At 38.2% G+C, this 72,089-nt stretch overlaps 3 protein-coding genes and 2 long non-coding RNA genes across 10 annotated transcripts; 3 read left to right on the top strand and 2 right to left on the bottom strand.

Moving 5' to 3' along the window:
- Positions 1-733: 733 nt before the first annotated feature.
- LOC311303101 lies at positions 734-3,276 on the bottom strand. Its single transcript, XR_014629710.1, has 6 exons — positions 2,967-3,276; positions 2,764-2,842; positions 2,443-2,549; positions 1,900-2,022; positions 1,618-1,729; positions 734-1,302 (listed from the first exon to the last, which is right to left on the bottom strand). It is a non-coding gene; the product is annotated as an uncharacterized lncRNA (long non-coding RNA).
- Positions 3,277-17,604: 14,328 nt separating this feature from the next.
- Positions 17,605-20,189, bottom strand: LOC311303743. 2 transcript variants are annotated; one of them, XR_014629821.1, is made up of 6 exons: positions 19,906-20,189; positions 19,703-19,781; positions 19,388-19,494; positions 18,845-18,967; positions 18,563-18,674; positions 17,605-18,397 (listed from the first exon to the last, which is right to left on the bottom strand). It is a non-coding gene; the product is annotated as an uncharacterized lncRNA (long non-coding RNA). The 2 variants fall into 2 exon arrangements; XR_014629822.1 differs by having other exon boundaries at positions 19,703-19,770; positions 19,906-19,978.
- Positions 20,190-37,878: 17,689 nt separating this feature from the next.
- LOC311303298 (ladderlectin-like) lies at positions 37,879-39,709 on the top strand. Of its 2 annotated transcripts, none has more exons than XM_084429716.1 (6): positions 37,879-37,984; positions 38,108-38,186; positions 38,427-38,533; positions 38,954-39,076; positions 39,220-39,331; positions 39,500-39,709. In XM_084429716.1, the coding sequence occupies exons 2-6, from the start codon at positions 38,126-38,128 to the stop codon at positions 39,565-39,567; spliced, it is 471 nt and encodes a 156-aa protein (XP_084285842.1). In that variant the 5' UTR covers positions 37,879-37,984; positions 38,108-38,125; the 3' UTR covers positions 39,568-39,709. The 2 variants fall into 2 exon arrangements, with proteins under 2 accessions (XP_084285842.1, XP_084285843.1); XM_084429717.1 differs by having other exon boundaries at positions 37,959-37,984; positions 38,119-38,186.
- Positions 39,710-53,832: 14,123 nt separating this feature from the next.
- On the top strand, positions 53,833-55,737 carry LOC311303297 (ladderlectin-like). 3 transcript variants are annotated; one of them, XM_084429713.1, is made up of 6 exons: positions 53,833-54,013; positions 54,137-54,215; positions 54,399-54,505; positions 54,920-55,042; positions 55,217-55,328; positions 55,469-55,737. In XM_084429713.1, the coding sequence occupies exons 2-6, from the start codon at positions 54,155-54,157 to the stop codon at positions 55,537-55,539; spliced, it is 474 nt and encodes a 157-aa protein (XP_084285839.1). In that variant the 5' UTR covers positions 53,833-54,013; positions 54,137-54,154; the 3' UTR covers positions 55,540-55,737. The 3 variants fall into 3 exon arrangements, with proteins under 3 accessions (XP_084285839.1, XP_084285841.1, XP_084285840.1); XM_084429715.1 differs by having other exon boundaries at positions 53,936-54,013; positions 54,423-54,505; XM_084429714.1 differs by having other exon boundaries at positions 53,965-54,008.
- Positions 55,738-64,749: 9,012 nt separating this feature from the next.
- Positions 64,750-66,709, top strand: LOC311303296 (ladderlectin-like). 2 transcript variants are annotated; one of them, XM_084429711.1, is made up of 6 exons: positions 64,750-64,985; positions 65,109-65,187; positions 65,371-65,477; positions 65,892-66,014; positions 66,189-66,300; positions 66,441-66,709. In XM_084429711.1, exons 2-6 carry the CDS (start codon positions 65,127-65,129, stop codon positions 66,509-66,511), a joined length of 474 nt encoding a protein of 157 aa, XP_084285837.1. In that variant the 5' UTR covers positions 64,750-64,985; positions 65,109-65,126; the 3' UTR covers positions 66,512-66,709. The 2 variants fall into 2 exon arrangements, with proteins under 2 accessions (XP_084285837.1, XP_084285838.1); XM_084429712.1 differs by having other exon boundaries at positions 64,922-64,980.
- The last annotated feature ends 5,380 nt before the right edge of the window (positions 66,710-72,089 follow it).

The following is a 72,089-nucleotide window of genomic DNA, read 5'->3' as shown; positions in this document are numbered from 1 at the left end:
CTGCCGCACTGCGTTGACAAGATTTTTAAAAAAATTAAGGATAATTTTTTGGCTTCAGTATCTCGAGAAAGGAGACTTTCCCGTAGCGTAAGCAACTTACGCAATACTCGTTCCCTCTCTAGAGAGAGAAGAGGTTACGTCAGTAACCGAGTACGTTTTACATCTAAAAGCCCTGTTAAAAAAAAAAAAATTTTTTGCTGGACTGGGTTGATAAATACAATTTATATAATATTTTCCCAATACCCTTGTGATAATCTTGTGTCCCTTGCTGATTTGCTGTTTAGAAGTTGTTTTTTAGCCTGAGCAGATATGGTTTATTTTTTACAGGTAAAGGATAATTCTGGGATTTAGCACTTTGAGTGTCTTTTCTGGTTTATGAACTAGAGTGGTGGACACAGAAATTGACTATGGGTCCAGTCTCGACAACTTAAGGGTTGTTTTAAGGACATGTTCGTGCATGCCCGTAGCCAGCCACTCTGAAGCGGTCAAAGGCGATTCTAAACAAATCAAAAAGTCGAGACAGGACCCATCGTCAAAGTTTCTGTGTCCACCACTCTAGCTCATCTAAAACAAACCAGAAAGAGACTCAAAGTGCTAAATACCAGAATTATCCTTTAAGTTGATTGTACATTGAATGCCATCTTAATTTAGGTTCTCTTAACCTCTTCATATGCACTGGTCACATTTTACCTGGTTTGGTTATAAGGCGAACGATCTTATGGTTTAGAACTAGGGCATTTAGCATTAGGGACCCCCGGGGACCTCATGAAGCTGGAAGTAGGGGGCACCCTAGATCACAATTAACATTTTCTTTGCAGAAATACTCACATATGCCCACATTAAACATGTGACATTCAACAAATCAAAGAGTAACATGGTATTACCATGGGGTTTTGGACTTGAGCCAGAATACCATGTAAAGATCATGGTGAATTCCAGCATCATAATGCATATTTTAGAAGACCGAAAACAAAAAGAGCCCTGGAGGGAAGCTAAATTTGCTTACAATCCAATGAAGGAAACAATGTCTTCTAGTCTAACCATATCCTCAAACCTTGCTATGCAATATAGATTTAATTGCCCAAAGCACATGCTTTAATTCAATGCTTTTATTAATTTGAGGAGTGTTTCAGAGAAAGTATTAAGAGATTGAATTTCAGAACAACATTTGTGATAAGATCAGAAAGAGTATGTAGTTCAAAGTGAATGAGGAGCAGGATGACCAATTATGATCTCACTCGTCCAAAACACAAATATAGTTCATTGAGGTTGAACAGGGTGCATCGTTCCAGCAACGGTTAGCTGTAGGGTGGAATAATGAAATCAGTTACTCTGAACATTACAGCAGTAATCAACTTAAGGTATAGTGGAGGATCTTTCCCAATTTTAGATAAGACCCGCCCTCTCCACTTTTTGAATAAGTTTGATTCACCAGAATGATTGACAATTAGGAGGACCAATAGTATAGGTGATCCATCCAGAAGTAAAAAAAAAAAAAAAAAAAAAAAAACCCTCCGCTATACCTTTAAGGCAATTGGTGAAATCCAAACAAGTCAATTAATGTTACCCTATGATATGAAATTATAGGATTGCAAAAAAAAAAAAAACCAAACCCACAGGTCCAGTTGATCTCCAAACAGTTCTCAGGAACACCAGCATTGTTAGGTTCTCCAGGGCACCAGTTGGTATAGTCATACACTGTTCCATCACTCCACAACCACTCTCCGTCCTAATAAGTGCAGAGAATGAATACAAAAAGTGCACTACTGTAGTCAGACGCAAACCAATGAAGTTCAGTTTTGAAGTCAAACCACCATTAGAAACTTTGCCTTTGATTAAAGCAGAAATTTCGGTTTAGACAAACAAATAGGTTTCTTTAGGGCACACAGTTTAACTTACGTGTTCAGCATCTTGAGCACCAACCCAAGTTCTTGTGGAAGAAGGCACCAGACTCAGCAGGAAATTATTCTCTGGTTGATCATGCACAGATGCGAGATTCGCACCTAAAGATTGACAGTTTCTCTGAAGAGACAGATTTGTCATTACAAAATCTAGTAAGCTTTAGTAGAAAGCAGAAATGACTTTAAACATTTGTCACTTGCAAACAAAGAAACATTCCCACTTATATTAAGAGTATTTAATCTGTACTAATATTTAAATGATCATTTGATTCAGTAAACTTACATTGTACTTCCAATTATTATTTTTTAAACGCAAGCAATTAATACAGCTGTAATTAGATCTAGGATCACTGTTGACCCAGTGTTAACCCACCCTTAAACCTAAACATACCATCAAACCTGTCCCTAACCTTACCCATATCCCAACTCAATAGCAGCAAAACTGTTTAACAATATATTGTACCAAACTATTTATTTAGATGTAGTTAAAAACACCTAATATAAAGTGTTGTCCAAATAACCTTGTTGTATAATACATTACCTCTGCTGTGATCCAGGGAACCAATTGAGAGAAGTACTTGTAGCACCGGGGTCCAAAATTTTTCCATCCACGTGGACAGATTACTAAATCACGTGTGGATTCACTACCTAAATGGGGATTTTAATATATATATATATATATATATATATATATAGAAAGTGTTTGTGTTGCTCATTTCAAGTGTGTGATAAGCCAAAAGAAATGTGTACTTTGACACTGAAAAATACATCATTAATCATGCAAATATCAGTAAATGGAACCTTGTACATTCCAAAAATGCATTTAAACTAGCAAGAGTTAACAATTAAATGTTTTGGTTACCATCTGCATTCCCCATGGAGAAGATAACAAAAAGAAGCAGAAGACTACTCAGCATTGCCATGATGAACCTGAAATGAACCTTAAAAATGAATAAAGCTGGTAAAGTTCAATGTCTGCAATCAAATGCTGCACACTGTGGAATCTCAGTGTATTTTAAAGACAACGCAAATGTTATTCAGTAGATTTCTGTTCCAAAAACTCACCTTGCTTTTCAGATTGTTACTTTAAGAATCTCAGAGTTTGTTAAATTTCAGAAAGAGCCCTGCTTTTATAGCCTACTTTACTAATTGGGCCTCATTTATCAATCTAACGTAGACCCGAGCGCAGAAATCATCTTACGACAGGGTTCAGGTGTGATTCATGAAACACTCGAATACAGCCAATCCCATCATACGAATGATCGGACGTTGATAAATGTGGCGGCTGATAACTATGGTCAATTGAATATCACGGCCCTAAAAATTCACGGTTTAGAAACCGTAACTTCCTCATTATCTTCACCTGGGCTGGGATGTTCCCATGACAACGCAGCAGGGTGTCCATCAGCTGTTCTTAAAGGGGTGGTTGATTATGATTTCACTTTTTAACTTTAGTTAGGTTAGTGTAATGTTGCTGTTTGAGCATAAACAACATCTGCAAAGTTACAACGCTCAAAGTTCAAAGCAAAGGGAGATATTTTCTTTTGAAGAAATTGCTTTTTAAGGATTCCTCGCGGGTTAGTGACATCACGAACCCTAAAATTTACATAAACCCCGCCCCCGGGAATGCAATTTATAGATTATCATGACAGAATATGCTAATGACTAAAAGATAACTACACTTAAACTACATAAATTCATCAACTAACCATTCAGAAATGTCCTGTTGCATTCTACATGTTGTCACTTCTTCTTGAGTCTCTCCTTCATTGTCTGACTCCGGTTTGAACATAAAAGGCTAAAAGTTTTTGAAATTTTCAATGCATGTCTGTGTGAGGTAAAAGGACACTTTGAAGCTCCGCCCCCTTTGCCAGGAGCAGCAGCTCATTTGCATTTAAAGGGACAGACACAAAAACGGTGCGTGACAATTTTAACATGCTATATAAAAATATCTGTGGGGTATTTTGAGCTAAACATTCACCTACACACTCTTGTGTACATCTTGTGAAAAGGGCATTATACCACCCCTTTAAGACAGAAATGTCTTATTACTGTTAACACAACTGTTGCAAATAAATATACATTTTACGTTTTTCAAATGTGCATTATATATATATATATATATATATATATATGAAGAGTTCAGATGCAAAAGCCTCTAAGTGACATCTGAAATTTTCTTTTAGAATGATCATTTTTGTAAAACTTGTATATTTAAGTTAAGTAATTTCACTTAAATGACAATTAATAGGTAATTTGCATGGCCATTTAAGTGAAATTATTGAACTTAAATATACAAGCTTGATAAAAATGATCATTCTAGAAGAAAATTTCAGATGGCACTTAGAGGCTTTTGCATCTAAACTCTTCATATATATGTGTGTATGCGTGTGTGTGAGTGAAGGCCTATTTCTATCTGCTCTCAACTTTAAAACTTGCAACAGCATGAAAGAAATGTGTGAAATATCTGAGTTAAGTGCTCATGTTATTAACCTATGCTTCAACTTTCAGGGTTGTGACAAAGGCCCCTTTCACACAGCGCATTGAACCCGGGAAATTGCCGGCAAATTGTCGGAACGCCTTCTGTGTGAACGCAAACACGACCCGGGTTTAATGCCGGGATCGATGCCGGGTTGGGGACCTAGTAACATTGCCGTGTTCAGTCCCGGGACGCGCGCTGTGTGAACAAAAGCCGTAATAATGCCGTGTCGTAGTGATGGCGCTGAAGCCGGGATCGTTCGCCAGCTGTGAAACGGTACGAAATGCGCAATTTTATGATCGAATCAGAATGCACAAGCGTGGTTTCGAGAGAGAGAAATCGCAGCTCATAAGCAAACTGAAGACGCTGCTGAGACATTACAAGTCACATCGATGTCACGTGTCTTTCCGGGACATAAACGGGTTGTGTGTGAACGCGCTCTCTGATTCCGGAAAATCACTGGCAGTGTGAATGAACCAAAATCAAATGAACCCGGGTCAAATCCCGGGTCACTTTATCCGTGTATTTTCCGGAATCTCTGTGTGAAAGGGGCTAAAGAGATACTGTGGCATCTGGTTTCGGGTTCCCTTTCGAGAGCGGTAACGTCTACTTTGCGTCAGCTGATGCTGCGGGAACTCCTCCCTTCTCCACTTTTGTTGAAATTTTATAAGCTACGGCCAACGCGGCCTTCTTGGACACCACGTGCGCCAACCTGCCCGTGCGCACTTGAGAACCAGGAAGGGTTTTTGCTAGGGGTGTAACGATTCATCAACTACATCGATGTATCGATTTATATTCCTATGATCCAACTATATCGATCTGTGCTCGGCAAGTTGGCCTTCCGGACGACATATATTGATCTAACATCGTTTTAAAAGGTAATGAATCGATTGTATCGATACTAGGAAATAACGCATTGGATTTAAGCACGCCAGACATTATATGGATGTTTTTTCTTAGCACTTTTAATGATAAGCGTTAAACGTTACTCGATTCAGTCTGCCTATCTGTGACGTCGTCGCCATGCGTGACGCGCCAGCAGCAGCGCAAAGACAACAAGCAGCGCAAAGTCTCTCACCTCAGAAAAACTGACTTTCCTCAGCCGCTATACTGCAATAGCGCGCACTCTTCAAATGCGCGCGCTGTATCACTTCACCAAAGCGCAAAAGAAATACGAGCATGCAACGTCATAAATTAGTAAGTTAAGAAATAAAAGTAAAATACCAATAAATTACGTTATTGGTACGTCATGTGTGTTGCTATTTATCAGGAGCAGTTTCCATGTTTCTTTACCAGTTCTTCTAAGTATTGTGTATCACCATGGTAGCCTAATTGTTGTTTGTTTCCATAACAAAATGCCACTTACTGGTTATTTTGTATATTTTTATATGACTGTGGTGGCTCATACCCAGATTGTATTAACAAAAACTAGTTTGGGACTGCTATTTAATAGCTTAACCTCGCAGTACCTACTGTTAATCATTATTTGTCATATTCTTACAAATTTTTTTGTCAAGTCAAGTCAAGTCAAGTATATTTGTATAGCGCTTTTCACAATACAGATTGTATCAAAGCAGCTTCACAGTATTAAATTAAAATAATACAACAAGGTTTGTTTCTAGTGGAATTTATTGATTGATAAAATCAAATTAAATATCCCCAGAATATCCCCAACTGAGCAAGCCAAAGGCAACAGTGGCAAGGAACCGAAAAACTCCATCAAGTGACCTAATGGTGTCCTAAAACTCCATCAGGTGACCCAATGGAGAAAAAAAAAACCTTGGGAGAACCCAGGCTCAGTCGGGGGCCAGTTCTCCTCTGGCGTTTATTAACTATAGTCATGAATGCATGAACTAACTTTTCTGCATCAGAAACTGATAGAATATTACATAGCTTAGCAATGTTTCTAAGGTGGAAAAAGGCGGATTTTGTAACATATGAAATATGATTTTCGAAAGACAGGTTGCAATCGAGTATAACACCCAGGTCTTTTACTGTAGAGGATAAAGTAACAGGACATCCTACTATATTAAAGTTGTATTGCGAGAGGTTTTGTGGGCGGTTTTTTGAACCGATGATTAGTACCTCTGTTTTGTCTGGATTTAATAAAAGAAAATTACGCGTCATCCAATCTTTTATATCTTTAACACACTCTGTCAATTTGGATAATTTAGCGTTTTCATCTGGCCGTGATGAAATATATATTTGAGTGTCATCAGCATAACAATGGAAACTAATTCCATGTTTCCTTATAATATTTCCAAGTGGCATCATATATACTGAGAATAACAGAGGGCCTAACACAGATCCCTGCGGCACTCCATAGTTCTCCATTTAAATAGACAAAATGGTAGCGGTCAGATAAGTATGATCTGAACCAGCTTAATGCTTGTCCTTGAACACCAGTATAATTTTGTAGTCGATCTAAGAGTATTGTGTGATCTATAGTATCGTACGCAGCACTAAGATCAAGTAAAACAAACAAATTTTTGTATGTTAAGTAACGGGACAGAACTTGTGTGTCAACAATTTTTGTGTAAACAAATGTATTATAATAGGCCTATATAATTCCTAAAAAGTTGGGTCGTGGCTTGATGACCATGGGGAAATGGGGGTCCCATGGCCAAACTATTCAAAACATCATTAAATGTTGTGATAATCGTAATTAATAATCACAATTACAATTTCAAGGGAATAATCGACAATTATACTTTTTGTCATAATCGTGCAGTCCTATGTTATTCAAATAAAGTTTACTTGTTTGTTTATATCCATAATTAATTGATACCTGATTCCCTTACAAGAATTTTTGGCTAAAAAGTCACTGAATTGATTTCAAGTCACTGAATAGTTTCGGATCGTATCGTTCTAAATGAACCAATATCGTCCTTGAATCATATCGACAACCACGAATCGCGATACGAATCGAATCGTTGTTAAAACGAATCGCTACACCCCTAGTTTTTGCTCATACTATTACGGGGTCGAAGTCCACTGCCACCAGGGAGCCACTATTGGGCTGTAATCAATAATTATTCATACTTACAGGTTGTGATTCTGAAGAGCAAGCTGGTCCAAATAAACTTGGTACTGACCCATATTTCAAGAGCAAGCGTTTTGCAAATCCCACGTTGAAATCAGTAAAATGAAGTTTGAGGGCTGGTCAAGTTGTTCGTGGGCGGACGACATACAACATAGGTGGGAATTATGCAAATGTTTTTTTCTAGTGACGTACAGTAGAACCGTAAAGCAGTAGGATTCGAAATACAAACAACTTGTTTAGTCGGTTCAGAGTCGATTCTTTCTTTTGGGAGACAATAACTTTATTTATCGTGCACTTTCGACTTTACAACTTTGCAGAATGTTTACATTCACAAACAGCTATATTACACACTGCATGAAGGGGAAAAAAATATTTGCAAAACCATAATAGGGACACTTTAAAAAAAAGCCCTAGGCCCTGTCTGGAGCCCTAGGCACTGCTTATACTGTTTTCTAGGCAACTTAACAGATCAGCCTTGTTTCCAGAGCGTAGTCCACCATGAGAGAGTGATGGAAGGTAGGCCTGATTTTCGTGTTTGAAGAAGTTTTCTATAGGTTCCCATCACGGGTCTGACAGGTGATGTAGAGTGTGGAAAACAGTCATTTTTCAGTGAGTTTTGTCTTGGACTGTCCTCTTATTGGAGCTGTTTTAATAAGAGAGATTGTTCTTTTTCAAAGGGGTGGTGATGGGTTTCGTGCCCTGCATCTCTGTAACAAAGAGTTTGTACTGCTCTTGGCCCATCCTCTCTGCAACCCGAACAGCATCCACAACAGCTTGGTCTGCTAATTCTCTTGAGTCCAGCTTCAGAAGGTTGTTGCTGTCCTCTACGAAGGGCTTCCCATTTCCTCAATCACGTCAAACAATTTTTGGCCTATTCATGATGTCTGTTTTCAGAGACACCCTTATTGCCGCCACAACACGTTTTTGCGATGGCTCCATTTGTGAAAATGTTCAAGCCACAAACTACAAGTGTACCAAGATTCATGCTTTTATGAAAAAGTTAACATTTTCACATATCACCTGGACTAAAATACAAATGTACCATTTTGAGCTGATATAGGCTATTTATTAAAAAGTGTGGTTGTAGTTTCACTTCTAAAAACATTGAACATTAGTTTAAACAACAGTTCATGCAAATGCAAAGGTTTAAAGGTTAGAATGGCACATCATACATAAAAATGGCCTAGTTATGGACTTTTTAGCTGCAAATAATGACATTCGAAATTGAAACCGTGACTGCAGCTGAAGATTCAGAACCCGTGCGTCAGTGTGACGTTACAGAGATTGAGCTTCATCTCTTCATGAGGGAAATAACTGGTACAGTTTTACATCTAAAAGCCCTGTCAAAATGTTTTTGCTGGACTTGGTTGATAAATACAATTTCTATATTTCCTCAATACCCTTGTGATAATCTTGTGTCCCTTGCTGATTTGCTGTTTAGAAGTTTTTTTTTTTTTTTGAGCCTGTGCAGATATGGTTTATTTTTTACTGTTTAAGGATAATTCTGGTATTTAGCACTTTGAGTCTCTTTTCTGGTTTATGAACTATAGTGGTGGACACAGAAATTGACGATGGGTCCTGTCTCAATAACTTAAGGGTTGTTTTAAGGACTTGTTCGTGCATGCCCGTAGCCAGCCACTCTGAAGCGGTCAAAGGCGATTCTAAACGAGTCAAAAAGTCGAGACAGGACCCATCGTCAAAGTTTCTGTCCACCGCTCTAGTTCATCTAAAACAAACCAGAAAGAGACTCAAAGGGCTAAATACTGGAATTATCCTTCAAGTTGATTGTACATTGAATGCCATCTTATAATTTAGGTTCTCTTAACCTCTTCATATGTGCTGGTCACATTTTACCTGGTTTGGTTATAACGACCTTATGGTTTAGAACTAGGGCATTTAGCGTTAGGGACCCCCAGGGACCTCATGAAGCTGGAAGTAGGGGGCGCCCTAGATCACAACATTTTCTTTGCAAAAATACTCACATATGCCTACATTTACATTATACATGTGACATTAAACAAATCAAAGAGTAACATGGTATTACCATGGGGTTTTGGACTTGAGCCAGAATACCACGTAAAGAACATGGTGAATTCCAGATCATGATGCATATTTTATAAGACCGAAAACAAAGAGCCCTGGATGAAAGCCAAATTTGCTTACAATCCAATGAAGGAAACAATGTCTTCTAGTGTTTGTCAATGAAGCTGCTGTGTGCGCTTGCTTAAACCCCTTCCCTGATATCATTAAATGCCAGTCTACTAACCAGATCCTCAAACCTTGCTATGCAATATAGATTTAATTGCCCACAAAGCACATGCTTTAATTCAATGCTTTTATTAATTTGAGGAGTGTTTCAGAGAAAGTATTAAGAGATTGAATTTCAGAACAACATTTGTGATAAGATCAGAAAGAGTATGTAGTTCAAAGTGAATGTGGAGCAGGATGACCAATTATGATCTCACTCGTCCGAAACACAAATATACTTCATTGAGGTTGAACAGGGTGCATCGTTCCAGCAACGGTTAGCTGTAGGGTGGAATAATGAAATCAGTTACTCTGAACATTACAGCAGTAATCAGTGGTGTTCAACTTAAGGCAATTGGTGAAATCCAAACAAGTCATTTAATGTTACCGTATGATATGAAATTATAGGATTGCAAATTATATAAAAAAAATTAAAAAAAACCTCACAGGTCCAGTTGATTTCCAAACAGTTCTCAGGAACACCAGCATTGTTAGGTTCTCCAGGGCACCAGTTGGTATAGTCATACACAGTTCCATCACTCCACAACCACTCTCCGTCCTAATAAGTGCAGAGAATTAATACAAAAAGTGCACTACTGTAGTCAGACGCAAACCAATGAAGTTCAGTTTTGAAGTCAAACCACCATTAGAAACTTTGCCTTTGATTAAAGCAGAAATTTCGGTTTAGACAAACAAATAGGTTTCTTTAGGGCACACAGTTTAACTTACGTGTTCAGCATCTTGAGCACCAACCCAAGTTCTTGTGGAAGAAGGCACCAGTCTCAGCAGGAAATTATTCTCTGGTTGATCATGCACAGATGCGAGATTCGCACCAAAAGATTGACAGTTTCTCTGAAGAGACAGATTTGTCATTACAAAATCTAGTAAGCTTTAGTAGAAAGCAGAAATGACTTTAAACATTTGTCACTTGCAAACAAAGAAACATTCCCACTTATATTAAGAGTATTTAATCTGTACTAATATTTAAATGATCATTTGATTCAGTAAACTTACATTGTACTTCCAAGTATTATTTTTTAAACGCAAGCAATTAATACAGCTGTAATTAGATCTAGGATCACTGTTGACCCAGTGTTAACCCACCCTTAAACCTAAACATACCATCAAACCTGTCCCTAACCTTACCCATATCCCAACTCAATAGCAGCAAAACTGTTTAACAATATATTGTACCAAACTATTTATTTAGATGTAGTTAAAAACACCTAATATAAAGTGTTGTCCAAATAACCTTGTTGTATAATACATTACCTCTGCTGTGATCCAGGGAACCGATTGAGAGAAGTACTTGTAGCACCGGGGTCCAAAATTTTTCCATCCACGTGGACAGATTACTAACTCATGTGTGGATTCACTACCTAAATGGGGATTTTAATATATATATATATATATATATATATATAGAAAGTGTTTGTGTTGCTCATTTCAAGTGTGTGATAAGCCAAAAGAAATGTGTACTTTGACACTGAAAAATACATCATTAATCATGCAAATATCAGTAAATGGAACCTTGTACATTCCAAAAATGCATTTAAACTAGCAAGAGTTTACAATTAAATGTTTTGGTTACCATCTGCATTCCCCATGGAGAAGATAACAAAAAGAAGCAGAAGACTACTCAGCATTGCCATGATGAACCTGAAATGAACCTTAAAAATGAATAAAGCTGGTAAAGTTCAATGTCTGCAATCAAATGCTGCACACTGTGGAATCTCAGTGTATTTTAAAGACAACGCAAATGTTATTCAGTAGATTTCTGTTCCAAAAACTCACCTTGCTTTTCAGATTGTTACTTTAAGAATCTCAGAGTTTGTTAAATTTCAGAAAGAGCCCTGCTTTTATAGCCTACTTTACTAATTGGGCCTCATTTATCAATCTAACGTAGATCCGAGCGCAGAAATCATCTTACGACAGGGTTCAGGTGTGATTCATGAAACACTCGAATACAGCCAATCCCATCATACGAATGATCGGACGTTGATAAATGTGGCGGCTGATAACTATGGTCAATTGAATATCACGGCCCTAAAAATTCACGGTTTAGAAACCGTAACTTCCTCATTATCTTCACCTGGGCTGGGATGTTCCCATGACAACGCAACAGGGTTTCCATCAGCTGTTCTTAAAGGGGTGGTTGATTATGATTTCACTTTTTAACTTTAGTTAGGTTAGTGTAATGTTGCTGTTTGAGCATAAACAACATCTGCAAAGTTACAACGCTCAAAGTTCAAAGCAAAGGGAGATATTTTCTTTTGAAGAAATTGCTTTTTAAGGATTCCTCGCGGGTTAGTGACATCACGAACCCTAAAATTTACATAAACCCCGCCCCCGGGAATGCAATTTATAGATTATCATGACAGAATATGCTAATGACTAAAAGATAACTACACATAAACTACATAAATTCATCAACTAACCATTCAGAAATGTCCTGTTGCATTCTACATGTTGTCACTTCTTCTTGAGTCTCTCCTTCATTGTCTGACTCCGGGTTGAACATAAAAGGCTAAAAGTTTTTGAAATTTTCAATGCATGTCTGTGTGAGGTAAAAGGACACTTTGAAGCTCCGCCCCCTTTGCCAGGAGCAGCAGCTCATTTGCATTTAAAGGGACAGACACAAAAACGGTGCGTGACAATTTTAACATGCTATATAAAAATATCTGTGGGGTATTTTGAGCTAAAAATTCACCTACACACTCTTGTGTACATCTTGTGAAAAGGGCATTATACCACCCCTTTAAGACAGAAATGTCTTATTACTGTTAACACAACTGTTGCAAATAAATATACATTTTACGTTTTTCAAATGTGCATTATATATATATATATATATATATGAAGAGTTCAGATGCAAAAGCCTCTAAGTGACATCTGAAATTTTCTTTTAGAATGATCATTTTTGTAAAACTTGTATATTTAAGTTAAGTAATTTCACTTAAATGACAATTAATAGGTAATTTGCATGGCCATTTAAGTGAAATTATTGAACTTAAATATACAAGCTTGATAAAAATGATCATTCTAGAAGAAAATTTCAGATGGCACTTAGAGGCTTTTGCATCTAAACTCTTCATATGTATGTGTGTATGCGTGTGTGTGAGTGAAGGCCTATTTCTATCTGCTCTCAACTTTAAAACTTGCAACAGCATGAAAGAAATGTGTGAAATATCTGAGTTAAGTGCTCATGTTATTAACCTATGCTTCAACTTTCAGGGTTGTGACAAAGGCCCCTTTCACACAGCGCATTGAACCCGGGAAATTGCCGGCAAATTGTCGGAACGCCTTCTGTGTGAACGCAAACACGACCCGGGTTTAATGCCGGGATCGATGCCGGGTTGGGGACCTAGTAACATTGCCGTGTTCAGTCCCGGGACGCGCGCTGTGTGAACAAAAGCCGTAATAATGCCGTGTCGTAGTGATGGCGCTGAAGCCGGGATCGTTCGCCAGCTGTGAAACGGTACGAAATGCGCAATTTATGATCGAATCAGAATGCACAAGCGTGGTTTCGAGAGAGAGAAATCGCAGCTCATAAGCAAACTGAAGACGCTGCTGAGACATTACAAGTCACATCGATGTCACGTGTCTTTCCGGGACATAAACGGGTTGTGTGTGAACGCGCTCTCTGATTCCGGAAAATCACTGGCAGTGTGAATGAACCAAAATCAAATGAACCCGGGTCAAATCCCGGGTCACTTTATCCGTGTATTTTCCGGAATCTCTGTGTGAAAGGGGCTAAAGAGATACTGTGGCATCTGGTTTCGGGTTCCCTTTCGAGAGCGGTAACTTCTACATTGCGTCAGCTGATGCTGCGGGAACTCCTCCCTTCTCCACTTTTGTTGAAATTTTATAAGCTACGGCCAACGCGGCCTTCTTGGACACCACGTGCGCCAACCTGCCCGTGCGCACTTGAGAACCAGGAAGGGTTTTTGCTAGGGGTGTAACGATTCATCAACTACATCGATGTATCGATTTATATTCCTATGATCCAACTATATCGATCTGTGCTCGGCAAGTTGGCCTTCCGGACGACATATATTGATCTAACATCGTTTTAAAAGGTAATGAATCGATTGTATCGATACTAGGAAATAACGCATTGGATTTAAGCACGCCAGACATTATATGGATGTTTTTTCTTAGCACTTTTAATGATAAGCGTTAAACGTTACTCGATTCAGTCTGCCTATCTGTGACGTCGTCGCCATGCGTGACGCGCCAGCAGCAGCGCAAAGACAACAAGCAGCGCAAAGTCTCTCACCTCAGAAAAACTGACTTTCCTCAGCCGCTATACTGCAATAGCGCGCACTCTTCAAATGCGCGCGCTGTATCACTTCACCAAAGCGCAAAAGAAATACGAGCATGCAACGTCATAAATTAGTAAGTTAAGAAATAAAAGTAAAATACCAATAAATTACGTTATTGGTACGTCATGTGTGTTGCTATTTATCAGGAGCAGTTTCCATGTTTCTTTACCAGTTCTTCTAAGTATTGTGTATCACCATGGTAGCCTAATTGTTGTTTGTTTCCATAACAAAATGCCACTTACTGGTTATTTTGTATATTTTTATATGACTGTGGTGGCTCATACCCAGATTGTATTAACAAAAACTAGTTTGGGACTGCTATTTAATAGCTTAACCTCGCAGTACCTACTGTTAATCATTATTTGTCATATTCTTACAAATTTTTTTGTCAAGTCAAGTATATTTGTATAGCGCTTTTCACAATACAGATTGTATCAAAGCAGCTTCACAGTATTAAATTAAAATAATACAACAAGGTTTGTTTCTAGTGGAATTTATTGATTGATAAAATCAAATTAAATATCCCCAGAATATCCCCAACTGAGCAAGCCAAAGGCAACAGTGGCAAGGAACCGAAAAACTCCATCAGGTGACCCAATGGAGAAAAAAAAAACCTTGGGAGAACCCAGGCTCAGTCGGGGGCCAGTTCTCCTCTGGCGTTTATTAACTATAGTCATGAATGCATGAACTAACTTTTCTGCATCAGAAACTGATAGAATATTACATAGCTTAGCAATGTTTCTAAGGTGGAAAAAGGCGGATTTTGTAACATATGAAATATGATTTTCGAAAGACAGGTTGCAATCGAGTATAACACCCAGGTCTTTTACTGTAGAGGATAAAGTAACAGGACATCCTACTATATTAAAGTTGTATTGCGAGAGGTTTTGTGGGCGGTTTTTTGAACCGATGATTAGTACCTCTGTTTTGTCTGGATTTAATAAAAGAAAATTACGCGTCATCCAATCTTTTATATCTTTAACACACTCTGTCAATTTGGATAATTTAGCGTTTTCATCTGGCCGTGATGAAATATATATTTGAGTGTCATCAGCATAACAATGGAAACTAATTCCATGTTTCCTTATAATATTTCCAAGTGGCATCATATATACTGAGAATAACAGAGGGCCTAACACAGATCCCTGCGGCACTCCATAGTTCTCCATTTAAATAGACAAAATGGTAGCGGTCAGATAAGTATGATCTGAACCAGCTTAATGCTTGTCCTTGAACACCAGTATAATTTTGTAGTCGATCTAAGAGTATTGTGTGATCTATAGTATCGTACGCAGCACTAAGATCAAGTAAAACAAACAAATTTTTGTATGTTAAGTAACGGGACAGAACTTGTGTGTCAACAATTTTTGTGTAAACAAATGTATTATAATAGGCCTATATAATTCCTAAAAAGTTGGGTCGTGGCTTGATGACCATGGGGAAATGGGGGTCCCATGGCCAAACTATTCAAAACATCATTAAATGTTGTGATAATCGTAATTAATAATCACAATTACAATTTCAAGGGAATAATCGACAATTATACTTTTTGTCATAATCGTGCAGTCCTATGTTATTCAAATAAAGTTTACTTGTTTGTTTATATCCATAATTAATTGATACCTGATTCCCTTACAAGAATTTTTGGCTAAAAAGTCACTGAATTGATTTCAAGTCACTGAATAGTTTCGGATCGTATCGTTCTAAATGAACCAATATCGTCCTTGAATCATATCGACAACCACGAATCGCGATACGAATCGAATCGTTGTTAAAACGAATCGCTACACCCCTAGATTTTGCTCATACTATTACGGGGTCGAAGTCCACTGCCACCAGGGAGCCACTATTGGGCTGTAATCAATAATTATTCATACTTACAGGTTGTGATTCTGAAGAGCAAGCTGGTCCAAATAAACTTGGTACTGACCCATATTTCAAGAGCAAGCGTTTTGCAAATCCCACGTTGAAATCAGTAAAATGAAGTTTGAGGGCTGGTCAAGTTGTTCGTGGGCGGACGACATACAACATAGGCGGGAATTATGCAAATGTTTTTTTCTAGTGACGTACAGTAGAACCGTAAAGCAGTAGGATTCGAAATACAAACAACTTGTTTAGTCGGTTCAGAGTCGATTCTTTCTTTTGGGAGACAATAACTTTATTTATCGTGCACTTTCGACTTTACAACTTTGCAGAATGTTTACATTCACAAACAGCTATATTACACACTGCATGAAGGGGAAAAAAATATTTGCAAAACCATAATAGGGACACTTTAAAAAAAAGCCCTAGGCCCTGTCTGGAGCCCTAGGCACTGCTTATACTGTTTTCTAGGCAACTTAACAGATCAGCCTTGTTTCCAGAGCGTAGTCCACCATGAGAGAGTGATGGAAGGTAGGCCTGATTTTCGTGTTTGAAGAAGTTTTCTATAGGTTCCCATCACGGGTCTGACAGGTGATGTAGAGTGTGGAAAACAGTCATTTTTCAGTGAGTTTTGTCTTGGACTGTCCTCTTATTGGAGCTGTTTTAATAAGAGAGATTGTTCTTTTTCAAAGGGGTGGTGATGGGTTTCGTGCCCTGCATCTCTGTAACAAAGAGTTTGTACTGCTCTTGGCCCATCCTCTCTGCAACCCGAACAGCATCCACAACAGCTTGGTCTGCTAATTCTCTTGAGTCCAGCTTCAGAAGGTTGTTGCTGTCCTCTACGAAGGGCTTCCCATTTCCTCAATCACGTCAAACAATTTTTGGCCTATTCATGATGTCTGTTTTCAGAGACACCCTTATTGCCGCCACAACACGTTTTTGCGATGGCTCCATTTGTGAAAATGTTCAGGCCACAAACTACAAGTGTACCAAGATTCATGCTTTTATGAAAAAGTTAACATTTTCACATATCACCTGGACTAAAATACAAATGTACCATTTTGAGCTGATATAGGCTATTTATTAAAAAGTGTGGTTGTAGTTTCACTTCTAAAAACATTGAACATTAGTTTAAACAACAGTTCATGCAAATGCAAAGGTTAGAATGGCACATCATACATAAAAATGGCCTAGTTATGGACTTTTTAGCTGCAAATAATGACATTCGAAATTGAAACCGTGACTGCAGCTGAAGATTCAGAACCCGTGCGTCAGTGTGACGTTACAGAGATTGAGCTTCATCTCTTCATGAGGGAAATAACTGGTACAGTTTGACATCTAAAAGCCCTGTCAAAATGTTTTTGCTGGACTTGGTTGATAAATACAATTTCAATAATATTTCCTCAATACCCTTGTGATAATCTTGTGTCCCTTGCTGATTTGCTGTTTAGAAGTTTTTTTTTTTTTTTGAGCCTGTGCAGATATGGTTTATTTTTTACTGTTTAAGGATAATTCTGGTATTTAGCACTTTGAGTCTCTTTTCTGGTTTATGAACTATAGTGGTGGACACAGAAATTGACGATGGGTCCTGTCTCAACAACTTAAGGGTTGTTTTAAGGACTTGTTCGTGCATGCCCGTAGCCAGCCACTCTGAAGCGGTCAAAGGCGATTCTAAACGAGTCAAAAAGTCGAGACAGGACCCATCGTCAAAGTTTCTGTCCACCGCTCTAGTTCATCTAAAACAAACCAGAAAGAGACTCAAAGGGCTAAATACTGGAATTATCCTTCAAGTTGATTGTACATTGAATGCCATCTTATAATTTAGGTTCTCTTAACCTCTTCATATGCGCTGGTCACATTTTACCTGGTTTGGTTATAACGACCTTATGGTTTAGAACTAGGGCATTTAGCGTTAGGGACCCCCAGGGACCTCATGAAGCTGGAAGTAGGGGGCGCCCTAGATCACAACATTTTCTTTGCAAAAATACTCACATATGCCTACATTTACATTATACATGTGACATTAAACAAATCAAAGAGTAACATGGTATTACCATGGGGTTTTGGACTTGAGCCAGAATACCACGTAAAGAACATGGTGAATTCCAGATCATGATGCATATTTTATAAGACCGAAAACAAAGAGCCCTGGATGAAAGCCAAATTTGCTTACAATCCAATGAAGGAAACAATGTCTTCTAGTGTTTGTCAATGAAGCTGCTGTGTGCGCTTGCTTAAACCCCTTCCCTGATATCATTAAATGCCAGTCTACTAACCAGATCCTCAAACCTTGCTATGCAATATAGATTTAATTGCCCACAAAGCACATGCTTTAATTCAATGCTTTTATTAATTTGAGGAGTGTTTCAGAGAAAGTATTAAGAGATTGAATTTCAGAACAACATTTGTGATAAGATCAGAAAGAGTATGTAGTTCAAAGTGAATGTGGAGCAGGATGACCAATTATGATCTCACTCGTCCGAAACACAAATATACTTCATTGAGGTTGAACAGGGTGCATCGTTCCAGCAACGGTTAGCTGTAGGGTGGAATAATGAAATCAGTTACTCTGAACATTACAGCAGTAATCAGTGGTGTTCAACTTAAGGCAATTGGTGAAATCCAAACAAGTCATTTAATGTTACCGTATGATATGAAATTATAGGATTGCAAATTATATAAAAAAAATAAAAAAAAACCTCACAGGTCCAGTTGATTTCCAAACAGTTCTCAGGAACACCAGCATTGTTAGGTTCTCCAGGGCACCAGTTGGTATAGTCATACACAGTTCCATCACTCCACAACCACTCTCCGTCCTAATAAGTGCAGAGAATGAATACAAAAAGTGCACTACTGTAGTCAGACGCAAACCAATGAAGTTCAGTTTTGAAGTCAAACCACCATTAGAAACTTTGCCTTTGATTAAAGCAGAAATTTCGGTTTAGACAAACAAATAGGTTTCTTTAGGGCACACAGTTTAACTTACGTGTTCAGCATCTTGAGCACCAACCCAAGTTCTTGTGGAAGAAGGCACCAGACTCAGCAGGAAATTATTCTCTGGTTGATCATGCACAGATGCGAGATTCGCACCTAAAGATTGACAGTTTCTCTGAAGAGACAGATTTGTCATTACAAAATCTAGTAAGCTTTAGTAGAAAGCAGAAATGACTTTAAACATTTGTCACTTGCAAACAAAGAAACATTCCCACTTATATTAAGAGTATTTAATCTGTACTAATATTTAAATGATCATTTGATTCAGTAAACTTACATTGTACTTCCAATTATTATTTTTTAAACGCAAGCAATTAATACAGCTGTAATTAGATCTAGGATCACTGTTGACCCAGTGTTAACCCACCCTTAAACCTAAACATACCATCAAACCTGTCCCTAACCTTACCCATATCCCAACTCAATAGCAGCAAAACTGTTTAACAATATATTGTACCAAACTATTTATTTAGATGTAGTTAAAAACACCTAATATAAAGTGTTGTCCAAATAACCTTGTTGTATAATACATTACCTCTGCTGTGATCCAGGGAACCAATTGAGAGAAGTACTTGTAGCACCGGGGTCCAAAATTTTTCCATCCACGTGGACAGATTACTAAATCACGTGTGGATTCACTACCTAAATGGGGATTTTAATATATATATATATATATATATATAGAAAGTGTTTGTGTTGCTCATTTCAAGTGTGTGATAAGCCAAAAGAAATGTGTACTTTGACACTGAAAAATACATCATTAATCATGCAAATATCAGTAAATGGAACCTTGTACATTCCAAAAATGCATTTAAACTAGCAAGAGTTAACAATTAAATGTTTTGGTTACCATCTGCATTCCCCATGGAGAAGATAACAAAAAGAAGCAGAAGACTACTCAGCATTGCCATGATGAACCTGAAATGAACCTTAAAAATGAATAAAGCTGGTAAAGTTCAATGTCTGCAATCAAATGCTGCACACTGTGGAATCTCAGTGTATTTTAAAGACAACGCAAATGTTATTCAGTAGATTTCTGTTCCAAAAACTCACCTTGCTTTTCAGATTGTTACTTTAAGAATCTCAGAGTTTGTTAAATTTCAGAAAGAGCCCTGCTTTTATAGCCTACTTTACTAATTGGGCCTCATTTATCAATCTAACGTAGACCCGAGCGCAGAAATCATCTTACGACAGGGTTCAGGTGTGATTCATGAAACACTCGAATACAGCCAATCCCATCATACGAATGATCGGACGTTGATAAATGTGGCGGCTGATAACTATGGTCAATTGAATATCACGGCCCTAAAAATTCACGGTTTAGAAACCGTAACTTCCTCATTATCTTCACCTGGGCTGGGATGTTCCCATGACAACGCAGCAGGGTGTCCATCAGCTGTTCTTAAAGGGGTGGTTGATTATGATTTCACTTTTTAACTTTAGTTAGGTTAGTGTAATGTTGCTGTTTGAGCATAAACAACATCTGCAAAGTTACAACGCTCAAAGTTCAAAGCAAAGGGAGATATTTTCTTTTGAAGAAATTGCTTTTTAAGGATTCCTCGCGGGTTAGTGACATCACGAACCCTAAAATTTACATAAACCCCGCCCCCGGGAATGCAATTTATAGATTATCATGACAGAATATGCTAATGACTAAAAGATAACTACACTTAAACTACATAAATTCATCAACTAACCATTCAGAAATGTCCTGTTGCATTCTACATGTTGTCACTTCTTCTTGAGTCTCTCCTTCATTGTCTGACTCCGGTTTGAACATAAAAGGCTAAAAGTTTTTGAAATTTTCAATGCATGTCTGTGTGAGGTAAAAGGACACTTTGAAGCTCCGCCCCCTTTGCCAGGAGCAGCAGCTCATTTGCATTTAAAGGGACAGACACAAAAACGGTGCGTGACAATTTTAACATGCTATATAAAAATATCTGTGGGGTATTTTGAGCTAAACATTCACCTACACACTCTTGTGTACATCTTGTGAAAAGGGCATTATACCACCCCTTTAAGACAGAAATGTCTTATTACTGTTAACACAACTGTTGCAAATAAATATACATTTTACGTTTTTCAAATGTGCATTATATATATATATATATATATGAAGAGTTCAGATGCAAAAGCCTCTAAGTGACATCTGAAATTTTCTTTTAGAATGATCATTTTTGTAAAACTTGTATATTTAAGTTAAGTAATTTCACTTAAATGACAATTAATAGGTAATTTGCATGGCCATTTAAGTGAAATTATTGAACTTAAATATACAAGCTTGATAAAAATGATCATTCTAGAAGAAAATTTCAGATGGCACATAGAGGCTTTTGCATCTAAACTCTTCATATATATGTGTGTATGCGTGTGTGTGAGTGAAGGCCTATTTCTATCTGCTCTCAACTTTAAAACTTGCAACAGCATGAAAGAAATGTGTGAAATATCTGAGTTAAGTGCTCATGTTATTAACCTATGCTTCAACTTTCAGGGTTGTGACAAAGGCCCCTTTCACACAGCGCATTGAACCCGGGAAATTGCCGGCAAATTGTCGGAACGCCTTCTGTGTGAACGCAAACACGACCCGGGTTTAATGCCGGGATCGATGCCGGGTTGGGGACCTAGTAACATTGCCGTGTTCAGTCCCGGGACGCGCGCTGTGTGAACAAAAGCCGTAATAATGCCGTGTCGTAGTGATGGCGCTGAAGCCGGGATCGTTCGCCAGCTGTGAAACGGTACGAAATGCGCAATTTTATGATCGAATCAGAATGCACAAGCGTGGTTTCGAGAGAGAGAAATCGCAGCTCATAAGCAAACTGAAGACGCTGCTGAGACATTACAAGTCACATCGATGTCACGTGTCTTTCCGGGACATAAACGGGTTGTGTGTGAACGCGCTCTCTGATTCCGGAAAATCACTGGCAGTGTGAATGAACCAAAATCAAATGAACCCGGGTCAAATCCCGGGTCACTTTATCCGTGTATTTTCCGGAATCTCTGTGTGAAAGGGGCTAAAGAGATACTGTGGCATCTGGTTTCGGGTTCCCTTTCGAGAGCGGTAACGTCTACTTTGCGTCAGCTGATGCTGCGGGAACTCCTCCCTTCTCCACTTTTGTTGAAATTTTATAAGCTACGGCCAACGCGGCCTTCTTGGACACCACGTGCGCCAACCTGCCCGTGCGCACTTGAGAACCAGGAAGGGTTTTTGCTAGGGGTGTAACGATTCATCAACTACATCGATGTATCGATTTATATTCCTATGATCCAACTATATCGATCTGTGCTCGGCAAGTTGGCCTTCCGGACGACATATATTGATCTAACATCGTTTTAAAAGGTAATGAATCGATTGTATCGATACTAGGAAATAACGCATTGGATTTAAGCACGCCAGACATTATATGGATGTTTTTTCTTAGCACTTTTAATGATAAGCGTTAAACGTTACTCGATTCAGTCTGCCTATCTGTGACGTCGTCGCCATGCGTGACGCGCCAGCAGCAGCGCAAAGACAACAAGCAGCGCAAAGTCTCTCACCTCAGAAAAACTGACTTTCCTCAGCCGCTATACTGCAATAGCGCGCACTCTTCAAATGCGCGCGCTGTATCACTTCACCAAAGCGCAAAAGAAATACGAGCATGCAACGTCATAAATTAGTAAGTTAAGAAATAAAAGTAAAATACCAATAAATTACGTTATTGGTACGTCATGTGTGTTGCTATTTATCAGGAGCAGTTTCCATGTTTCTTTACCAGTTCTTCTAAGTATTGTGTATCACCATGGTAGCCTAATTGTTGTTTGTTTCCATAACAAAATGCCACTTACTGGTTATTTTGTATATTTTTATATGACTGTGGTGGCTCATACCCAGATTGTATTAACAAAAACTAGTTTGGGACTGCTATTTAATAGCTTAACCTCGCAGTACCTACTGTTAATCATTATTTGTCATATTCTTACAAATTTTTTTGTCAAGTCAAGTCAAGTCAAGTATATTTGTATAGCGCTTTTCACAATACAGATTGTATCAAAGCAGCTTCACAGTATTAAATTAAAATAATACAACAAGGTTTGTTTCTAGTGGAATTTATTGATTGATAAAATCAAATTAAATATCCCCAGAATATCCCCAACTGAGCAAGCCAAAGGCAACAGTGGCAAGGAACCGAAAAACTCCATCAAGTGACCTAATGGTGTCCTAAAACTCCATCAGGTGACCCAATGGAGAAAAAAAAAACCTTGGGAGAACCCAGGCTCAGTCGGGGGCCAGTTCTCCTCTGGCGTTTATTAACTATAGTCATGAATGCATGAACTAACTTTTCTGCATCAGAAACTGATAGAATATTACATAGCTTAGCAATGTTTCTAAGGTGGAAAAAGGCGGATTTTGTAACATATGAAATATGATTTTCGAAAGACAGGTTGCAATCGAGTATAACACCCAGGTCTTTTACTGTAGAGGATAAAGTAACAGGACATCCTACTATATTAAAGTTGTATTGCGAGAGGTTTTGTGGGCGGTTTTTTGAACCGATGATTAGTACCTCTGTTTTGTCTGGATTTAATAAAAGAAAATTACGCGTCATCCAATCTTTTATATCTTTAACACACTCTGTCAATTTGGATAATTTAGCGTTTTCATCTGGCCGTGATGAAATATATATTTGAGTGTCATCAGCATAACAATGGAAACTAATTCCATGTTTCCTTATAATATTTCCAAGTGGCATCATATATACTGAGAATAACAGAGGGCCTAACACAGATCCCTGCGGCACTCCATAGTTCTCCATTTAAATAGACAAAATGGTAGCGGTCAGATAAGTATGATCTGAACCAGCTTAATGCTTGTCCTTGAACACCAGTATAATTTTGTAGTCGATCTAAGAGTATTGTGTGATCTATAGTATCGTACGCAGCACTAAGATCAAGTAAAACAAACAAATTTTTGTATGTTAAGTAACGGGACAGAACTTGTGTGTCAACAATTTTTGTGTAAACAAATGTATTATAATAGGCCTATATAATTCCTAAAAAGTTGGGTCGTGGCTTGATGACCATGGGGAAATGGGGGTCCCATGGCCAAACTATTCAAAACATCATTAAATGTTGTGATAATCGTAATTAATAATCACAATTACAATTTCAAGGGAATAATCGACAATTATACTTTTTGTCATAATCGTGCAGTCCTATGTTATTCAAATAAAGTTTACTTGTTTGTTTATATCCATAATTAATTGATACCTGATTCCCTTACAAGAATTTTTGGCTAAAAAGTCACTGAATTGATTTCAAGTCACTGAATAGTTTCGGATCGTATCGTTCTAAATGAACCAATATCGTCCTTGAATCATATCGACAACCACGAATCGCGATACGAATCGAATCGTTGTTAAAACGAATCGCTACACCCCTAGATTTTGCTCATACTATTACGGGGTCGAAGTCCACTGCCACCAGGGAGCCACTATTGGGCTGTAATCAATAATTATTCATACTTACAGGTTGTGATTCTGAAGAGCAAGCTGGTCCAAATAAACTTGGTACTGACCCATATTTCAAGAGCAAGCGTTTTGCAAATCCCACGTTGAAATCAGTAAAATGAAGTTTGAGGGCTGGTCAAGTTGTTCGTGGGCGGACGACATACAACATAGGCGGGAATTATGCAAATGTTTTTTTCTAGTGACGTACAGTAGAACCGTAAAGCAGTAGGATTCGAAATACAAACAACTTGTTTAGTCGGTTCAGAGTCGATTCTTTCTTTTGGGAGACAATAACTTTATTTATCGTGCACTTTCGACTTTACAACTTTGCAGAATGTTTACATTCACAAACAGCTATATTACACACTGCATGAAGGGGAAAAAAATATTTGAAAAACCATAATAGGGACACTTTAAAAAAAAGCCCTAGGCCCTGTCTGGAGCCCTAGGCACTGCTTATACTGTTTTCTAGGCAACTTAACAGATCAGCCTTGTTTCCAGAGCGTAGTCCACCATGAGAGAGTGATGGAAGGTAGGCCTGATTTTCGTGTTTGAAGAAGTTTTCTATAGGTTCCCATCACGGGTCTGACAGGTGATGTAGAGTGTGGAAAACAGTCATTTTTCAGTGAGTTTTGTCTTGGACTGTCCTCTTATTGGAGCTGTTTTAATAAGAGAGATTGTTCTTTTTCAAAGGGGTGGTGATGGGTTTCGTGCCCTGCATCTCTGTAACAAAGAGTTTGTACTGCTCTTGGCCCATCCTCTCTGCAACCCGAACAGCATCCACAACAGCTTGGTCTGCTAATTCTCTTGAGTCCAGCTTCAGAAGGTTGTTGCTGTCCTCTACGAAGGGCTTCCCATTTCCTCAATCACGTCAAACAATTTTTGGCCTATTCATGATGTCTGTTTTTTTAAGAGACACCCTTATTGCCGCCACAACACGTTTTTGCGATGGCTCCATTTGTGAAAATGTTCAGGCCACAAACTACAAGTGTACCAAGATTCATGCTTTTATGAAAAAGTTAACATTTTCACATATCACCTGGACTAAAATACAAATGTACCATTTTGAGCTGATATAGGCTATTTATTAAAAAGTGTGGTTGTAGTTTCACTTCTAAAAACATTGAACATTAGTTTAAACAACAGTTCATGCAAATGCAAAGGTTTAAAGGTTAGAATGGCACATCATACATAAAAATGGCCTAGTTATGGACTTTTTAGCTGCAAATAATGACATTCGAAATTGAAACCGTGACTGCAGCTGAAGATTCAGAACCCGTGCGTCAGTGTGACGTTACAGAGATTGAGCTTCATCTCTTCATGAGGGAAATAACTGGTACAGTTTTACATCTAAAAGCCCTGTCAAAATGTTTTTGCTGGACTTGGTTGATAAATACAATTTCTATAATATTTCCTCAATACCCTTGTGATAATCTTGTGTCCCTTGCTGATTTGCTGTTTAGAAGTTTTTTTTTTTTTTTGAGCCTGTGCAGATATGGTTTATTTTTTACTGTTTAAGGATAATTCTGGTATTTAGCACTTTGAGTCTCTTTTCTGGTTTATGAACTATAGTGGTGGACACAGAAATTGACGATGGGTCCTGTCTCAACAACTTAAGGGTTGTTTTAAGGACTTGTTCGTGCATGCCCGTAGCCAGCCACTCTGAAGCGGTCAAAGGCGATTCTAAACGAGTCAAAAAGTCGAGACAGGACCCATCGTCAAAGTTTCTGTCCACCGCTCTAGTTCATCTAAAACAAACCAGAAAGAGACTCAAAGGGCTAAATACTGGAATTATCCTTCAAGTTGATTGTACATTGAATGCCATCTTATAATTTAGGTTCTCTTAACCTCTTCATATGCGCTGGTCACATTTTACCTGGTTTGGTTATAACGACCTTATGGTTTAGAACTAGGGCATTTAGCGTTAGGGACCCCCAGGGACCTCATGAAGCTGGAAGTAGGGGGCGCCCTAGATCACAACATTTTCTTTGCAAAAATACTCACATATGCCTACATTTACATTATACATGTGACATTAAACAAATCAAAGAGTAACATGGTATTACCATGGGGTTTTGGACTTGAGCCAGAATACCACGTAAAGAACATGGTGAATTCCAGATCATGATGCATATTTTATAAGACCGAAAACAAAGAGCCCTGGATGAAAGCCAAATTTGCTTACAATCCAATGAAGGAAACAATGTCTTCTAGTGTTTGTCAATGAAGCTGCTGTGTGCGCTTGCTTAAACCCCTTCCCTGATATCATTAAATGCCAGTCTACTAACCAGATCCTCAAACCTTGCTATGCAATATAGATTTAATTGCCCACAAAGCACATGCTTTAATTCAATGCTTTTATTAATTTGAGGAGTGTTTCAGAGAAAGTATTAAGAGATTGAATTTCAGAACAACATTTGTGATAAGATCAGAAAGAGTATGTAGTTCAAAGTGAATGTGGAGCAGGATGACCAATTATGATCTCACTCGTCCGAAACACAAATATACTTCATTGAGGTTGAACAGGGTGCATCGTTCCAGCAACGGTTAGCTGTAGGGTGGAATAATGAAATCAGTTACTCTGAACATTACAGCAGTAATCAGTGGTGTTCAACTTAAGGCAATTGGTGAAATCCAAACAAGTCATTTAATGTTACCGTATGATATGAAATTATAGGATTGCAAATTATATAAAAAAAATAAAAAAAAACCTCACAGGTCCAGTTGATTTCCAAACAGTTCTCAGGAACACCAGCATTGTTAGGTTCTCCAGGGCACCAGTTGGTATAGTCATACACAGTTCCATCACTCCACAACCACTCTCCGTCCTAATAAGTGCAGAGAATGAATACAAAAAGTGCACTACTGTAGTCAGACGCAAACCAATGAAGTTCAGTTTTGAAGTCAAACCACCATTAGAAACTTTGCCTTTGATTAAAGCAGAAATTTCGGTTTAGACAAACAAATAGGTTTCTTTAGGGCACACAGTTTAACTTACGTGTTCAGCATCTTGAGCACCAACCCAAGTTCTTGTGGAAGAAGGCACCAGACTCAGCAGGAAATTATTCTCTGGTTGATCATGCACAGATGCGAGATTCGCACCTAAAGATTGACAGTTTCTCTGAAGAGACAGATTTGTCATTACAAAATCTAGTAAGCTTTAGTAGAAAGCAGAAATGACTTTAAACATTTGTCACTTGCAAACAAAGAAACATTCCCACTTATATTAAGAGTATTTAATCTGTACTAATATTTAAATGATCATTTGATTCAGTAAACTTACATTGTACTTCCAATTATTATTTTTTAAACGCAAGCAATTAATACAGCTGTAATTAGATCTAGGATCACTGTTGACCCAGTGTTAACCCACCCTTAAACCTAAACATACCATCAAACCTGTCCCTAACCTTACCCATATCCCAACTCAATAGCAGCAAAACTGTTTAACAATATATTGTACCAAACTATTTATTTAGATGTAGTTAAAAACACCTAATATAAAGTGTTGTCCAAATAACCTTGTTGTATAATACATTACCTCTGCTGTGATCCAGGGAACCAATTGAGAGAAGTACTTGTAGCACCGGGGTCCAAAATTTTTCCATCCACGTGGACAGATTACTAAATCACGTGTGGATTCACTACCTAAATGGGGATTTTAATATATATATATATATATATATATATATATATATATATATATATATATATATATATATATATATATATATATAGAAAGTGTTTGTGTTGCTCATTTCAAGTGTGTGATAAGCCAAAAGAAATGTGTACTTTGACACTGAAAAATACATCATTAATCATGCAAATATCAGTAAATGGAACCTTGTACATTCCAAAAATGCATTTAAACTAGCAAGAGTTAACAATTAAATGTTTTGGTTACCATCTGCATTCCCCATGGAGAAGATAACAAAAAGAAGCAGAAGACTACTCAGCATTGCCATGATGAACCTGAAATGAACCTTAAAAATGAATAAAGCTGGTAAAGTTCAATGTCTGCAATCAAATGCTGCACACTGTGGAATCTCAGTGTATTTTAAAGACAACGCAAATGTTATTCAGTAGATTTCTGTTCCAAAAACTCACCTTGCTTTTCAGATTGTTACTTTAAGAATCTCAGAGTTTGTTAAATTTCAGAAAGAGCCCTGCTTTTATAGCCTACTTTACTAATTGGGCCTCATTTATCAATCTAACGTAGACCCGAGCGCAGAAATCATCTTACGACAGGGTTCAGGTGTGATTCATGAAACACTCGAATACAGCCAATCCCATCATACGAATGATCGGACGTTGATAAAGGAGGCGGCTGATAACTATGGTAAATTGAATATCACGGCCCTAAAAATTCACGGTTTAGAAACCGTAACTTCCTCATTATCTTCACCTGGGCTGGGATGTTCCCATGACAACGCAGCAGGGTGTCCATCAGCTGTTCTTAAAGGGGTGGTTGATTATGATTTCACTTTTTAACTTTAGTTAGGTTAGTGTAATGTTGCTGTTTGAGCATAAACAACATCTGCAAAGTTACAACGCTCAAAGTTCAAAGCAAAGGGAGATATTTTCTTTTGAAGAAATTGCTTTTTAAGGATTCCTCGCGGTTAGTGACATCACGAACCCTAAAATTTACATAAACCCCGCCCCCGGGAATGCAATTTATAGATTATCATGACAGAATATGCTAATGACTAAAAGATAACTACACTTAAACTACATAAATTCATCAACTAACCATTCAGAAATGTCCTGTTGCATTCTACATGTTGTCACTTCTTCTTGAGTCTCTCCTTCATTGTCTGACTCCGGTTTGAACATAAAAGGCTAAAAGTTTTTGAAATTTTCAATGCATGTCTGTGTGAGGTAAAAGGACACTTTGAAGCTCCGCCCCCTTTGCCAGGAGCAGCAGCTCATTTGCATTTAAAGGGACAGACACAAAAACGGTGCGTGACAATTTTAACATGCTATATAAAAATATCTGTGGGGTATTTTGAGCTAAAAATTCACCTACACACTCTTGTGTACATCTTGTGAAAAGGGCATTATACCACCCCTTTAAGACAGAAATGTCTTATTACTGTTAACACAACTGTTGCAAATAAATATACATTTTACGTTTTTCAAATGTGCATTATATATATGTATATATGAAGAGTTCAGATGCAAAAGCCTCTAAGTGACATCTGAAATTTTCTTTTAGAATGATCATTTTTGTAAAACTTGTATATTTAAGTTAAGTAATTTCACTTAAATGACAATTAATAGGTAATTTGCATGGCCATTTAAGTGAAATTATTGAACTTAAATATACAAGCTTGATAAAAATGATCATTCTAGAAGAAAATTTCAGATGGCACTTAGAGGCTTTTGCATCTAAACTCTTCATATATATGTGTGTATGCGTGTGTGTGAGTGAAGGCCTATTTCTATCTGCTCTCAACTTTAAAACTTGCAACAGCATGAAAGAAATGTGTGAAATATCTGAGTTAAGTGCTCATGTTATTAACCTATGCTTCAACTTTCAGGGTTGTGACAAAGGCCCCTTTCACACAGCGCATTGAACCCGGGAAATTGCCGGCAAATTGCCGGAACGCCTTCTGTGTGAACGCAAACACGACCCGGGTTTAATGCCGGGATCGATGCCGGGTTGGGGACCTAGTAACATTGCCGTGTTCAGTCCCGGGACGCGCGCTCTGTGAACAAAAGCCGTAATAATGCCGTGTCGTAGTGATGACGCTGAAGCCGGGATCGTTCGCCAGCTGTGAAACGGTACGAAATGCGCAATTTTATGATCGAATCAGAGAAATAAATGCACAAGCGTGGTTTCGAGAGAGAGAAATCGCAGCTCATAAGCAAACTGAAGACGCTGCTGAGACATTACAAGTCACATCGATGTCACGTGTCTTTCCGGGACATACACGGGTTGTGTGTGAACGCGCTCTCTGATTCCGGAAAATCACTGGCAGTGTGAATGAACCAAAATCAAATGAACCCGGGTCAAATCCCGGGTAACTTTATCCGTGTATTTTCCGGAATCTCTGTGTGAAAGGGGCTAAAGAGATACTGTGGCATTTGGTTTCGGGTTCCCTTTCGAGAGCGGTAACTTCTACATTGCATCAGCTGATGCTGCGGGAACTCCTCCCTTCTCCACTTTTGTTGAAATTTTATAAGCTACGGCCAATGCGGCCTTCTTGGACACCACGTGCGCCAACCTGCCCGTGCGCACTTGAGAACCAGGAAGGGTTTTTGCTAGGGGTGTAACGATTCATCAACTACATCGATGTATCGATTTATATTCCTATGATCCAACTATATCGATCTGTGCTCGGCAAGTTGGCCTTCCGGATGACATTTATCGATCTAACATCGTTCTAAAAGGTAATGAATCGATTGTATCGATACTAGGAAATAACGCATTGGATTTAAGCACGCCAGACATTATATGGATGTTTTTTCTTAGCACTTTTAATGATAAGCGTTAAACGTTACTCGATTCAGTCTGCCTATCTGTGACGTCGTCGCCATGCGTGACGCGCCAGCAGCAGCGCAAAGACAACAAGCAGCGCAAAGTCTCTCACCTCAGAAAAACTGACTTTCCTCAGCCGCTATACTGCAATAGCGCGCACTCTTCAAATGCGCGCGCTGTATCACTTCACCAAAGCGCAAAAGAAATACGAGCATGCAACGTCATAAATTAGTAAGTTAAGAAATAAAAGTAAAATACCAATAAATTACGTTATTGGTACGTCATGTGTGTTGCTATTTATCAAGAGCAGTTTCCATGTTTCTTTACCAGTTCTTCTAAGTATTGTGTACTATGGTAGCCTAATTGTTGTTTGTTTCCAAAACAAAAAGCCACTTACTGGTTATTTTGTATATTTTTATATGACTGTGGTGGCTCATAACAAGATTGCATTAACAAAAACTAGTTTGGGACTGCTATTTAATAGCTTAACCTCGCAGTACCTACTGTTAATCAGTATTTGTCATATTCTTAAAAAAAAAATGTGTATGTTAAGTAACGGGACAGAACTTGTGTGTCAACAATTTTTGTGTAAACAAATGTATTATAATAGGCCTATATAATTCCTAAAAAGGTGGGTCGCGGCTTGATGACCATGGGGAAATGTGGGTCCCATGGCCAAACTATTCAAAACATCATTAAATGTTGTGATAATTGTAATTAATAATCACAATTACAATTTCAAGGGAATAATCGACAATTATAATTTTTGTCATAATCGTGCAGTCCTACGTTATTCAAATAAAATGTGAATGCATTTGACATTAATTGTTGTTTACTTGTTTGTTTATATCCATAATTAATTGATACCTGATTCCCTTACAAGAATTTTTGGCTAAAAAGTCACTGAATCGATTTCAAATCACTGAATCGTTTCGGATCGTATCGTTCTAAATGTACCAATATCGTCCTTTAAAATATAAATGACACCTTTCCAGCAGTTGAGTCAATTTATTTTATTCAATCAATCAATGACAAAAATTTATTAAAAGATCATTCTTTAAAAAAAGAAAGGGGGAGAAATAGGACAAAAGCATTTCAACCTTTAAAAATAAAATTGGCATCAGAAGTCTGATGTCATAACTACAGGTGGTCCAACGGTTCAGGTTTTTAAAAATCCGTCTTACATCAGACTACTGCCTCTTTTCCTTTGGGTTCTCTGAAATCTGAAAAAGAAAGCATGATGTTACTCAAGAACAAGTCAATTCAGTTCCCACAATTAAGAATGTTAATATACTAAACACAATATGATTCAATTTTTAAAAACTGAACACAAAATATTCTAACTACGATTAAAGTATCGTGAAATTATTTTTATTTCATTTATTTTTCTAAAATCTATTAATGCTTCAATATCAAAAGAAAGCACTATGGCAGGGGTATCCAGCCCTAATTAAGCACACCTGAGGCAGCTAATCAAGGTCATTAGGATCAATGAAAACTTCCAGGCAGGTGTTGGAGCTAAACTCTTCATGAAGAGGAACAAACACCTATGAGCTATAGCCATGAACTATATCTCAGTTCATTTTCTGTGAAACTACATAGCGTTCAAGTAACAAGTTTATCTTGTAGAATAAAAGAGCTTAGGTTTTTTCAATGAAAATTTCTTTAAAGGGATGGTTCAGCCCAAAATGAAAATTCTGTCATCATTTACTCACCCTCAAGTTGTTCCAAACCTGTATGAGTTTCTTTCTTCTGTTGAACACAAAAGAAGATATTTTGAAGAATGTTGGTAACCAGAAAGTTGACGGTGGCCATTGATTTCCATAGTAGAAAATAAATACCATGGAAGTCAATGGCTACCATCAACTGTCTGAATGCCAGCATTCTTCACTCTTATCTTCTTTTGTGTGCAGCAGAAGAAAGAAATTCATACAGGTTTGGAACAACTTGAGGGTGAATAAATGATGACAGAATTTTCATTTCGGGTTGAACTATCCCTTTGAAGCTGCAGATTCACCTATGTAGACCTTAATCTCTTTAAATATCACAAAATAGCCATGTCAGTCACTTTCTTAATAAACACAAGATGTTTTTTGTTACTGTGTTTCAGTGGAAACAAGCTAAACTGAATGGAAATCAGTTACATTTCTCAAATTTAATACAGATTCAGGAATATGAATGATTACCTGATTAAGCAGTGATAAGGCACAGGATATCATCAAGTCAGGTGATTATGCTGTCGACAACAACTCGGTGTATAATCAATGTCAGCATTATCAGGAGGGTGCTTCTTTTTTTTTAACTCCATCTTCGTCGGCCTTCATTCCTATTAAAGGAGCAATGTGCTCTGCATGCAAGCACTGACGGATGCAAGACATGGGCTATGTTTGCAGTGTAACTTTCTTGCTCATGGTCATGTCTCCTGCACTTCAAGAAATGTGTTAAATGACGTTAGAACTCTATTCAGGAAATTCGTAATAAACTATATTAAAGCAATGTGCATTTTTAAGAATGTAGATGCACCATTGTTTGAAACTGTGCTAGAGAAGTCATGTAATTATGTCAGGTCCTTCAACAAACAAGACTTCTGTATAGGATGCACCTATGTTTTCTCTCTCTAATGAGGAAGCATTCGACTACTGAGAAGTGCGCATGCAAAACCAAAATGGGCGTTTACCAATCAGTGGCCAATTTCAAACTACCATAAATGTTTTTCAACCATTTTTCAACAGACTTGCTAAACCACCCCACCCCTAAACCAAGCCCCCAGTGGATTAGAGCAAATCAGGTAAAGCGTTTGAAAACACCCACTAGTGTTCTGCAGAGATACATGCCAGAATGACCTTGTGCTCATAAACTACAAATCACTGTTCAATGTCACTGTCTTCACCCATGTGTGCTATTGGCTTTCATAAAAATGTCAATGCTGATCCAACACACTTTAAACACTGAAATGTCAATCTCAACCAAAATTATGGTTTGGATCAAAACTCAACATTGTATCAATGTCCCCATGCTGTCTGTGTAATTCATTTCAACACTTTACTTACTTTGAAAATTAATGTATGTTAGTAGATTTAGTAACAATAAATAAAATGCAAGTAAAAAGCATGCTAAAAACAGAAATACATTATATGCACCATTGTTTGAAACTCAGAGAGTTCATGCATGTCAAACACACAAGACTTCCGTATAGGACGCACCTTGTGTTTTCTCTCTAAGGAAGCATCAATTAACTACTGAGAAGCCCACATGCAAAACCAAAATGGGCGTATACCAATTAGTGCCATTTTTCAAACTACAATTGGCCTATTTCACAAAATGGCGACCGAAACCGGAAGTAGGGTAGCGATACTTCCGGTCGCGCAGCCGCCCGCTACGATCGCTATTCATTCTCAAAATAGACTGTGAACAGCTTGTTTTCTCTGTCATTAATATATCTGACAAAAGTAAGAATAGCAGATGTTGTCCGTTTTGTTGATAGTTTTCAGGGAGCTGTGACAAGATCGAAATTGGACAAAGGTTACAAATTATTCTTGACGTTTGCTTACATAAAAAAAAGTTCCATTCATTTAAATGGCATGGCACTTGATGACTAAGCTCACACTTACTATAGCTAAACAAAATAAATAAATAAATAAATTGAAATTATGTCTGATTGTGGGCTATGTTTGAAATCTATAGTGACTTTTGTTCAAATTTCATGTTATTAAGTGTTAGTTTGTCCCGGAGATTGCAGCAATCTTCCACTAGTGACTAGATTATGGCTCATTTTTCATGTTACCACCATGAATGAAACAAAAAATTTAACATCTTTACAGTGAATTTGACCTAACGTTGGTAGTAGGTCTAATAATGAAATTAAGGCAAATAATTAAAAAATGGTTAGACTAAAAACATGAATGAAGTGAGTGATATTTCATGTTTTAAAACATCATGATGTTACAAAATCACATTTTACTGTCGGGTCCCCTTGTGAAAAGAAAATATATTTCCCTATATATGAATGATCAATATATTAAATGGTTTAACAGTACTATGAAAATATACAGAATAATATATTGTGTTAATATTACAATATATTGAATAATACATAAACAAAATCACATATTTAAAAACGTGAGACGATATATTTACTAATATATCATAATGTATGTAATTTTATATTCAGTAATACACTTCATAATATATACAGGGATTAAAGTGCTCAGTCGCTACGAGAGTGTACGACGGATTTCCGTCAATATCAGGGTTCCCCCTGTCCTTATGTCTTAAATTCACTTTTCATAATTTTAAGGCTGTAAATATTCTTACATTTCTCAAATAGCGTAATAAATGTCTTAATTTTAGTTTGAATGGGAAGGACGAGGTGTAGGCTATTCACCCTACTTAGGGGGATGTGGTCAAAGCCTGGAGTGGAGCAAAAGCATGTTCCTCTCTCCACTCTAAGCGTTCTGTAATTACTCCGCTCCTGATCCACTCCGGGTTTCCGGGAAAACTGCTCCGTGTTCACTCATTTGAAAGAAAGTTACAGAAAACAACTTCTACAAACAATTTTAATTTGCCAACAGTTAATAATAATAAATAAAAGTGCATGACGTGCAAATCAGATAACAATCAAGAGCAATATAAACATGTTTAGTCAGGGCATCACTCCCGAACCGGCATCAACACTTCATTTTCAACATCTGCTTCCTCCTTCACACCACAGACACGTCTTTTTGCCGTCTGTGTCTGGCGTGATTTAACTTCTCCCCAGTTGTTCCATGAAAACCTGCAAAGCACGGCCTGCGGTGTAATATATCTACGACCGGACTCTCGTAGACTCGTAAGTCACACGGACATCATCCTCCGTGAAGTGCTTAATACACAAAAAAGTGCCCAAATCCAGCGCTTTTTCAACGTTTCGTCACAAGGAAAGCTGTGACATTATAAATAGGGTTGTTTCTTCTATGAGTGCAAACATAAAAATGTACGCAACAGGACTGACCGCTTTTAGTCTCCGCATTTGTCCTCCGACTGCTACTGCTAGCGCTTTCACCGGAAAAGAGTTTACCCTACTTCCGGTCTCGGCGGCCATTTTTGTGAAATAGGCCTATTGGTGTTTTTCAACCATTTTTCAAAAGACTTGCTAAAATCATGAGGGCTCACCCCTAAACCAAACCCCCAGTGTATTAGAGCAAATGAGGTAACACCATTGAAAGTGCCCATCGTGAACTGAAACGCCCCACTGATTGGGAAACACCCAGTAGTGTTTTGCACAGATACATGCCTGCAAGATCTTGTGCTCATAAACTAAGACTCACTGTTAGTTCAATGTCACTGTCTTCACCCATGTGTGCTGTTCCCTTTCATCAAAATTTCAATGCTGATCCAACACACTTTAAACATTGAAATTTTGATGTCAACCAAAATGATGGTTTGGATCAAAACTCAACATTGAATCAATGTTACCATGCTGAATGGGTATATATTATTTTATTATACATGGCTACTTATTTTTAATTCTTGTTGTTTTCTGCATTCATTTAAGGATTTGTCATACAGTAAGGGAAAGTAAATTTTCGCGTTTCTCTCTCATGATCCGGTGTGACTTGCACTCAGGTGCATGCGACTTATTTTCTGGCAAAATCTGTGTGGAAAAGCTGCGGAGCGCGGAGAGAACGCACAATGGCTTTGCTTTGGAAGTTTTTTATTTTTTTTATTTTGGAAGTTTAGTTGCCAGAGAAAATAACACACAGTTTTGTTTGACATCAAATGATACTCAATATTAATTAAATAAATAAATGTAATGTCAGAGAATGCACAAAGCGCATCCTTTTGAGATGTAAATTATAATACATTTCAATTAAAATAAAACACAAGGCCTACATCATAAAACTCAGAAGATTATGTATTCTAATAGGCTATCTCTGATACAGTCTGAATGACAGTTCATGCGTGAACGTTAGGCCTATTATATACCCAATCAATGCATTCTTTCCTTTTTGTATTAGTGTGTGTTTAAATCATTTAATTTACTACTAATTATATTGATATACATCTTAATTTCTTTTCTTTTTTTAAAACTTACCGGGCGACTATGCAGGCTATGACAGCCGTCATTTACCCTGCCATACCCAGCTGATGCAAAGCGTAGGTTAATTTATATCTACACAGAGAGAAAGCCCTGTCTCTCCCTCGGTATGGGTTAGTCTGGTTGTTTGATGAGAAAAATATTAAATGTAGCCTATACATTCTTACTACGTAGGCTAGTTGCAATGTGTTAAGAATCCGTTCAACTGCAACAGTGGAGCACTATTATTACTAGAATATTAGAAATCTAATACTCAAGCTGTTTTCTCATTTTTCTACTCTTAATATTAAATAAAAAAACGACTGAATGAAAGATACACGGATTCTCTTGAACCACCAGTTCTCAGTTTGCGGCAGAAAACTACTGCAGTGCAGCCAAAATGCTCTGGTCGACTTTTCTGAGATCCTTTACTCTTCCCTGTGGATGACCTGTGACCTACTTTCTGTAAGATCTGAATTTTCTGCGGTTTGAATTTTAGAAAACTGAATTTGAAGGTCTGAATTTCTTCTTCATCATAAACTTGTCTGTATTTTTTTTTAAACTGAATATTTGCAGTCTAAGAATTCAGAACAAAAAAAAAAAAAAAAAAATAGCTGTTTGAAAATACGTCTATAAAATTAAGCCATGAAAACATTTAAATTCGTTACATTTCAAATGTTCAATATTCGTTTAAAGAAATCAAATTCAGAACTATTTAAAATACCACATACAATTACATTTTGTTAGATTACACTTGTAAATAATTAAAATTTACACAAATCAAATTCAAATCATATTGTCATATTATAAACTCCATAGTGGAAGTTACAGTTTCTAAACCGTGAATTTTTAGGGCCGTGATATTCAATTGACCATAGTTTTCAGCGCCACATTTATCAACGTCCGATCATTCGTATGATGGGATTGGCTGTATTCGAGTGTTTCATGAATCACACCTGAACCCTGTCGTAAGATGATTTCTGCGCTCGGATCTACGTTAGATTGATAAATGAGGCCCAATTAGTAAAGTAGGCTATAAAAGCAGGGCTCTTTCTGGAGCTTAATAAACACTTCCTCTGAGGTTCTGAAGGTAACAATCTGAAAAGCAAGGTGAGTTTATGGAACAGAAACCTACTGTATAACATTTGCTTTGTCTTTAAAATACAATGAGATTCCACAGTGTGCAGCATTTGAGGGCAGACATTTAACTTTACCTGCTTTATTCATTTTTAGGTTCATTTCAGGTTCATCATGGCAATGCTGAGTAGTCTTCTGCTTCTTTTTGTTATCTTCTCCATGGGGAATGCAGATGGTAACCAAAACATTTAATTGTAAACTCTTGCTAGTTTAAGTGCAATTTGGGAATGTACAAGATTCCATTTACTGATATTTGAATGATTAATGAAGTATTTTCAGTGTCAAAGTACACATTTCTTTTGGCTGATCACACACTTGAAAAGCAACATAATAATATTTTTTTTTTTTTTTTTTTTTTTTTTTTTTTGCTGTGAATAAAAAAAAATCAAAAAAAAAAAAAAAAATCCCCATTTAGGTAGTGAATCCACACGTGATTTAGGAATCTGTCCACGTGGATGGAAAGAGTTTGGACCCCGGTGCTACAAGTACTTCTCTCAATCGGTTCCCTGGATCACAGCAGAGGTAATGTATTATACAACAAAGCTATTTGGACAACACTTTATATTAGGTGTTTTTAACTACATCTAAATAGTTTGGTACAATGTATTGTTAAACACTCTTGCTGCTATTGAGTTGGGATATGGGTAAAGTTAGGGACAGGTTTGATGGTATGTTTAGGTTTAAGGGTGGGTTAACACTGGGTCAACAGTGATCCTAGATCTAATTACAGCTGTATTAATTGCTTGCGTTTAAAAAATAATAATTGAAGTACAATGTAAGTTTACTGAATCAAATGATAATTTAAATGTTAGTAGGCTACAGATTAAATACTCTTAATATAAGTGGGAATGTTTCTTTGTTTGCAAATGACAAATGTTTAAAGTCATTTCTGCTTTCTACTAATGATTACTAGATTTTGTAATGACAAATCTGTCTCTTCAGAGAAACTGTCAATCTTTAGGTGCGAATCTCGCATCTGTGCATGATCAACCAGAGAATAATTTCCTGCTGAGTCTGTTGCCTTCTTCCACAAGAACTTGGGTTGGTGCTCATGATGGTGAACAAGTAAGTTAAATTGTGTGCTCTAAAGAAACCTATTTGTCTAAACTGAAGTTTCTGCTTTAATCAAAGGCAACGTTTCTGAACTTCATTGGTTTGCGTCTGACTACAGTAGTGCACTTTTTGTATTCATTCTCTTCACTTATTAGGACGGAGAGTGGTTGTGGAGTGATGGAACTGTGTATGACTATACCAACTGGTGTTCTGGAGAACCTAACAATGCTGGTGTTCCTGAGAACTGTTTGGAGATCAACTGGACCTGTGAGGGTTTTTTTTTTTTTTTTTTTTATATAATTTGCAATCGTATAATTTCATATCATACGGTAACATTAAATGACTTGTTTGGATTTCACCAATTGCCTTAAGTTGAACACCACTGATTACTGCTGTAATGTTCAGAGTAACTGATTTCATTATTCCACCCTACAGCTAACCGTTGCTGGAACGATGCACCCTGTTCAACCTCAATGAACTATATTTGTGTTTCGGACGAGTGAGATCATAATTGGTCATCCTGCTCCACATTCACTTTGAACTACACAATTTTTCTGATCTTATCACAAATGTTTTGAAATTCAATCTCTTAATACTTTCTCTGAAACACTCCTCAAATTAATAAAAGCATTGAATTAAAGCATGTGCTTTGTCTCGACTTTGACTCGTTTAGAATCGCCTTTGACCGCTTCAGAGTGGCTGGCTACGGGAATGCACAAACATGTCCTTAAAACAACCCTTAAGTTGTCGAGACAGGACCCATCGTCAATTTCTGTCCACCACTATAGTTCATAACAAACCAGAAAAGACTCAAAGTGCTAAATACCAAAATTATCCTTTAATAGTAAAAAATAAACCATATCTGCACAAGCTCAAAAAAACAAACTTCTAAACAGCAAATCAGCAAGGGACACAAGATTATCACAAGGGTATTGCGCAAAGTTTATATAAACTGTATTTATCAACCAAGTCCAGCAAAATCCCTTTTTTTTTTTTCATTGACAGGGCTTTTAGATGTAAAACTGTACCAGTTATTTCCCTCATGAAGAGATGAAGCTCAATCTCTGTGACGTCACACTGATGCACGGGTTCTGAATCTTCAGCTGCAATCACGGTTTCAATTTCAAATGTCATTATTTGCAGCTAAAAAGTCCATAACTAGGCCATTTTTATGTATGATGTGCCATTTTAACCTTTAAAACTTTGCATTTGCATGAACTGTTTAAACTAATGTTCAATGTTTTTAGAAGTGAAACTACAACCTCACTTTTTAATAAATAGCCTATATCAGCTCAAAATGGTACATTTGTATTTTAGTCCAGGTGATATGTGAAAATGTTCACTTTTTCATAAAAGCATGAATCTTGGTACAGTTTGTAGCTCTGAACATTTTCACAAATGGAGCCATCGCAAAACCGTGTTGTGGTGGCCATTTTACTTTCCGCCATGACCAAATTTAGTATTTTGTATCATATCTCCCGATTCAAACATGATAACATGACAAATGTGATGTCTACCCCTATGTTTTGATGGTGAATGATTACAATGATACATTGTAGACATCACATTTTACATGTTATCATGTCTGGTTCAGGAGATATGATACAAAATACAAAATTTGGTTGTGGCGGAAAGTAAAATGGCCGCAACAAGAGGGTTTTGCCATGGCTCCATTTCTAAAAATGTTCAGGGCACCAAACTGTACAAGTGTACCAAGTTTCATGCTTTTATGAAAAAGTGAACATTTCACCTCCAAATTTGCACATATTACCTGGAATATTTGTTGAACTGAACATAACTACTTTCTGGTGTAGGCTTATACATATATATATATATATATATATATATATATATATATATATATATATATATATATATATATATATATATATATATATATATATACACACACACATTACAGCCTAAACACAAATAGCAAGAGCATTACATCTAGCAGTCAAGTCACCTTTATTTATATAACGCTTTTTATAATACAGATTATTTCAAGGCAACTTTACAGTAATAACAGGAAAATAACACAAAAAATCTTGCTTCTCCTGTTACTGTACAGCAGATCTGGAAGAAAATAGTGTCATAGTCCAACTTAAGTAAGTTCAGTGATGGTTTATTTTTGTTGTAAATAAGTTATTAATTTAGTTCATTTAAATATAGCCACTCTGGATAAAACAGTGATGTCATCGTCCAAATGTCATTCATGCACAAACTATTCATGGAGCACAAGCAAAAGTGTTTGTTTTCCAGTTGATGGTAGCAATCTTCCACTAAACTACAGTATGGCACGTTTCATGTTTTCACCATGAATGAAACTGAGAAATGTCTTCTTAAATGTGAATTTTACATAAAAAATTGCTATTTTAATAAACCTGTAGGCTATATAAATATCATTACTAATTTTGGCAAAAAAAAAAAAAAAAAGCCATACAGTGCATGAAAGTATTCAGACCCCCTTAAATTTTTCACTCTTTGTTATATTGCAGCCATTTGCTAAAATCATTTAAGTTCATTTTTTTTTTCCTCATTATTGTACACACAGCACTCCATATTGACAGAAAAACACAGAATTGTTGACATTTTTGCACATTTATTAAAATAGAAAACCTGAAATATCACATGGTCCTAAGTATTCAGACCCTTTGCTCAGTATTTAGTAGAAGCACCCTTTTGATCTAATACAGCCATGAGTCTTTTTGGGGAAGATGCAACAAGTTTTTCACACCTGGATTTGGGTATCCTCTGCCATTCCTCCTTGCAGATCCTCTCCAGTTCTGTCACGTTGGATGGTAAACGTTGGTGGACAGCCATTTTCAGGTCTCTCCAGAGATGCTCAATTGGGTTTAAGGCGAGACACTACAGGTGAATAGGGTAAAAATGTTAACTAGCAGATATCACCCTGAAACTTTCCCAGTTGATTACCTACATTAAGATGAGAAAATGTATTACAAGTTTTTTGTAATTTAATATTTAAATATGCAAATTAGGCAATATCTATTAAAAATGATTTTTTCATTGTGTTCACATATTAGATGGGGAAAAAATTACAGAGGGATTTATGGATATCTACTTTTGTTATCCTGTAAATCAGAATATACTGTCAATAGCCTTAAAAAAATGATTTTCCCCATGTTTTTTGGAATAAAATGTTATATAAATCAGGCTAGGAATAATATATTTACAAATCCCTCAGTAAATGTCTTCATAATATAACTAGGTACAAGACTGGAAAGTTTGGTGTATATAGGTGCTACTGAAGTGGAGATTTCGTACTTGGAGTATGAGAGAAAGGTCATTTTGAGAAAACGGGCTTTAAAGATTTATCTTTAATAAATCTTTAATAAATCTATTTTAAAAATGGTTAAAAAAAAAAAAATCACTCGTTCACTCATTTTGGCGCCCCTATGGATGAGTGTCACCCCTAGCATTTGCCTATTCCGCCTATGCCGCGGGCCGGCCCGGCTTGGACTGCAAGCTGAGATCCGCGCCCAGAGATGAAAGGACGGGCACAGATGCATGGCGTACAGAGCCTGGAAGATGGCCTGGATGGCAGCGTGGACGCAAGCCGATTGGGGTGCAGGCCACAACTTAACCACGTGCTCATTCAAGTCGTGGAAGAACGGAGTCCTCCTCCTCGAAGCAGCCTGGCGGCGGCCCGACGGGACATACCTACGTCAGACATACCCATTACGTCTGAAGCATTTCACATCGAGTCCAGCGTGTCAGTGAAAAGGACCGGTGGAACGTGGCGACGGCAGAGGACTATGACCCCAGGCCTTGTCGTCACCGTCGTTTGTGGCTGGGGGACAGCCCAATAGTGGCTACCTGGTGGCAGTGGACCTCAACCCCGTAATAGTATGAGCAAAAACTAGGGGTGTAACGATTTGTTTTAACAACGATTCGATTCGTATCGCGATTCGTGGTTGTCGATATGATTAAAAGGTTTTTGCCAAATTTTTAAATGCAGGAATTTGTTGACGCATCATTGAAGTGTAGTTGAAATATTAATGTTGTTTCAACATTAACTTGGTACATCAGATGGTAACATTGTTTGACATTCCTTTTCAGTTGTATTTTCAGTGCTTCAACAAAATGTATTTAGAATCAACATCACATTGTAACATTGATCAAACCATATTACCAAAGATTATTTCTGTTAATTTCAGAGTTGATTCAACAGCAGTGATGTAGATTTAACATCATAGTGTAACGCTGATTCAACAATATTACCATTGATTATTTTGGTTAATTTCAGAGTTGATTCAACAGCAGTGATGTAGATTCAACATCATAGTGTAATGTTGATTTAGTAGCATTACTATTGATTTTTTTGTTCAACGGTAATAGTATTGATTCAACATTACAAAGTTATATTTCATCTACACTTTTGCACCCTCAGTTAATGATGAAACTCAACATTAACTGAGGGTGCAAAAGTGTCAATAAAATATCACTTTGTAATGTTGAATCAATACTATTACTGTTGATTTTTGGTTGAAATCTCAACATTGCTTTACCATTAACCGAGGGTGCAAGAGTGATGCAAAAACAACATCACTTTGTAATGTTGAAGCAATATTAACACTATTGATTTGTGGTTGAAATCTGAACATTATTTCAATATTAACTGAGGGTGCAGGAGTGATGCTAAAGCAACATCACTTTCTAACGTCATTTCAATGTAATCAGCGTTAACGCATTAACACTGGCTCAACATTGTTTCAATGGTTACATGCTATCTGGGTAGGCTACATAGCCTGGTAGCGGCCCTTCTAGCCGATCGCACTGACGCCAGCGGTGGGTCTATCATGCTGGATAGTAATCTCGGACGTCCAGAGTCCGATCTGGTGGCCGGTCTAAGGACTGGTGTGACGTGAGGAAACTCAAAAACTAGCCTATTTTTAAATCGAAATGGTCGCGCATCTCTCATTCAGTCAAAAGTTTTCATATTTGCAATGTAACATGTGGATGCTAACTATTAATATAAAGAAGGCTTCATACTTCAGTCGAGTCCCAATATACACGTATAGGCTAAATCAGCGTCTTCACAGCAAGGGAAATGTTTGGAATAACAAGTAGGACTGTGCGGCACAGCTTGCCCTTTATATTGCACAACAGACCTATTAAATTAGGCAGAATAACTTTTTATATGTTTGGTTGACTGTGTTTTATTTTGATAATGAACCGTCTGCGATATGAAGCAACGCCAGAACTGATACTACGTTGTGTGAGAGCGCGATGCGCCTGCGCCATCACTTGGATTTGTTCCACTGCTGGGAAATAACTTGATACTCTGTTATTTATAGTCATACAGATAATATGACATCATTCGAAACAGTAAAATGTATATTTTTATTTGTGTACATTCAAAATGACTACAAAATATCATGCCATTGAAAAATAAATAAAACAACATGATGCGCTGCTTTAGCGCGTCTCGGTCTCCTTTAAAATCTTTCTGGCGCACACCAAAAATGAACCAAGATACAGCGAATAGCCTTCTTGGCGCGCCTACTTTTGAAAGTCAACATTTAGATTATTTAACGTTAAATGCATTATATATGCCTGAGTCACTTTGGAATAAATCACAGCGTGTTTCATGATAATACGTGACTTACAGTCCGGAAAATAGGCTACAGCAAATTCAGACCAACTGCTGGTCTACACAGAGAGAAAGCCCTGTCTAGGCTCTTCTGTTGTGTCGAGCCATTCGTTAGTCTAGTTGTTTGATGAGAAAATGAAATGTAGCCTAGTTGCAATACACACGTTAAAGGAGAACTCCGGTCAATTTTAACATTGAGCTCATTTTTTTGTACATTTGGAGTGCTGTCAGTACAGAGAACAACGACAAAAATCGGTAGTCGATTGTAGAGTTCACGCGCGTGATCATAGCAACTAAACCTATGCGCGTGAACTCGGCAATCGACTACTTTGGACAGGATGTAAACACAGGTATTTGCGCTGGCTTAAATAACATCATTTTTATACATATCTTTCACATCTACTGCAGTCAGATTCACTCGTGTTCACTCAGAAGGAATCACTCACATTTTCTGTGCACTTGTAATGACACATCAAGGATGTCAAGAGGCTAAAAGCAGGTTTACTACTTGCCCCATTGAAGTCAACAGGGTGCAAATTTTAAAAATAGAATAACTCGGTGTAGGCAACCCCGATTTTTGTTGTTGTTCTCTGTATTGACAGCACTCCAAATGTACAAAAAAATGAGTTCTCCTTTAAGTTTTGTAAGCTCCGTGCAACTGCAGCAGCGGACTATTATTACTAGAATATTAGAAATCTAATACTCAAGCTGTTTTCTCATTTTTCTACTCTTAATATTAAATAAAAAAACGACTGAATGAAAGATACACGGATTCTCTTGAACGACCACCGCGTTTGCGGCAGAAAACTACTGCAGTGCAGCCAAAATGCTCTGTTCGACTTTTCTGAGATCCTTTACTCTTCCCTGTGGATGACCTGTGACCTACTTTCTGTAAGATCTGAATTTTCTGCGGTTTGAATTTTAGAAAACTGAAATTGAAGTTCTGAATTTTTTCTTCATCTTGAAAATTTAATCTGTATTTTTTTAAACTGAATATTTGCAGTCTAAGAATTCAGAACAAAAAAATTGCTGTTTGAAAATACGTCTAAAAAATTCAGCCATGAAAACATTTCAATTCGTTAAATTTCAAATGTTCAATATTCGTTTAAAGACAAATTCAGAACTATTTAAAATACCACAAAATTAAATTTTGTTAGATTGCACTTGTAAATAATTCAAATTTACACAATTCAAATTATATTGTCATATTATAAGCTCCATACTTGTCTCAGTCGTTACAGTGCCATGGTTTCTCCTCCGCCACAGAGGATACATTAAATTGGACATTAGGCCTTGATATTAGAGGCACTACCCTAAGGAATGGGCCTAGATTTCTATTAATTCATGTGCATATTTGCTCTCTTTTTCTAAGCTGGCAGGGATGCACAAAGGACATAGGTTATAGTATATAAAACTAGAAATTGTAATGCATAGTTGTAAATTGTAAGCATGCAAAAAATTCCTGTGCGCATGTGAATAATTTCTCGAGGGCACAAAAAAGTTTCTTGTGTGCATGCAAAAGTCTAAGGCACTTTAGTATTTTCACCCCCCTAAATCCAGAAGAACTACAGCAATGTCTCCAAGATGCTTGAAGAAACCTTCCTGCAAAGCTACAGCTGTAATGTAATCAAACCACTGGAGGCAAGCTGGTGAGGACCCATACCCATACCCATACCCATACCCATACCCATACCCATACACATACCCATACCCATACACATACCCATACCCATACCCATACACATACCCATACCCATACCCATACACATACCCATACACATACCCATACACATACACATACACATACACATACACATACACATACACATACACATACACATACACATACACATACACATACACATACACATACACATACACATGGCAAGGAATGAGACCGGAACAATGGCAGGAAATAGTCAAAACTAGAAACATCCAATACTAGACAAAGACACAGGGCAATCATGAGGGCTTAAATACATAAGACTAACGACAAGACAAGGGACACCTGTGGACAAGGGACACCTGTGAACAATAATCAGACGATTAACCAATGACAAGACACATGGCAGGATCACATGACAAACGGAATCACATGACAAGAACCAGGAACAAAAAACAAAACCCAAACCGTGACAACAGCACTGTGAGACGTTGTAGGCACTTGTGTAAAAATGCTGTAAAGTAAGGATGCTTTCCAAAATAATGTCATAAATAGATTTGATTGATCAGTTAGCTTCTATTAACTGAATCAAATCAATATTTGGTGTGACCACCCTTTGCGTTTAAAACAGCTGTTGTCCAGGTACACTTGCACATCGCTTTTCATGTAGCTTTGTAGGAAAGTTTCAAGCGTCTTGGAGACGTTGCAGTTCTTCTGGACTTTTTTTCTGTTTCGTCATGTAATCCCAGATGGACTTGATGAAGGTGAGATCAGATCTTCGTGTGGAGCACCGGCTGTTGTCAGACTCCTTATGCATATAAAAATCTCACTGGATTATTACAATGGCAAAATAAATGTTTGGAAATGTAAACTGATATTTCCTACTGACACTACAGCAAAGGATATGAACGCAGCAGCTCGAGTTCTTACCAGAACCAGGAAGTATGACCATATTAGCCCGGTTCTGTCAAAACTGCACTGGCTCCCTATTAAACATCGCATCAATTTTAAAATATTGCTGATTACTTACAAAGCACTAAATGGTTTAGCTCCGCGGTACTTGAGCGAGCTCTTAACGCATTATACTCCTTCACGTCTATTGCGATCTCAAAATTCCGGCCAGTTGATAATACCTAGAATATCTAAATCGACTGCTGGCGGTAGATCCTTTTCCTATTTAGCACCAAAACTTTGGAACAGCCTTCCTACCATTGTCCAGGAAGCAGACACACTCTGTCAGTTCAAATCTATATTAAAGACACATCTCTTTGACATAGCGTTCACATAATACATTATAGACTTCTATAATTCAATATTAGGCTGCATAGATTAGGTCAGCTGGAACCGGGAACACTTCCCATAAATCCTGATGTACTTGTTACATCATGAGAAGAATGGCATCTACGCTAATTTTAGTGTCTTTGTTTATCCCAAGGTTTTCCCGCAGCCTGCCGGATCCAGGCCGTTTCCAGATCTGATGAAGGACCTTCGCCTGGACCCGGTGTCAACGCAGTGCTGAAGGGCCAACTAGTCTCTCCCTATGGAGGATCCCTTTCCCACTCTACAGATAACGCGTCGTCGGGAAAACTCAATTTGCGTATCTACCCCGAATTGATAAAATAAAATAAAATTCTGAATCAAAACTATAAGGAAACACCAGTAATTTGTTTAGGTTTGGTTTGTAGGGAATTCCAAACCTGCACACATATATTCAAACGCACATAACTATAGAACCCGTTCTTAATGCGCATCTGAACGCCATCAGCGTTTCTCACAGGTTCGCTAAAGTCTGTGTAGAGAGAATGGTGTCGTCTTGGCGGCCCTAATTTAAAAACAAATGATCGTTGCGACGGAAGCGAATCAATCAAAACTAACTTTAGCTGGAAAATAACTTTATTAAAGAACCGCTATAAAGCCAAAACAATCTTACGTTATATTATACATTTATCTCTGTGAAGCTGCTTTGAGACAATCTACATTGTTAAAAGCGCTATATAAATGAAAATGACTTGACTATGAAAAACTGTCTTAAAAACAGTTTTTGGGGGTGAAAATACTCATTTTGCTTTGGAGTTCTCCTACAACAAACACTTTCATTTTCTCAAAATATACATTGTACATCACCACATTTTTCAATGATTCTCAAACTAATCGTCCGATTATTCAGTCTCTTTAAATCCCTCCTTCCCACTGCCTGCTCTGCACTGATTGGCCAGATGGCCCAGTCTGTTGTGATTGGTCAACCGCTTACAGCGCCTGTCGGAAGCTAAACACCCATTACCATAACTGAACTTCAGCTCCGGAGGCTTCCTCAGTCCTCAGCGATTACACACTGTAAAGAAGTGTAAACCTCATTTAGACCTCATGGAGATTTTAGAAGCAATCGTCAAAACGTTATACTGCTGTTGTATCGCTATGGTAATTTTAACCAGACTCTTCACATCCTCATCCTTTGAAAGGGTTTACAAAGAGAATTTGCTTTTGCAGAGCAGAAAACAGCGTCCTCTCGACATACACAACACAAACCAGCTACAGCGTTTGAGGGCGAGTCAAGTTGTTTGCGGGCGGACAACATAAAACATAGCAAATGTGTTACCCGGTCATGTGTAGCCGTCATGGAAGTAAGATTCAAATTCCTGCTGACTCGTTTAGGCGGTTCAGAGTCAATTCTCTCTTTTGAGAAAAAACAACTTTATTTATCGCATGCTCTTTCGTCTTCATAACTTTGCAGAAAGCTGCATGAAAGAGAATATTTGAAAAAGCATAATAGGGGACACTTTAAATATGGTCTGATAATCTACAGAGAGGTTTGGAAATTTGAGTCTGGAAAAGTATGGAATTTTAAAATGGAAAATGTGTAGGAACCCTGAATCTAGGGCGCCCCCCCATCTCCCGATTCAAACATGATAACATGTAAAATGTGATGTCTACCCCTATGTTTTGATGGTGAATGATTACAATGATACCATATACAGCATCATAAACAGTTCAGGTGAATAGTTAATGGTTAATTCAGTGACATTGTGATAAGGATTACAATGAAATCACAGTATCTGAAAAGATGCAGAATGAAATTAAGAATTTTTCATGTACTCTTAATTAACAATCACAAGCGTATGAGCAAAACAGTGCTACAATGAAGGGAGATTGAGGAGCAGTTGGTCTGATGCAAAAGCAGGATTCCCTCTGTCGCTGGACTGTGCTGGACCAGAAGTGTCTCGTCTAACTGATGAGTTTGAAAATGCCATGGAGTTCAGCAATAAGGGTGTCTCTGAAAACAGACATCATGAATAAGGCCAAAAGTTGTTTGACGTGATTGAGGAAATGGGAACCCCTTCGTAGAGGACAGCAACAACCTTCTGAAGCTGGACTCAAGAGAATTAGCAGACCAAGCTGTTGTGGATGCTTTTCGGGTTGCAGAGAGGATGGGCCAAGAGCAGTACAAACTCTTTGTTACAGAGATGCAGGGCACGAAACCCATCACCACCCCTTTGAAAAGGAACAATCTCTCTCTTATTAAAACAGCTCCAATAAGAGGACAGTCCAAGACAAAACTCACTGAAAAATGACTGTTTTCCACACTCTACATCACCTGTCAGACCCGTGATGGGAACCTAGAAAACTTCTTCAAACACGAAAATCAGGCCTACCTTCCATCACTCTCTCATGATGGACTACGCTCTGGAAACAAGGCTGATCTGTTAAGTTGCCTAGAAAACAGTATAAGCAGTGCCTAGGGCTCCAGACAGGGCCTAGGGCTTTTTTTATGTGTCCCTATTATATTTTTTCAAATATATTTTTCCCCTTCAAGCAGTGTGTAATATAGCTGTTTGTGAATGTAAACATTCTGCAAAGTTGTAAAGTCAAAAGTGTACGATAAATAAGGTTATTGTCTCCCAAAAGAAAGAATCGACTCTGAACCGACTAAACAAGTTGTTTGTATTTCGAATCCTACTGCTTTACGGTTCTACAGTACATCACTAGAAAAAAATATTTGCATAATTCCCGCCTATGTTGTATGTTGTCCGCTCACGAACAATTTGACCAGCCCTCAAACTTCATTTTACTGATTTCAATGCGGGATTTGCAAACCGCTTGCTCTTGAAATATGGGTCAGTACCAAGTTTATTTGGACCAGCTTGCTCTTCAGAATCACAACCTGTAAGTATGTGTGATGAAATGATGAAGAGATTCAATTGCAAGTGTAAACAGATATTTATTAAGAAGAGCTGGTCAGAGATGGTGTGAGTGATGAATGATATAATGTCCAGAGATAACACTTGGCAGGACAGGGACGCTGGGGACAACCCAGAACTCCGGTGGTGAAAGATGGTGATGAAGATGACAAACACAAACTGGAAACCAGGAAATGGCGCGGGTGATCAGAGTGCAGGACGATGACGAATACACGGGAACAGGCAGGAACACACAGAACATCCAACAACTCTCGAACAAAGACAAGGTGACAACAGAGAGACTAAAGCCTGGTTCACACAGCAGGATAATTAGGCCGATTTTAGCCCCAATTCACCCCTTCCGACAATCTTAAGGATGCCACGATTATCGTAAAATAATCTGATCAGATATTCCTGCCGTGTGTGGTGTGTTAAGACTGCTCTCGTCTGCTCGGAAGGACGTCGGGACCGCTCCGATCTCAAATCGGGGATTTTTTGGGCCCGATTTCTCCTCGTGTGTGGTGTCCCCCGGGAACAAACGAGCACGCAGCCTGTGGACTGTGGCGTGTAGCCAATCAGAAAGCGAGGTGACGAGGCGGCGAGGAAGCACAGGGAAACAAAATACCATACGACATGGCGCACCAGAAAGTCCGGTGGACGTCAGAGATGGAGGACCAACTGATAATGTTTTGGGGTTTTTTTCGGTTAAAAACAAACTACAAACTATCGCCACTGCATCCTCTTCATCTGACATGATTGTTTACTCTGAAGTCACGTTTGATCTCGAGGGATTTTGCGAGATTTCCTGTCTGACCTGGGAATGCTCATAAACTGGACACAGCGACCCCATTGGATTCAACGGAGGCAAGTGAAGTCAATTAGAAGCACTAACTTCCTGATGGTCAAGCGTACTGCGCAGACTCACACTGAGCTTGACGACGTAGATGTGACGTGAGCAACCCGTCTGTCTTCTAGTAGCTGTGCCAAGAGAAATCTGAATCATTCCCTTCCGAAACTTGCAGAGACGGAGAGTGTGAGTAGGAGGTGTCCATGAGCTTGGAGCAGGAGAAACTTTTGCTAAGTATTCTGTTTAATTACTTTGCCATTTTGCCTCCACGTCCCCCCGATTGCGTGCGAGCTTCTCATCCTGTCCATACGGTAATCTCTCTACTGTGCGACAGCCGACAGAGAGTCGCGTTGGTATGACGCAATCGTTAGCCTATTTTTACAAAAACTGCTTCTACGGGGCCATAACGTAAGATACAAGGTAATGGAGCCTTTTATACATTTTCGTGTTTCTTTAGAAATAAATAATGGACAAATGGAGTCTTTAAACGCCTCAGATGTAAAGTTATTCGCTGTCAAAGTGACGCCAAAATGAATGGGAGTCAATGGGATGCTAACAGCAGGTGATGGTCTGATAGCCAATGGCGGCGCCGGGGAAGCTTCAACATAATATGAAACGCTGCCCCCCTGGGGAATGCTCAGGAGTCAAATCGGTTCGTGTGTGATGTGTTGATTTTGCCGTGTGGCTGTGCACCACACACTGTAGGCCTACAACCAAAACTGTTAGACCCATGATTTTTTATTGCCGTGTGTGGGCTCTCTCAGATTTGGAAAATCGGCCGACAATTTTAAAATCGTCCCGTGTGAAACAGGCTTAAATAGGGTGTGTAAATCGGCTGCAGCAGGCGCATTGATCAGCTGCAGCTGGAAACTGATCAGCGGCTCCGCCCACATACGTAATTTTGTGTTTTATATTGTGCAACTCACAATAATCGTCCAATAACTAACGTTATTACTGTCTTTACTGTTATTACTACTGAAATGCTTAGAACTGCTAATCAGTCGTGATTAGGTATATCACAATTACCTAAAACTGTGTCTATTAATGCAGATTGTCTGTCGCTCTTACTCCTCTGAGTAAAGATGGAGCAAGATTCACATTAGTGCTGGGCACCGTTATTGATACAGTTCCCGCATATGCACTGCAATAAATTAGAAATATACACATGGGTTTGTTGATGGACATACACTTGTTAATGCTGATGGTGAGGAATTACAGCTGCAACATCTCATAATGTTCCATAACTGAGCAGCGTATCACTGAGAAACGTCCTGCTCAAGTTGTCCTTGCAATGGAGGTTCGGGTTGAATAACTCGTTCCTCCAATGTATCATCATCGGACTTGCGCTCGGACTGTATATATATAATATATAAATCTTTATAATAAGAATTTAGTAGGTTTATATTATTTTATATTATTTCATTAAGTTGCAGAGCTTGTTTTGTGGAATGAGACATGTAGATTAATATTATTTTCTTAATTTGCATGTTTTGTTTTGTGGAATGAGATATACAATGGAAATGTGAGTATTGTGTTTGTTTGTTTGTTTTTTGTTTTTTTTGTGGCAGTTAAAACATGGAAGCTGCACCAGAACTAGTCCAATTCCATGCCTTCACACAAACTGTTTGTGTTCATTCAAGTTATTTAATGCATTAAAGATTAATTTAACAAGAAATCATTCCCAACATGTTGATGCAAACCAAACAATTTTCCCTTTAACACATCAACCAAAAGCCATATGAGAACTGAGCTGGACTATGACATCACGGTTTTCTCCAGAGCGGCTATATTATATATATAAATTAACTAAATTAATAACTTTTTTACAACAAAAATGAAACATCACTGAGCTTACTTAAACTGGACTGTAACGCTATTTTCTTCTGGAAACAAACTTTGTTGCATTATTTTCCTGTTATCTCTGTAAAGCTGCTTTGAAACAATCTGTATTGTAAAAAGCGCTATATAAATAAATGTGACTTGACTTGATTCATATAGCAGCCTAGTCACTCATAACTCATCTATTCAGCAATATATGATTTGGAAACAAGAAACAAAACCCAAAACCAAACTGACATTAGCCTATCTCTTTGGAACAATCCGGAAAGTTGAAGCGCGGGTTAATAACATGAGCACTTTACTCCATCATGTAAATGTGCCAGATATTCACATGTTGTTGCAAGTTTTAAAGTTGAGAGCAGAGAAATAGGCCTACACACTCTCTCTCTCACACACACACATATAACGCATATATAAAATAAAATTATGGCTATATTTATTTGCAACAGTTGTGTTAAGACATTTCTGTTTTAAGAACAGCTGATGGACACCGTGCTGAGTTGTCATGGGAACATTCCAGGTGAAGATAATGAGGAAGTTAGGGTTTCTAAACCGTGAATTTTTAGGGGCATGATATTCAAATGGCGTTTTTAGCGCCACATTTATCAACGTCCGATCATTCGATTGGCTGTATTCAAATGTTTCAGTGAATCACACCTGAACCCTGTCCTAAGATGATTTCTGCGCTCAGATCTACGTTAGATTGATAAATGAGGCCCAATTAGTAAAGTAAGTTAAAAACGCAGGGCTCTTTCTGGAACTTAACAAACATTTTCTCTGAGATTCTGAAGACAACAATCTGAAAAGTAAGGTGAGTTTTTGGAACAGAAATCTACTGAATAACATTTGCTTTGTCTTTAAAATACACTGAGATTCCACAGTGTGCAGCATTTGAGTGCAGACATTTAACTTTACCTGCTTTATTTATTTTTAGGTTCATTTCAGGTTCATTATGGCAATGCTGAGTAGTCTTCTGCTTCTTTTTGTTATCTTCTCCATGGGGAATTCAGATGGTAACCGAAACATTTAATTGTAAAAACCCTTGCCAGTTTAAGTGCAATATGGGAATGTACAAGATTCCACTTACTGATATTTGCATGATTAATGAAGGATTTTCAGTGTTAAAGTACACATTCTTTTTTGGCATATAATTAACATAAAATAAAAATGCTAAATATTACAAAATCCACATTTAGGTAGTGAATCTGCACGTGCTTTAGGAAGATGTCCACGTGGATGGAGAAATTTTGGACGCCGGTGCTACAAGTACTTCTCTCAATCGGTTCCCTGGATCACAGCAGAGGTAATGTATTATACAACAAGGTTATTTGGACAACACCTTATATTACGTGTCTCTAACTACATCTAAATAGTTTGGTACAATGTATTAAACACTTTTGCTGCTATTGAGTTGGGATATGGGTAAGGTTAGGGACAGGTTTTATGGTATGGTTAGGTTTAAGGGTGGGTTAACACTGGGTCAACAGAGTAATCTTAGATCTAATTACAGGTGTATTAATTGCTTGCATTTAAAAAGGAAAAATTGGAAGTACAATGTAAGTTTACTGACTCAAATGATTAATTTAAATGTTAGTATAGATTAAATACTCTTAATATAAGTGGGAATGTTTCTTTGTTTGCAAATTACTAAAATGTTTAAAGTCATTTCTGCTTTCTACTAAAAAGATAAGATGTAATGACAAATCTGTCTCTTCAGAGAAACTGTCAATCTTTTGGTGCGAATCTCGCATCTGTGCATGATCAACCAGAGAATAATTTCCTGCTGAGTCTGGTGCCTTCTTCCAGAAAAACTTGGGTTGGTGCTCATGATGCTGTACAAGTAAGTTAAACTTTTGTGCCCTAAAGAAACCTATTTGTTTGTCTAAACTGAAATTTCTGCTTTAATCAAAGGCAAAGTTTCTAATGAAGATGGTTTGACTTCAAAGCTGACCTTAATTGGCTTACGTCTGACTACAGTAGTGCACTTTTTGTATTCATTCTCTGCCCTTATTAGGACGGAGAGTGGTTGTGGAGTGATGGAACTGTGTATGACTATACCAACTGGTGCTCTGGAGAACCTAACAATGCTGGTGGTCCTGAGAACTGTTTGGAGATCAACTGGACCTGTGAGTGCACTCATTTAACTAATTTGCAATCCTATAATTTCATATCATACAGTAACATTAAATGACTTGTTTGGATTTCACTATGCCTTAAGTTGAACACCACTGTAATGATCAACTGATTTCATTATTCCACCATACAGCTAACCGTTGCTGGAACGATGCATCCTGTTCAATCTCAAAGACCTATATTTGTGAGATCCCGTTATCCTGATCCATATTGACTTTGTTTGTACTACATTTTCTGATCTTATCTTTACAAAACTGTTCTGAAATTCGATATCAATTTTCTCTGAAACACTCCTCAAATTAATAAAGCATTGAATTAAGGCATGTGAATTGTGGACAATCAAATAAATGTGTATATTGTATAGCAACGTTTGAGGATATGGTTAGTAGACTGGCATTTAATGATATCAGGGAAGGGGTTTAAGCAAGCGCACACAGCAGCTTCATTGACAAACACTAGAAGACATTTGTTTTCTACACTGGATTGTAAGTAACTCTTTGTTTTGTCTTAATAAAATATGTATCATGATCCTGGAATTCACCATGATCTTTACATGGTATTCTGGCTCAAGTACAAACCCCATGTTACTCTTTGATTTGTTGAATGTCACATGTATAATGTAAATGTAGGCATAGGTGAATATTTTTGGAAAGAAAATATTGGTTGCAATCTACAGGGTTTAGAAAAGTATGGGACTTGCAGTGTGCAAGTATATTTGCATTTCCAGACTATTGCCCATATTTAGTGTTCTATAAATTAAGAATTTAATGAACACACTTATAATTGTGTTTTCATGGCAGCTGTTTAGTGATTGTCAAACACAACTTAATTATGCAAAAATGAAATGCATGGGTTTCTTATGATATTCTTTACACTATTACAGAGCCACTAAAAGGATCTTTGCAAAAATAAAAAATATCCAGCCTTTTGTGTGCGCATGAAAAAACATTCAACTTAGCATAGACCATGCACACTGAGCCACCTATTGCACCATCAGCCCATTTCATGGTGTGGTTTCTTGGCTGCCATAGAGTCTGTTAAAACAGTCTTTTGATAGACCCTTAAATTTGGCAAATAGGACAATGCACAAAACCATATTGTGCCATGGTTTCTCCTCCGCCACAGAGGATACATTCAATTGGACATTAGGCCTTGATATTAGAGGTATTACTCTAAGGAAAGTCAAATTTTGAGCGAATGGGCCTAGATTTCTATTAATTCATGTGCATATTTGCTTTCTTTTTCTTCATAGTAAGCTGGCAGGGATGCACAAAGGACATGGGTTGTAGTATATAAAACTAGAAATTGAATGTGTAGTTGTAAATTGTAACCATGCAAAAAAATCCTGTGCGCATGTGAATAGTTCCTCGAGGTAACGAAAAAGTTTCTTGTGTGCATGCAAAAGTCTGTATTTATACACTACTGTGCAAAAGTCTAAGGCACTTTAGTATTTTCACCCCCCAAAAAATTGTTTTAGACAGACTAAATCCAGAAGAACTACAGCAATGTCTCCAAGATGCTTGAAGAAACCTTCCTGCAAAGCTACAGCACTGTGAGACATTTGAGGCACTTGTGTAAAAATGCTGTAAAGTAAGGATGCTTTCCAAAATAATGTCATAAATAGATTTGATTGATCAGTTAGCTTCTATTAACTGAATCAAATCAATATTTGGTGTGGCCACCCTTTGCGTTTAAAACAGCTGTTGTCCAGGTACACTTGCACATAGCTTTTCATGTAGCTTTGTAGGAAAGTTTCAAGCGTCTTGGAGACGTTGCCACAGTTCTTCTGGACTTAGTAGTTTTTTTCTGTTTCTTCATGTAATCCCAGATGGACTTGATGAAGGTGAGATCAGATCTTTGTCTGGATTACCGGCTGTTGTCAGACTCCTTATGCATATAAAAATCTCACTGGATTATTACAATGGCAAAATAAATCTTTGGAAATGTAACCTGATATTTCCTACTGACACTACAGCAAAGGATATGAAAAACTGTCTTAAAAACAGTTTTTGGGGGTGAAAATACTAATTTTGCTTTGGAGTTCTCCTACAACAAACACTTTAATTTTCTTAAAATATACATTGTACATCACCACATTTTTCAATGATTCTCAAACTAATCATCCGATGATTAAGTCTCTTTAAATCCCTCCTTCCCACTGCCTGCTCTGCTCTGATTGGCCAGATGGCCCAGTCTGTTGTGATTGGTCAACCGCTTACAGCGCCTGTCGGAAGCTAAACACCCATTACCATAACTGAACTTCAGCTCCGGAGGCTTCCTCAGTCCTCAGCGATTACACACTGTAAAGAAGTGTAAACCTCATTTTAGAAGAGGAAATTTTAGAAGCATTCGTCAAAAGGTTATACTGCTGTTGTATCGCTGTGGTAATTTTAACCAGACTCTTCACATCCTCATCCTTTGAAAGGGTTTACAAAGAGAATTTGCTTTTGCAGAGCAGAAAACAGCGTCCTCTCGACATACACAACACAAACCAGCTACAGCGTTTGAGGGCGGGTCAAGATGTTTGCGGGCGGACAACATAAATCTTAGGTGGGCATTAGGCAAATGTGTTACCCAGTGACGTGTAGCCGTCATGGAAGTAAGATTCAAATTCCTGCTGACTCGTTTAGGCGGTTCAGAGTCAATTCTCTCTTTTGAGAAAAAAACAACTTTATTTATCGCATGCTCTTTCGTCTTCATAACTTTGCAGAAAGCTGCATGAAAGAGAATATTTGAAAAAGCATAATAGGGGGCACTTTAAATATGGTCTGAAAATCTACAGAGAGGTTTGGAAATTTTAGTCTGGAAAAGTATGGAATTTTGAAATGGAAAATGTGTAGGAACCCTGAATCTAGGGCGCCCCCCACCTTCCAGCTTCATGAGGTCCCCTGTGGGTCCCTAATGCTAAATGCCCCAGTTCTAAACTATAAGGTTGGTCGCCCTAAAATCAAACCAGGTTAAGAGGACCTAAAATATAATATGGCATTCAATTTACAATCAACTTAACAGTATAACAAGGGCTTAGACACAAAAACAAATTAAACAGAAATAAAAAATAAACCATATCTGCACAGGCTCAAAAAAATAACCTTCTAAACAGCAAACCAGCAAGGGATACAAGATTATCACAAGGGTATTTGGAAAATATTATATAAATTGTTATATAAAAAAAATTTTTTTTTTTTTTTTTTTTTTTTGACAGGGGTTTTAGATGTTGTACCAGTTATTTCCCTCGTGAAGAGATGAAGCTCAATCTCTGTAACGTCACACTGACGCACGCGTTCTGAATCTTCAGCTGCAGTCACGGTTTCAATTTCAAATGTCTTTATTTGCAGCTAAAAAGTCCATAACTAGGCCATTTTTTATGTAGGATGTGCCATTCTAACCTTTAAAACCCTACATTTGCATGAACTGTTGTTTAAACTAATGTTCAATGTTTTTAGAAGTGAAACTACAACCACACTCTTTAATAAATAGCCTATATCAGCTCAAAATGGTACATTTGTATTTTAGTCCAGGTGATATGTGAAAATGATGTTCACTTTTTCATAAAAGCATGAATCTTGGTACAGTTATACAGTTTGTGGCCCTGAACATTTTCACAAATGGAGCCATCGCAAAAACGTGTTGTGGCGGCCATTTTGCTTTCCGCCTTGACCAAATTTAGTATTTTGTATCATATCTCCCGATTCAAACATGATAACATGTAAAATGTGATGTCTACCCCTATGTTGGTGAATGATTACAATGATACCATATACAGCATCATAAACCGTTCAGGTGAATAGTTAATGGTTAATTCAATGACATTGTGAGAAGGATTACAATGAAATCACAGTATCTGAGAAGACACAGAATGAAATTAAGCATTTTTCATGTACTCTTAATTAACAATCACAAGCGCATGAGCAAAACAGTGCTACAATGAAGGGAGATTGAGGAGCAGTTGATCTGATGCAAAAGCAGGATTCCCTCTGTCGTTGGACTGTGCTGGACCAGAAGTGTCTTGTCTAACTGATGAGTTTGAAAATGCCATGGAGTTCAGCAATAAGGGTGTCTCTGAAAACAGACATCAAGAATAAGGCCAAAAATTGGTTGATGTGATCGAGGAAATGGGAACCCCTTCGTAGAGGACAGCAACAACCTTCTGAAGCTGGACTCAAGAGAATTAGCAGACCAAGCTGTTGTGGATGCTGTTCGGGTTGCAGAGAGGATGGGCCAAGAGCAGTACAAACTCTTTGTTACAGAGATGCAGGGCACGAAACCCATCACCACCCCTTTGAAAAGAAACAATCTCTCTCTTATTAAAACAGCTCCAATAAGAGGACAGTCCAAGACAAAACTCACTGAAAAATGACTGTTTTCCACACTCTACATCACCTGTCAGACCCGTGATGGGAACCTAGAAAACTTCTTCAAACACGAAAATCAGGCCTACCTTCCATCACTCTCTCATGGTGGACTACGCTCTGGAAACAAGGCTGATCTGTTAAGTTGCCTAGAAAACAGTATAAGCAGTGCCTAGGGCTCCAGACAGGGCCTAGGGCTTTTTTTTAAAGTGTCCCTATTATGGCTTTTCAAATATTGTTTTCCCCTTCAAGCAGTGTGTAATAAAGCTGTTTGTGAATGTAAACATTCTGCAAAGTTATAAAGTTGAAAGTGCACGATAAATAAAGTTATTGTCTCCCAAAAGAAAGAATCGACTCTGAACCGACTAAACAAGTTGTTTGTATTTCGAATCCTACTGCTTTACGGTTCTACTGTACGTCACTAGAAAAAAATATTTGCATAATTCCCGCCTATGTTGTATGTTGTCCGCCCACGAACAACTTGACCAGCCCTCAAACTTCATTCTGATTTCAATGCGGGATTTGCAAAACGCTTGCTCTTGAAATATGGGTCAGTACCAAGTTTATTTGGACCAGCTTGCTCTTCAGAATCACAACCTGTAAGTATGTGTGATGAAATGATGAAGAGATTCAATTGCAAGTGTAAACAGATATTTATTAAGAAGAGCTGGTCAGAGATGGTGTGAGCGATGAATGATATAATGTCCAGAGATAACACTTGGCAGCACAGGGACGCTGGGGACAGCCCAGAACTCCGGTGGTGAAAGATGGTGATGAAGATGACAAACACAAACTGGAAACCAGGAAATGGCGCGGGTGATCAGAGTGCAGGACGATGACGAATACACAGGCTCAGATGAAGGCAGGAACACACTGGAAACAGGCAGGATAACACGGGAACAGGCAGGAACACACAGAACATCCAACAACTCTCGAACAAAGACAAGGTGACAACAGAGAGACTAAAGCCTGGTTCACACGGCAGGATAATTAGGCCGATTTTAGCCCCGATTCACCCCTTCCGACAATCTTAAGGATGCCACGATTATCGTAAAATAATCTGATCAGATATTCCTGCCGTGTGTGGTGTGTTAAGACTGCTCTCGTCTGCTCGGAAGGACGTCGGGACCGCTCCGATCTCAAATCGGGGATTTTTTGGGCCCGATTTCTCCTCATGTGTGGTGTCCCCCGGGAACAAACGAGCACGCAGCCTTTGTTAAAAACAAACTACAAACTATCGCCACTGCATCCTCTTCATCCGACATGATTGTTTACTCTGAAGTCACGTTTGATCTCGAGGGATTTTGCGAGATTTCCTGTCTGACCTGGGAATGCTCATAAACTTGACACAGCGACCCCATTGGATTCAACGGAGGCAAGTGAAGTCAATTAGAAGCACTAACTTCATGATGGTCGAGCGTACTGCGCAGACTCACACTGAGCTTGACGACGTAGATGTGACGTGAGCAACCCGTCTGTCTTCTAGTAGCTGTGCCAAGCGAAATCTGAATCATTCCCTTCCGAAACTTGCAGAGACGGAGAGTGTGAGTAGGAGGTGTCCATGAGCTTGGAGCAGGAGAAACTTTTGCTAAGTATTCTGTTTAATTACTTTGCCATTTTGCCTCCACGTCCCCCCGATTGCGCGCGAGCTTCTCCTCCTGTCCATACGGTAATCTCTCTACTGTGCGACAGCCGACAGAGAGTCGCGTTGGTATGACGCAATCGTTAGCCTATTTTTACAAAAACTGCTTCTACGGGGCCATAACGTAAGATACAAGGTAATGGAGCCTTTTATACATTTTCGTGTTTCTTTAGAAATAAATAATGGACAAATGGAGTCTTTAAACACCTCAGATGTAAAGTTATTCGCTGTCAAAGTGACGCCAAAATGAATGGGAGTCAATGGGATGCTAATGTCACCTAGTGACCAACGCTAAATAGAATAAATCAGGTCCCAGCCACAGGAACAAAACAGACAGTCAATGTGTGGATACAACAAAGTCTTTATTGGGACAGCAAGTACTAACTAGAAATAGTGTTACGTAGGGGAAAGTTCTCTAAAATGATGTCTCTGAAGCCATTTAGAAAGGTTAAGGTTTGGTGGCTTCACAGCAGTTCGCTCCAGCAGTTCGCTCCAGCTGTCCTCCCTCCAAAAAGTCAAGTGGACACGTCCAGAAGGTCACAGCAGTCGTCCGACCCACAGGAGAAAGTTACGGTACTCTCAGCGGCAAACATCGACGTTGAGGGAGATTCCGGTGTAACCAAGGCAGTCTTCACAGCAACCTTGGGCCCAGGAGCCCAAGATGAATAATCCAGAGGCTAGAAGAGAGCACCAAGAATGACCACCAACATCACAGATAGCAGGTCACACTTACACTGTAGTACGATCAAATATAATTACGGCCCTTCAGGCAACATCAGAGAGCGTTGAGGGAGGTTCGAGGATAGCCACAGTCTTCAGGACGCTGCCAGCCACTGGAACCATAAGATAGGTATTGCTGGGGCTAAAAGCAAACGACCACAATGAACACCAACACCACAGAAAATGGACACACATTCACAATGTGTGGTAATAAAATATAATTACGGCCCTTTAGGCAATATTAGAGAGCGTTGAGAAAATCCAGCTGCAGTATCCCGGTGGTCAAATAGAGATGCCTGGGAACCTGGGCTTCATTTGCAGAGCAGGGAAGTGCATTGGACACAATGGCAGCAGATCAGCAGTCACCAAGCCAACCCTCTCTGTTCCAAAGAACCAGTTTTTATCTCCTTCAAACTAGGCATGGCCAGCTGTTAGACAATTAGTCACTAATTGCCATCATCAGCAGCAATGCAGAGGCAATAATAAAGTTACTTAAATCACAGGAAGTGTCGTCCAAATATGGGCAGAAAGGTGGGGCATGGTGACGAGTTCTAATGAATTAATGAAGTCTCATTAGCAGGGGAGGAAGCACAGTCCAAATATGGGCATAGTAATAAAACAGGAAACGGGTTGCCAGGTTTGTTCATAAATGGGTGTCTATAAAGAATCAAGCAGGGCAGATTAAGAAATAACAAAACCCACTACAAATTTGATGCACATGCACAGTAGATAACCACTACAATTCAGAGTGCCAATATATTAATGCACACAGTAAACACCATCACACATAACACTGCACACAGTAAGGCCCAAATGTCTCTGATCAAAAACAAACAAAATACTGAGTCAACCTGTGACACTAACAGCAGGTGATGGTCTGATAGCCAATGGCGGCGCCAGGGAAGCTTCAACATAATATGAAACGCTGCCCCCCTGGGGAATGCTCAGGAGTCAAATCGGTTCGTGTGTGATGTGTCGATTTTGCCGTGTGGCTGTGCACCACACACTGTAGGCCTACAACCAAAACTGTTAGACCCATGTTTTTTTATTGCCGTGTGTGGGCTCTCTCAGATTTGGAAAATCAGCCGACAATTTTAAAATCGTCCCGTGTGAAACAGGCTTAAATAGGGTGTGTAAATCGGCTGCAGCAGGCGCATTGATCAGCTGCAGCTGGAAACTGATCAGCGGCTCCGCCCACATACGTAATTTTGTGTTTTATATTGTGCAACTCACAATAATCGTCCAATAACTAACGTTATTACTGTCTTACTGAAATGCTTAGAACTGCTAATCAGTCGTGATTAGGTATATCACAATTACCTAAAACTGTGTCTATTAATGCAGATTGTCTGTCGCTCTTACTCCTCTGAGTAAAGATGGAGCAAGATTCACATTAGTGCTGGGCACCGTTATTGATACAGTTCCCGCATGTGCACTGCAATAAATTAGAAATATACACATGGGTTTGTTGATGGACATACACTTGTTAATGCTGATGGTGAGGAATTACAGCTGCAACATCTCATAATGTTCCATAACTGAGCAGCGTATCACTGAGAAACGTCCTGCTCAAGTTGTCCTTGCAATGGAGGTTCGGGTTGAATAACTCGTTCCTCCAATGTATCATCATCGGACTTGCGCTCGGACTGTATATAATATATAAATCTTTATAATAAGAATTTAGTAGGTTTATATTATTTTATATTATTTCATTAAGTTGCAGAGCTTGTTTTGTGGAATGAAACATGTAGATTAATATTATTTTCTTAATTTGCATGTTTTGTTTTGTGGAATGAGATATACAATGGAAATGTGAGTATTGTGTTTGTTTTTTTTTTGTTTTTTTTTGTGGCAGTTAAAACGTGGAAGCTGCACCAGAACTAGTCCAATTCCATGCCTTCACACAAACTGTTTGTGTTCATTCAAGTTATTTAATGCATTAAAGATTAATTTAACAAGAAATCATTCCCAACATGTTGATGCAAACCAAACAATTTTCCCTTTAACACATTAACCAAAAGCCATATGAGAACTGAGCTGGACTATGACATCACGGTTTTCTCCAGAGCGGCTATATTATATATATAAATTAACTAAATTAATAACTTTTTTACAACAAAAATGAAACATCACTGAGCTTACTTAAACTGGACTGTAACGCTATTTTCTTCTGGAAACAAACTTTGTTGCATTATTTTCCTGTTATCTCTGTAAAGCTGCTTTGAAACAATCTGTATTGTAAAAAGCGCTATATAAATAAATGTGACTTGACTTGATTCATATAGCAGCCTAGTCATAACTCATAAACACCTATTCAGCAATATATGATTTGGAAACAAGAAACAAAACCCAAAACCAAACTGACATTAGCCTATCTCTTTGGAACAATCCGGAAAGTTGAAGCGCGGGTTAATAACATGAGCACTTTACTCCATCATGTAAATGTGCCAGATATTCACATGTTGTTGCAAGTTTTAAAGTTGAGAGCAGAGAAATAGGCCTACACACTCTCTCTCTCACACACACACATATAACGCATATATAAAATAAAATTATGGCTATATTTATTTGCAACAGTTGTGTTAAGACATTTCTGTTTTAAGAACAGCTGATGGACACCGTGCTGAGTTGTCATGGGAACATTCCAGGTGAAGATAATGAGGAAGTTAGGGTTTCTAAACCGTGAATTTTTAGGGGCATGATATTCAAATGGCGTTTTTAGCGCCACATTTATCAACGTCCGATCATTCGATTGGCTGTATTCAAATGTTTCAGTGAATCACACCTGAACCCTGTCCTAAGATGATTTCTGCGCTCAGATCTACGTTAGATTGATAAATGAGGCCCAATTAGTAAAGTAAGTTAAAAACGCAGGGCTCTTTCTGGAACTTAACAAACATTTTCTCTGAGATTCTGAAGACAACAATCTGAAAAGTAAGGTGAGTTTTTGGAACAGAAATCTACTGAATAACATTTGCTTTGTCTTTAAAATACACTGAGATTCCACAGTGTGCAGCATTTGAGTGCAGACATTTAACTTTACCTGCTTTATTTATTTTTAGGTTCATTTCAGGTTCATTATGGCAATGCTGAGTAGTCTTCTGCTTCTTTTTGTTATCTTCTCCATGGGGAATTCAGATGGTAACCGAAACATTTAATTGTAAAAACCCTTGCCAGTTTAAGTGCAATATGGGAATGTACAAGATTCCACTTACTGATATTTGCATGATTAATGAAGGATTTTCAGTGTTAAAGTACACATTCTTTTTTGGCATATAATTAACATAAAATAAAAATGCTAAATATTACAAAATCCACATTTAGGTAGTGAATCCGCACGTGCTTTAGGAAGATGTCCACGTGGATGGAGAAATTTTGGACGCCGGTGCTACAAGTACTTCTCTCAATCGGTTCCCTGGATCACAGCAGAGGTAATGTATTATACAACAAGGTTATTTGGACAACACCTTATATTACGTGTCTCTAACTACATCTAAATAGTTTGGTACAATGTATTAAACACTTTTGCTGCTATTGAGTTGGGATATGGGTAAGGTTAGGGACAGGTTTTATGGTATGGTTAGGTTTAAGGGTGGGTTAACACTGGGTCAACAGAGTAATCTTAGATCTAATTACAGGTGTATTAATTGCTTGCATTTAAAAAGGAAAAATTGGAAGTACAATGTAAGTTTACTGACTCAAATGATTAATTTAAATGTTAGTATAGATTAAATACTCTTAATATAAGTGGGAATGTTTCTTTGTTTGCAAATTACTAAAATGTTTAAAGTCATTTCTGCTTTCTACTAAAAAGATAAGATGTAATGACAAATCTGTCTCTTCAGAGAAACTGTCAATCTTTTGGTGCGAATCTCGCATCTGTGCATGATCAACCAGAGAATAATTTCCTGCTGAGTCTGGTGCCTTCTTCCAGAAAAACTTGGGTTGGTGCTCATGATGCTGTACAAGTAAGTTAAACTTTTGTGCCCTAAAGAAACCTATTTGTTTGTCTAAACTGAAATTTCTGCTTTAATCAAAGGCAAAGTTTCTAATGAAGATGGTTTGACTTCAAAGCTGACCTTAATTGGCTTACGTCTGACTACAGTAGTGCACTTTTTGTATTCATTCTCTGCCCTTATTAGGACGGAGAGTGGTTGTGGAGTGATGGAACTGTGTATGACTATACCAACTGGTGCTCTGGAGAACCTAACAATGCTGGTGGTCCTGAGAACTGTTTGGAGATCAACTGGACCTGTGAGTGCACTCATTTAACTAATTTGCAATCCTATAATTTCATATCATACAGTAACATTAAATGACTTGTTTGGATTTCACTATGCCTTAAGTTGAACACCACTGTAATGATCAACTGATTTCATTATTCCACCATACAGCTAACCGTTGCTGGAACGATGCATCCTGTTCAATCTCAAAGACCTATATTTGTGAGATCCCGTTATCCTGATCCATATTGACTTTGTTTGTACTACATTTTCTGATCTTATCTTTACAAAACTGTTCTGAAATTCGATATCAATTTTCTCTGAAACACTCCTCAAATTAATAAAGCATTGAATTAAGGCATGTGAATTGTGGACAATCAAATAAATGTGTATATTGTATAGCAACGTTTGAGGATATGGTTAGTAGACTGGCATTTAATGATATCAGGGAAGGGGTTTAAGCAAGCGCACACAGCAGCTTCATTGACAAACACTAGAAGACATTTGTTTTCTACACTGGATTGTAAGTAACTCTTTGTTTTGTCTTAATAAAATATGTATCATGATCCTGGAATTCACCATGATCTTTACATGGTATTCTGGCTCAAGTACAAACCCCATGTTACTCTTTGATTTGTTGAATGTCACATGTATAATGTAAATGTAGGCATAGGTGAATATTTTTGGAAAGAAAATATTGGTTGCAATCTACAGGGTTTAGAAAAGTATGGGACTTGCAGTGTGCAAGTATATTTGCATTTCCAGACTATTGCCCATATTTAGTGTTCTATAAATTAAGAATTTAATGAACACACTTATAATTGTGTTTTCATGGCAGCTGTTTAGTGATTGTCAAACACAACTTAATTATGCAAAAATGAAATGCATGGGTTTCTTATGATATTCTTTACACTATTACAGAGCCACTAAAAGGATCTTTGCAAAAATAAAAAATATCCAGCCTTTTGTGTGCGCATGAAAAAACATTCAACTTAGCATAGACCATGCACACTGAGCCACCTATTGCACCATCAGCCCATTTCATGGTGTGGTTTCTTGGCTGCCATAGAGTCTGTTAAAACAGTCTTTTGATAGACCCTTAAATTTGGCAAATAGGACAATGCACAAAACCATATTGTGCCATGGTTTCTCCTCCGCCACAGAGGATACATTCAATTGGACATTAGGCCTTGATATTAGAGGTATTACTCTAAGGAAAGTCAAATTTTGAGCGAATGGGCCTAGATTTCTATTAATTCATGTGCATATTTGCTTTCTTTTTCTTCATAGTAAGCTGGCAGGGATGCACAAAGGACATGGGTTGTAGTATATAAAACTAGAAATTGAATGTGTAGTTGTAAATTGTAACCATGCAAAAAAATCCTGTGCGCATGTGAATAGTTCCTCGAGGTAACGAAAAAGTTTCTTGTGTGCATGCAAAAGTCTGTATTTATACACTACTGTGCAAAAGTCTAAGGCACTTTAGTATTTTCACCCCCCAAAAAATTGTTTTAGACAGACTAAATCCAGAAGAACTACAGCAATGTCTCCAAGATGCTTGAAGAAACCTTCCTGCAAAGCTACAGCACTGTGAGACATTTGAGGCACTTGTGTAAAAATGCTGTAAAGTAAGGATGCTTTCCAAAATAATGTCATAAATAGATTTGATTGATCAGTTAGCTTCTATTAACTGAATCAAATCAATATTTGGTGTGGCCACCCTTTGCGTTTAAAACAGCTGTTGTCCAGGTACACTTGCACATAGCTTTTCATGTAGCTTTGTAGGAAAGTTTCAAGCGTCTTGGAGACGTTGCCACAGTTCTTCTGGACTTAGTAGTTTTTTTCTGTTTCTTCATGTAATCCCAGATGGACTTGATGAAGGTGAGATCAGATCTTTGTCTGGATTACCGGCTGTTGTCAGACTCCTTATGCATATAAAAATCTCACTGGATTATTACAATGGCAAAATAAATCTTTGGAAATGTAACCTGATATTTCCTACTGACACTACAGCAAAGGATATGAAAAACTGTCTTAAAAACAGTTTTTGGGGGTGAAAATACTAATTTTGCTTTGGAGTTCTCCTACAACAAACACTTTAATTTTCTTAAAATATACATTGTACATCACCACATTTTTCAATGATTCTCAAACTAATCATCCGATGATTAAGTCTCTTTAAATCCCTCCTTCCCACTGCCTGCTCTGCTCTGATTGGCCAGATGGCCCAGTCTGTTGTGATTGGTCAACCGCTTACAGCGCCTGTCGGAAGCTAAACACCCATTACCATAACTGAACTTCAGCTCCGGAGGCTTCCTCAGTCCTCAGCGATTACACACTGTAAAGAAGTGTAAACCTCATTTTAGAAGAGGAAATTTTAGAAGCATTCGTCAAAAGGTTATACTGCTGTTGTATCGCTGTGGTAATTTTAACCAGACTCTTCACATCCTCATCCTTTGAAAGGGTTTACAAAGAGAATTTGCTTTTGCAGAGCAGAAAACAGCGTCCTCTCGACATACACAACACAAACCAGCTACAGCGTTTGAGGGCGGGTCAAGATGTTTGCGGGCGGACAACATAAATCTTAGGTGGGCATTAGGCAAATGTGTTACCCAGTGACGTGTAGCCGTCATGGAAGTAAGATTCAAATTCCTGCTGACTCGTTTAGGCGGTTCAGAGTCAATTCTCTCTTTTGAGAAAAAAACAACTTTATTTATCGCATGCTCTTTCGTCTTCATAACTTTGCAGAAAGCTGCATGAAAGAGAATATTTGAAAAAGCATAATAGGGGGCACTTTAAATATGGTCTGAAAATCTACAGAGAGGTTTGGAAATTTTAGTCTGGAAAAGTATGGAATTTTGAAATGGAAAATGTGTAGGAACCCTGAATCTAGGGCGCCCCCCACCTTCCAGCTTCATGAGGTCCCCTGTGGGTCCCTAATGCTAAATGCCCCAGTTCTAAACTATAAGGTTGGTCGCCCTAAAATCAAACCAGGTTAAGAGGACCTAAAATATAATATGGCATTCAATTTACAATCAACTTAACAGTATAACAAGGGCTTAGACACAAAAACAAATTAAACAGAAATAAAAAATAAACCATATCTGCACAGGCTCAAAAAAATAACCTTCTAAACAGCAAACCAGCAAGGGATACAAGATTATCACAAGGGTATTTGGAAAATATTATATAAATTGTTATATAAAAAAAATTTTTTTTTTTTTTTTTTTTTTTTGACAGGGGTTTTAGATGTTGTACCAGTTATTTCCCTCGTGAAGAGATGAAGCTCAATCTCTGTAACGTCACACTGACGCACGCGTTCTGAATCTTCAGCTGCAGTCACGGTTTCAATTTCAAATGTCTTTATTTGCAGCTAAAAAGTCCATAACTAGGCCATTTTTTATGTAGGATGTGCCATTCTAACCTTTAAAACCCTACATTTGCATGAACTGTTGTTTAAACTAATGTTCAATGTTTTTAGAAGTGAAACTACAACCACACTCTTTAATAAATAGCCTATATCAGCTCAAAATGGTACATTTGTATTTTAGTCCAGGTGATATGTGAAAATGATGTTCACTTTTTCATAAAAGCATGAATCTTGGTACAGTTATACAGTTTGTGGCCCTGAACATTTTCACAAATGGAGCCATCGCAAAAACGTGTTGTGGCGGCCATTTTGCTTTCCGCCTTGACCAAATTTAGTATTTTGTATCATATCTCCCGATTCAAACATGATAACATGTAAAATGTGATGTCTACCCCTATGTTGGTGAATGATTACAATGATACCATATACAGCATCATAAACCGTTCAGGTGAATAGTTAATGGTTAATTCAATGACATTGTGAGAAGGATTACAATGAAATCACAGTATCTGAGAAGACACAGAATGAAATTAAGCATTTTTCATGTACTCTTAATTAACAATCACAAGCGCATGAGCAAAACAGTGCTACAATGAAGGGAGATTGAGGAGCAGTTGATCTGATGCAAAAGCAGGATTCCCTCTGTCGTTGGACTGTGCTGGACCAGAAGTGTCTTGTCTAACTGATGAGTTTGAAAATGCCATGGAGTTCAGCAATAAGGGTGTCTCTGAAAACAGACATCAAGAATAAGGCCAAAAATTGGTTGATGTGATCGAGGAAATGGGAACCCCTTCGTAGAGGACAGCAACAACCTTCTGAAGCTGGACTCAAGAGAATTAGCAGACCAAGCTGTTGTGGATGCTGTTCGGGTTGCAGAGAGGATGGGCCAAGAGCAGTACAAACTCTTTGTTACAGAGATGCAGGGCACGAAACCCATCACCACCCCTTTGAAAAGGAACAATCTCTCTCTTATTAAAACAGCTCCAATAAGAGGACAGTCCAAGACAAAACTCACTGAAAAATGACTGTTTTCCACACTCTACATCACCTGTCAGACCCGTGATGGGAACCTAGAAAACTTCTTCAAACACGAAAATCAGGCCTACCTTCCATCACTCTCTCATGGTGGACTACGCTCTGGAAACAAGGCTGATCTGTTAAGTTGCCTAGAAAACAGTATAAGCAGTGCCTAGGGCTCCAGACAGGGCCTAGGGCTTTTTTTTAAAGTGTCCCTATTATGGCTTTTCAAATATTGTTTTCCCCTTCAAGCAGTGTGTAATAAAGCTGTTTGTGAATGTAAACATTCTGCAAAGTTATAAAGTTGAAAGTGCACGATAAATAAAGTTATTGTCTCCCAAAAGAAAGAATCGACTCTGAACCGACTAAACAAGTTGTTTGTATTTCGAATCCTACTGCTTTACGGTTCTACTGTACGTCACTAGAAAAAAATATTTGCATAATTCCCGCCTATGTTGTATGTTGTCCGCCCACGAACAACTTGACCAGCCCTCAAACTTCATTCTGATTTCAATGCGGGATTTGCAAAACGCTTGCTCTTGAAATATGGGTCAGTACCAAGTTTATTTGGACCAGCTTGCTCTTCAGAATCACAACCTGTAAGTATGTGTGATGAAATGATGAAGAGATTCAATTGCAAGTGTAAACAGATATTTATTAAGAAGAGCTGGTCAGAGATGGTGTGAGCGATGAATGATATAATGTCCAGAGATAACACTTGGCAGCACAGGGACGCTGGGGACAGCCCAGAACTCCGGTGGTGAAAGATGGTGATGAAGATGACAAACACAAACTGGAAACCAGGAAATGGCGCGGGTGATCAGAGTGCAGGACGATGACGAATACACAGGCTCAGATGAAGGCAGGAACACACTGGAAACAGGCAGGATAACACGGGAACAGGCAGGAACACACAGAACATCCAACAACTCTCGAACAAAGACAAGGTGACAACAGAGAGACTAAAGCCTGGTTCACACGGCAGGATAATTAGGCCGATTTTAGCCCCGATTCACCCCTTCCGACAATCTTAAGGATGCCACGATTATCGTAAAATAATCTGATCAGATATTCCTGCCGTGTGTGGTGTGTTAAGACTGCTCTCGTCTGCTCGGAAGGACGTCGGGACCGCTCCGATCTCAAATCGGGGATTTTTTGGGCCCGATTTCTCCTCATGTGTGGTGTCCCCCGGGAACAAACGAGCACGCAGCCTTTGTTAAAAACAAACTACAAACTATCGCCACTGCATCCTCTTCATCCGACATGATTGTTTACTCTGAAGTCACGTTTGATCTCGAGGGATTTTGCGAGATTTCCTGTCTGACCTGGGAATGCTCATAAACTTGACACAGCGACCCCATTGGATTCAACGGAGGCAAGTGAAGTCAATTAGAAGCACTAACTTCATGATGGTCGAGCGTACTGCGCAGACT

Source organism: Rutilus rutilus (genome assembly GCF_951802725.1).
Source record: "Rutilus rutilus genome assembly, chromosome: 14".
Classification (NCBI taxonomy): domain Eukaryota; kingdom Metazoa; phylum Chordata; class Actinopteri; order Cypriniformes; family Leuciscidae; genus Rutilus; species Rutilus rutilus.
The sequence above is the reverse complement of the archived record's forward strand: the minus strand, read 5'-3'. Positions and strand labels throughout refer to the sequence as shown.

What these genes read in the sequence shown, in the direction of transcription:
- LOC311303298 (XM_084429716.1), top strand. Translation starts at nt 38,126, where the DNA reads ATGGCAATGCTGAGTAGTCTTCTGCTTCTTTTTGTTATCTTCTCCATG. An exon ending in CTCCATGGGGAATGCAGATG is followed by an intron (nt 38,187 to 38,426) that starts GTAACCAAAACA and finishes ATCCCCATTTAG; the next exon opens with GTAGTGAATCCACACGTGAT. An exon ending in TTTGGAGATCAACTGGACCT is followed by an intron (nt 39,332 to 39,499) that starts GTGAGGGTTTTT and finishes TCCACCCTACAG; the next exon opens with CTAACCGTTGCTGGAACGAT.
- LOC311303297 (XM_084429713.1), top strand. Translation starts at nt 54,155, where the DNA reads ATGGCAATGCTGAGTAGTCTTCTGCTTCTTTTTGTTATCTTCTCCATG. An exon ending in CTCCATGGGGAATTCAGATG is followed by an intron (nt 54,216 to 54,398) that starts GTAACCGAAACA and finishes ATCCACATTTAG; the next exon opens with GTAGTGAATCTGCACGTGCT. An exon ending in TTCCCTGGATCACAGCAGAG is followed by an intron (nt 54,506 to 54,919) that starts GTAATGTATTAT and finishes CTGTCTCTTCAG; the next exon opens with AGAAACTGTCAATCTTTTGG.
- LOC311303296 (XM_084429711.1), top strand. Translation starts at nt 65,127, where the DNA reads ATGGCAATGCTGAGTAGTCTTCTGCTTCTTTTTGTTATCTTCTCCATG. An exon ending in CTCCATGGGGAATTCAGATG is followed by an intron (nt 65,188 to 65,370) that starts GTAACCGAAACA and finishes ATCCACATTTAG; the next exon opens with GTAGTGAATCCGCACGTGCT. An exon ending in TTCCCTGGATCACAGCAGAG is followed by an intron (nt 65,478 to 65,891) that starts GTAATGTATTAT and finishes CTGTCTCTTCAG; the next exon opens with AGAAACTGTCAATCTTTTGG.